Source organism: Callospermophilus lateralis, chromosome 8 (assembly GCF_048772815.1).
Source record: "Callospermophilus lateralis isolate mCalLat2 chromosome 8, mCalLat2.hap1, whole genome shotgun sequence".
Taxonomy (NCBI): Eukaryota; Metazoa; Chordata; class Mammalia; order Rodentia; family Sciuridae; genus Callospermophilus; species Callospermophilus lateralis.
Genome location: NC_135312.1, coordinates 52699683 through 52771771, shown reverse-complemented (window position 1 = coordinate 52771771; position 72089 = coordinate 52699683). Strand labels below are relative to the sequence as shown.

At 34.3% G+C, this 72089-nt stretch overlaps 1 protein-coding gene across 2 annotated transcripts; it reads left to right on the top strand.

Moving 5' to 3' along the window:
• The first annotated feature begins 59413 nt into the window (after nucleotides 1-59413).
• On the top strand, nucleotides 59414-71585 carry LOC143405828 (sulfotransferase 1B1). 2 transcript variants are annotated; one of them, XM_076864140.2, is made up of 8 exons: nucleotides 59414-59524; nucleotides 61819-62009; nucleotides 62275-62403; nucleotides 65751-65848; nucleotides 66719-66845; nucleotides 67514-67608; nucleotides 68594-68774; nucleotides 71111-71585. In XM_076864140.2, the coding sequence occupies exons 2-8, from the start codon at nucleotides 61862-61864 to the stop codon at nucleotides 71221-71223; spliced, it is 891 nt and encodes a 296-aa protein (XP_076720255.1). In that variant the 5' UTR covers nucleotides 59414-59524; nucleotides 61819-61861; the 3' UTR covers nucleotides 71224-71585. The 2 variants fall into 2 exon arrangements, with proteins under 2 accessions (XP_076720255.1, XP_076720256.1); XM_076864141.2 differs by having other exon boundaries at nucleotides 59414-59575.
• The last annotated feature ends 504 nt before the right edge of the window (nucleotides 71586-72089 follow it).

The window sequence follows — 72089 nt, the reverse complement described above, 5'->3', positions numbered from 1 at the left end:
AAATTTTGTTACAAACTGTTTTTACTTCTGTGTGTATTTTCTTAGATATTAAGCATACTATTTAATTACATAACTTTATATTATTTTATCTACTGAGTTGACACAATAAATGGAGAAACCTTTTAGGAGACTAAAAATATCATATTTCTTCAATAAAATTATTTTTATTGAAGAAAAATTATTTTTTCCAAACCCAGGGGATTTAATTATAAGATATCCAAACAGTCAGAGAATGTCTTTTGTCTCAGAGAGTAGGTGCCAATGCTATTACTCTGTCTCCATCTGTGTCTGTGGATACTACAGTTCTTTGCCTTGGTCTATGCATCTCATGCTGCATGCATCCCTGTAACTATGGCAGGCTATCTCGTGAGATTGCCAATAGAGTGAAAGCACAGACACTTTGAAGTTTCTGATACTGAGGTCCAGACAAATTAGAGAATACTTCTGCATCCATTTCAATGGGAATTATTTTAGGCCAAGCAAGTTTACTTATCTAGTTTTGGGCTCTTGCTTTTGGGAAAAAGGAAATATGGAATGAGATGAATGCCAGGGAAATTCTCATGGTTTGACCATCAGAAGTGAGGTCAAACCCTTGTCTGATGAATAAACATGGGGGAAAAAGAAAAAATATATATATAAACAAGAGGAAAGTAATGAAAGAGAAAACCAAGACTTAAGGCATCACCTGAATGGAATACTAAAGATCTTTTTTTGTTAGCTAAAGTCAACTTATATTGAAAAATGATAATTTTCATAAAATTTCTACTAGTATTTGTGGGGTATTGACATTACAGTTCCAAATTATGACTTGGGAAAAGATGTTTCAAAATAAGACTGGCTTAAGAAACTGTCATGATAGGCATCTACAAGCCAGAATTGTCTGACAGTTTATAAGATTTTAAATATAAATTAAAAAAAAAAATCTTGTTAGTGATCAAGACTTCCAGTTTTATTTATAATGATTCCATATTCTAATCAGAAAGTTTTGGGAAACCTATGGCCTTTGGATTTTATCATTTCATATGTTAATATTAACAAAAATAAGAAAGAAAAATATCTAAAATGTAGAATAGAAATTAGCAAAGAAATAAAATAGGGGAATAAAATGCACAAAGAAGAATAAAAAGAAGGAATGAAACAGGCTATGGACTTACTTTCTTGAAAAGGCTTTCCTTTATTTTTTAAAACCTTCTTTTGTTGTGATTTTCCCTTCTTACTCCAGCATACATTTGGTTGATTTATAGTTTTTAATTTTCCATTCACTATCAGTTACGTAGATTAATTTTGCAACTTTATTTCTTCCAGAATTTTGAATAAAGGGGCCTACCGATATAAAAACGTTTGGATCATTGTGAAATCCATGGAGGGCTCTGACATTTGCTTTTCAAAAAAGCCTAGTAAATCCTAGACAGTTATGCTTATGTGATACAACAAGGGCTACCCTGACAATCACAACTTCATCTGTTTTAATCCTGAGTTTTGGTAAAGATATTGTATTTCAGCCAGTATCAAAACATCAGCTCTGACAAATAAACTCTTGTATGTATCTCTAAAAAAACCCATAATTTTCTGAACCAGTTATATTAAAACACTTCTTTGATTTTCAGAATAGATAACCTAGAAGAGATAAGACTGTGCTGGTGAGAAACAAAGGATACCTAGAATTTGGTAGACAGGAAGAAATTTCGAAATACTGGTAAGCAAAAGATAGTGCCTGGTTCAGGTGATTTGGGGGAGTGTTTTGTAGTAGGAGGTCCTGGGCAACCTAAAGTCTTTCAGGTTGGGTGATTTTCTCAGCACGTTCAGACTGTTATGACAAAATACTATGGGTTTTATTAAAATAGGTTTTATTCTCCTGGTTCTGGAAGCTGGAAATTCCAAGATCAAGGCGCCAATTGGTGTGATGTCTGGTATGGTCCCAATTCACAAAGATGATGCATCTCTTGCTGCATTCTCACATGGTGAAAGGGACTAGCTAGCTTTCTGGGGGCCTCTTTTATCACTCCACAGCAGTGGTGATGTTAAGATGCTGTCTCCTAAGTGGTCGGAGAAAGATTAGAAACATACTGAACTTGAGACACAAGCATTTTACCCAGAATCAGGTTCATAGTCATCATTTTCCTTTAAGCATCTAAATTTCCCCAACATATTTATTAGAGAACAAGGGATCCAGGGACATTTCTAACATCACAAGTTCTAGGGATTTTGGTTGTGGGCCATTAAAACCAGGCAGACTATCTTGAACAAAATGTTATTGGAAAGAAAGATGCAGAACTAATGAATAGTATTTTAACATTAGATGATCAGTGTAGCTCTGAGGAGTGTAAGGTAGCACAACAAAGGTGTCTAGCTGGAACGGTTTGAGCATTCAATGTACACAGCTGAGGTAAACTATTAAAACTTTTTACTTTGAGGTTATTCTGTCAAGATTCACACTACTAGGAGAGGGGTTAGATTGTCTATTGGATTACGCTGACTATATCAAAGCATTTGAAGTGTTTTCATGTGAAATATAATGGGGAATTAGAATATGGATCTTTCATCTTAATTTGTAGGCAATCAGATATGTATACATGTCACATCCTTAAAAGCCATTAAGGGACCCATCTAAAAGTAGAAGTTTGAGGATTTATGCAATACAAATTCTACCTAAACAGAAATACCTCAATTAATTTGTGCCAATAAGTGAAGTAATCAGTAGCCTGAGTAATCAATAAGTCATACATTATGGCAAATATTTATGATACTTAATTAATGTTACTCAGGTTTATCATTATCAGTGATCCATACGCTGTGATGATTCCCCAGTAGGAAAAATAATTGTAAATCAAGAGATAAGAAGAGCTTGTTCTTTGGCCATATTATAACACAGATGTGAGATGAACAACAGAGCTAGAGTTACAAATAATATATTTACATTTCCAGCATCCGGTATGGACTAGAGGCTATATTATTTCATAACTGTGAGAAATTGTAATTTTGTGGTATTCAGGAACAATAGTTTAAAATTATTAAAAATGTTTAGAAATCCTCAGCAATATTCTGAAGAGATATCAATTACCTGTGATATACAAAGATCGTGGTATATAGGCAGGAATAGGTCTTTGGTGCCAATCTAAAAATATATAAAACACTTCAAATGCATGTAGTTCAGAAATTGAAGAAAAAAAAAACAAGTATAATGTTTTCCTTTTCCTTTTCTTTTTTCTCTTTCCTTGTTCTCCTTCATCTCCTGTCTCCTTTCCTCTTCTCCCCTCCCTCCCCTCTTCTCCCCCTTCTCTCTCTCTCTCTCTCTCTCTTTCTTTCCTTAGTGCCTGTCTAATATCTGGATGATAGTCTAACCTAATGCATAATTTTTCTTTTCTTTTCTGTCACTGGGAGATTGAATCCAGGGGCTCGTTCCCACTGAGGTATACCTTCAGACTGACTTATTTATTTATTTATTTATTTATTTAGAGACAGTGTCTCTCTACATTGTCCAGGCTTGTTTCTCAAGTCTCTGTAATTATAGGTGTGCACCACCACACTTGGTCCTAACACATAAATTTAATATATTGATTAATAATTCAGATTCTGCCAATGCTTCTCTACAATATTAGTACCATATGATCTTTACAAGGATGTCCACTAATGTACCATAAATAGTTTAAAAAAAATGTGCCTGACAATACATTCCAGTAAATAGGTTCTCAACACTGCAAAGAAGCATGGTTATTGAGTAGCACTTTAGAGATAACTAAATAACATAAAGATTATTACACATTGCATTGTTGTACCAGACTTTCTAGAGCTGCCCTCATTGTTACTTCCATAAAACCTGAAAATTTGCTTTTATTTCTGATTTCAGCTATCCTCAATTAAAGTATTCAAATGTGGTCCTTATTCCAAAGAGCAGGATGGAGTTAATTTCTTTATAATCTCTGAGCATATTAAATTTATAGATATTTATTTTTATAATTGTGTGAGTTCTATTTTTAAAAGACCTGTTAATCCCAAATAAGGAAAAGGTGATTACAATAATTTATGTCTTTCACATGTAGTTAGTTATACATGGACTTGAAATAATAAAAAGTGCTAAAATGCACATGAGGGAATTAAGATATTACAGATAAAGTGTTCAGAAAATAAAGACAACGTTCTTCCTAGAAAGGTTTTGAATTCATTATCAATTAGTTTAAAGTAAACTTAGCCCCAGGAAATTCATTACTGGGAAGATTTCCATGACATAAGGTTTCTAGTGTATCTTCCTTCAGACATAATTAACCAACTAAATATGAAAAAAGAACAAACCAGTCTTTTAATCCATAGATTATCTGTATTTTCATCTTTAAGCAGCCTATAATTGTTTTACCTGTGTTGTTTATATTTGAAATTTCAAATCATTGGTGAATTTGAAACAAAATGAACTAGAAAATCATTTAATCAAATTATAATCTATTAATATATTCCACTTCTAATTTGCTAATATTGTTGATATATCAGACTTTCATAGTTAAAAACATCATTTGGCAAATTTATCTATATTTATCCCTTAGTATTTTAGGCTGAACTAAGTTCAAAAACATTTTCTATTTGATTCTAAACAGTTCTTGATGTCTGAGCAGGTGTCTCTTCTAAATATTTTCATGCCTGTCCTTGTCACATTTTCTCACTTAGGTTGGTAATTTACTTATTTTTTTTTCCAGGATTGAGTTGTAACTTCCTGAAAGATATTAACTATACCTTGCCTAACAAAGTGGACAGTAAATAAGAGTTGTATGAACACAAGAATGAGATGTGGGTCAACAATATAGCATTTAAACAGGGAAGTACATCAATTGTGACAATAGATCAATGTTTCAAACTCCATTTATCACCTTCTCTAAAAGTTGCTCCAAGGAGTTGAAATGTTTTCATATGAAAGAGAATCATTATTTTATCATGTTTGGAAAAGGGCAACTAAGGGTACCTTTTGAAATGTACACAGTAATGCATAATAAAGAATAATGTCTATTGGATACATTTCTGAATTATCTGCCCCAACAATTAGACTACTGAATCCCATCAAAGAAAAATCACAAAATCATGCACATTTTTATCTCTACATATTCATGAGTTCCATAATATTTGAATCATACATGTTGCTCATAAAAAAGAAATGTATTTCCTATTTTCCATTCTGCTATTCCAAGTGCTCTTTACTCCACAAAACCCTCACTGCCCTCACTGTTACTTCCATAAAACCTGCAAGTTTGTCTTTCCTTTCCTTCCGTTTTCAGAATAATGAGCCCCACCTCCCAAGTCTCTAAGTCAATTCCTCCAGTGTCCTGGGTACCACAAAACAGACTTTGCTCTATGAGGGTTATCCTCTTCACTCAGTATTTCCAACCTTTCTGTCTCTAATGGGTCCATGCAACATGTTGAAGTTGTGACCTGTGAAAAATAACTTCCTTAACCTCATATGATACTACTACATCTTCTTATCAGTTTATTTTTTGAAATAATTTTCAACAATTTTTCTCTTTATATTCTTACCTCCCATTCACTCACTAATGTACTATAATATGCTTTCTGCCTCGGAAAAACTTCTGATTCTAGGAACACTAATGACTTGTTTCTGCTGGTTCCCAATGGATACTCCCCCAACTTTTTTCTATTAAATTTCTCTACAAAATTTGAATTATTGACACTCCTATTTTCAATGAGTACTCTCTTCTTACATCATCTCTAATAAAGCATCTTTGCTGGTTTTCCTACTGTATCTTTGATCTCTTTAGATAGCCCTCCTTCCCTACCATTCCTTGTATGTTGAATTTTCAGAGGTTTCTTCTGACCATTTTAGCAAATGTTTGCTGTGCATATGTATATGTGATGGAGGGAGGTTCAACATCTTTGAAACACCATTCCTATATTTTGGGCATTTTCCATGGTATAATTCCTTCTCTTCTCAAAGTTGCAGCCTAAAAATGTATCTTCTGAGTCTCCCTTGCTATTTCAGTGAGGTATGTGACCTAGATTCTGCCAATCAGATGCAGTCTTAAAATATTACAATAGAAATAGAGTAAACATGAAGAATCAAGTGTACTGGATTTAACATTGGTGAATATGATCACTGAGGGCTCTACCTCTTTGCTGATTGGAGTGGTAAAACTTTGGGTGTCTATTCTCCAGTACCATTGGTATGAATTGCTTGAAGTTAGGGGAGTGCCAGTATGAGGTTAAGTATGACCCTAGCACAACAGATAGAACACTAATCTCCAGGATATATAAAGAACTCAAAAACTTAACACCATGAATAAATAAATAAATAAGTAACCAAATCAATACATGGGCTAAGGAACTGAACAGACACTTCTCACAAGATGATATAAAATCAATAAACAAATATATGAAATGCAAATCAAAACTACCCTAAGATTTTATCTCATTCCAATCAGATTGGCAATTATCAAGAAAACTTTGTACTCTTAAGCTTAGAGTGCATCTCATGAAAATATTGGGAATTAAATCCTGAAGTCTGAGTTTCAATGTTCTTGTCAGCTTCATTTAAAATCCTTAGGTTTTACCTCCTCCTACTGGAACCAATGAGAATATCACTTTCAACACTCAGAAATTATAAAATGTTAGCAATGTTTTCCAATATTGAACAGACATTTCCTATAGAAACATTTTGATTTGATATTTAAGTTAGTAAATTACTTATTTAATTTCTTTAAAGGTCAGAGGGTTATTTGCCAAATCTCTTAATACTTGTAATATTATTTGCCAAATCTCTTAATACTTGTTAATGAAGTATAATCAAAACAGTGTTTTCTATTTTTTCCTTTGAAGTCATTATTGATTAAAATTATATTTTACCCACATTATCTCCATTTTATATATTTTTAATTTATTGACAAATGTGTTCATAAATGTCTATAACATCTGTTTTATAAATCACTTTTTCTCATTTCCAATATATTTTAAATGTTCCATACTTTTTCTTTAACCCATTTTACCTAAATTTATTCAATTTTAGTTTTTATTTTTTAAAATCATAACTATTTTATCTATTTTATCTTTTTTTTCCAATTGTTTTTTGCTCCTGTTTCTAATATTGAGTTCTGTATACTTTGTATTTATCCTGATACATTATTCTTTATCCAGACTTTTAGATTGAATCATTATCTCATCATTTATTTTTTAATAGATATTTTTATACTTACAGGGAAATTTCAAAATGGGAAGAAGATCCCATATAACATCCACATTCAGTTTTCCTTTTTACTAATATTTTATGTTAGTATAGGTTATTTGTTATAATTAATGAGCCAATATTGATTTATTATTATTTAAAGTCCATAATGTATTTAAATTTTCCTAATTTTTGTATCATGTCCTTCTTTTGTCCTAAGGCCCCATCTACGGTAGCACACTACATTCAGTCTGTGCTAAGAAAGCAGTAGGGAGTGTCAAAGCACAAGTCATAGGACTGGCCTTTAATGGGAAAAGAAATGCCTCTTTCACAGAATAGAAAAGAATGGCAAGTTTCATGCATGTACCCAGAAGTGTATAGGTTTGTTAGGAGATAGGACAATGAGGGATTTATGGACTATTATCTCTGCAATTTTTTTTCTATTTTTTTTCGTAGCCAACATAATTCTGAACTATATTGTTATTGTGGTTGCAAGAAGAATTTAGAGATTTGAGAAGAATAATGAAGGTATGATACCAAAAAGATACCAAAATCAAATTTTGTCAATTAAAGACAACTTTATGTAATGATTAATTTGATAAATATTTCAAAACTTGCTAAATATAAGGAACTGTGATAGATGTGGTGAAGAACAAATATATGCTGTTCACCCACTGTATTTCAGCAGTTGATATTGCATCAAATTACACATTTCTAAAAGTATCTTGTTAACTGTAGAATGAGTAGAATCAATGTATTAGAAAAATATAAATGTATTCTTCCCAAATCAATAGCTTTAGAATGATGAAAACTTGGTTTAAAATCTTCATTTGCTATCTTTGTAACCATAGACACTAATAATTTAAACTAAAACTTAGCTTTCGTACATGGAAAAAGATTAATAATAATTTCTCCAAAATAGCAAATACTATACAATATGTTTTATTAGCACATATTAATTCTACATATCGTTGTAATTCAGTGTAATATTTCCACATGTACTTATAGCACATGTTGATCATACCCAATGCCTTCTTCTACTATTTCTCCTCATTCTCTGCAACTTTCTCAGTCTCTAAGAATCACCAGTCTACTTTCAGGACAAGATTTTTTTTTCTTCTAGTTCCCACATGTGTGAGAGAACATATGATACTTGTATTTTTGTGTGTGACTTATTTTACTTAATATAATCTCCTCCAGTTCTATCTATGCTGCAAAAGAAATGATTTTATTCATTATGCCTAAATAAGACTCCATCTTTCTTTATCCATTTGTTGATGGACACATAGATTGATTCCACATCTTGGATGTTGTGAATACTACTGCAATAAATAAGAGTATGCCAGTTATGTATTTTATGCTAATTTAATTTGCCTAGGATATATACCTAGAAGTGGGATAGCTGGATCATATGGCAGTACTGTTTTTAGTTTTTTGAGGAACTTTAGTACTGTTTTCTATAGTGGTTGCATTAATTTACAGTCCCACCAGGAGTTCCTTTTTCACTGTATCCTCACCAGCATTTGTTGATTTTTGTTTTCTTGATAATAGCCACTCTGAAGGATGAGATAGAATTTCAATATAGTTTTGATTTGTAGTTTCCTGATGGGTAGAGATGTTGAGCATCTTTTTCTTATATTTATCTGTCAGTTGCACTTCTGTATCTGTTCAGCTCATTTACCCACTTATTGATTGGATTTCATGTACTTTTGGTATTAAATTTTTTAAGTTCTTTATATATTTGGGACATTTGAAGATGAATAGTTGGCAAAGATTTTCTCACATTTTCTAGACTGTCTTTTCACTGTGATGATTTTTTCTTTTGCTGTGCAGAAGTTTTTAACGTGATTTAATTTCATTTGTCAATTCTTATTATTGTTACCTGAACTATTAGAGTCCTATTCAGGAATTCATAACCTATACCCATATATTGAATTATTTTCCCTCAGTTGTTTCAAAGTTTCAGGTATTGCATTAAGATATGTGATCCATTTTGAATTGACTTTTATACAGGAGGAGAGAGATTTAGTTTCAATCTTCTAAATGTGGATGTTCAGGTTTTCCAAGAAGCATTTGTTGAAAAAGGCTATCTTTTCTCCAACATATGTTTTTTGCACCTTTATCTTCAACCAGATAGCAATAGATATGTAGGTTTATTTCTGAGTCCTCAATTCTCTAACTGTGGTCTACATCTTTATTTATATGCTAATACCTTATTCTTTCTGTTACAGTGGTTCACTATTATATTTTGACACTAGGTTTTGTAATGTCTCCTGCACTGTTCTTTTTGCTGAAGATTGCTTGTATTATTCAAGGTCTTTTGTGCTTCCATGTGAATTAAAATTGTTGTTCTTCCTAGTTCTGTGAAGAATGTCATTAGTATTCTCATGAGTATTGCATTGAATGTGACTTCTAATAGTATAGATATTTTAATATTTTTAATCATTCTAATCCATGAACATGGGATATCTTTCCATCTTCTAATGGCCTCTTTAGTTTCTTTCTCCTGTTTTTTTCTCCCTTCATAAGTTTTATTATAGATGTTTTCCCCTGCTTATTAAAGGTTTATTAACAGGTATTTGTTATTTTTGAGGCTCTCTCAAATCCTATATTGCCTACCTTAACTCAGAAGTTTATTTGTTACCTCTTAATTGATTATTTATAAAATCAACCTTTTGAATACTTTGCCCAGCATTTTATTCAGTTTAATATCCTTGAAATAAGTTAATAAAAAGTTGTGAACTTTTAAAAGTGCCACATTGCCTTGTATTTTTATAAATCTCTCTCTTTTTTCTTTTGAGAATGGAACATCTGTTGGAATGAATATTTCTTAATACTTCTAAATGAGTAACATTGTCTTGAGGACTTAATCACTAGTACTATTCAAAAAGGAGTAAACGAACCATGGTAACAATGACAACACAGAAACAAACCAAACCTATAAACATGATTAAAACTAACAAGGAAAGGGGAAAAAATAAAAGATAAATTAAAAAGCTACAAACTAATAATAGTAAAAGTAATTATGAGGAAAGTTGCAGGGGAGACTCAACATGGGAAACAAACCCCAGGGAAGGCCTGTGTAGGTGGGGCACTGATGGGCTCTTGTCTCAAAAGAAAGTATTTGAAATGAGTATAAAAGTAAAGTAAAAAATTGGGGTCCTGAGATGCTCTAGTGGAATCTTCCTTGTTGTACAGGTCAAAAACACTTGGCTTCTTTTTAAGGGTGCTAATTTTGCACTTTTTTTTTTTTTTTTTGGTACCAGGGATTGAACTCAGGGGTATCCAAACACTGAACCACATCCCTAATCCTTTTTTATATTTCGTTTAGAGACAGTGTCTCACTGATTTGCTTAGGGCCTTGCTAAATGGCTGAGGCTGGCTTTGAACATGCAATCCTTCTGCCTCAGCCTTCCAAGCTGCTGGGATTATAGGTGTGCACCACTGTACCTAGCTAATTGTGTACTCTTATTGTCCACAACTTCAATATGCTCTTTTCATGACCAAATTACAAGTTTTCCTTATTTTTCTGCTCTTCGTTTTGCTCCTGATTCTCACTGTAAATTTTTCTAAAAGCAACCAGTAGTGCCCATAACACAGCCTGAATGCAGATTAATCCACCAAATTAATTAGTCCATCACCCTTAAATTCAGCCTTCTAAAAATTCTCAGAGCATAGACAAAATATAGATGAGTTTTGTTTTTTACTAGGATATAATGTGAATGTCATCTAGTGTAATTCTAAAAGAGTGAATATTTCTATCTGAAACCTCATGTGTATAATATTTATTATCTTTTTTTCATCAGCATTCTAATCTCCTGAGCTCTCATCAGAATGGCCTTTTATGCTCCACTTACAGCACACATTATGCTTCCCTCAAATTTTCAAATTCTTCCTGAAACCAATTCTAAAGGCTTCAGAACCATACTGTCAGGTATAGTCATAATAATGACCTTGGTTCTTGGTACCAATTTCCTGTGTTGGTCATCTTTCTGTCACTGTGTCAAAACAAATGGAGAAAAAGTTTATTTTGGCTTATAGTTTCATGGGTTCAATTCATGGCTGTTTGTCTCTATTACTTCAGGCCTATGGTAAGACAATACATCATGGCAGAAGCAATAGTGCAGGAGGTCTATCAACTTCATGGTTTCCAAAAGCAAAGAAAGAGGTAGAGGCTGACATCCCAATATCCTGAAATGACCCAACTTCTTCCAACCTTGCAAAGTTTCTACCATCTCCCGATAGTTCAATAAGCTGGGGACAAAGCCTTAAACATACGAGTCTTTGAGAAACATTTTATACTCTTGCCCTCTTCTTCATAAAACTTCTATTCCAAGTAGATGAACTGCAACTGAAGCATTCTTTGAATTGCTCAGCCCAAAGTTTTGGAGTCATCCTTTAGTTTTCTGTCTCACAATTCCCCATCCATACGGAGATCCTGTTGGATCTATAGGCTCCCATGCCCATTACTTTCATTTTCACTCAGATTAGTATTGTCCATTACCTGTACAGTGGAAAAAACTCCCAAGCATTCTTTCTGCTTTTACCCTTGCCTCCACCTCCAACACCACCTTTATTTTCAGCATTGTTGCCAGGATAAATCTTTTTGGAAAATTGAGGTTTGATCTCTCTTTTCTCTGCTTATAACCCTCTGATGCATTTTTCAAGGAAAAAAAAACAGAGAAGTTACAGTGGCCTGCAAACCCCTTGTGATTTGTTTATTTTTATCACATTATTTCATCTCTTCCATCTTTCCTTCTTTGTATCCTCCATCAAAGGTAACCTCCTTGCTTTTCTCCAAACACACAAGGTATGTCCTTGACTTGGGACATTTGCAACTTGTCTGCCATTTTTTTTGTGTGTGAAATTCTCTTCCTCCCAATAACTTTATAGCTTACCCATTTATTCAGATTTCTACTCAAATGTGTCTTTCTTAGGACTTTCCTGACCATGATATTTAAAATAAACTTATTTTCTTTTCCAGCATCCTGCTTTATTTTTAAAAATGATCATTCATGGCTGGAGATGTAGCTCAAAGGGTAGCGCGCTCGCCTGGCATACATGTGGCCTGGGTTCGATCCTCAGCACCACATACAAACAAAGATATTGTGTCCACCGAAAACTAAAAAATAAATATTAAAATTCTCTCTCTCTCTTTAAAAAAAGGATCATTCAACATTATTTGACATGCTAAATGTATTATTATTTCCTTACCATCTGTCTCAACCCAACAGATTGTAAGATTGATATTTGTTTTTATGCACTACAACATTTTGTACCTATTGTGCTCTTGATAAACAGATGCAATATTAATAAAGTAAAGATACTGTCATTTAATTTGTGCTCTGAAACAATGAGCAATAAACAAACCAGAAAACAGAATTCTAATCTGGAATGGGAATAGTGGAAGAAATGATAGCAAAACTTGGTCCTTGTTCTCTGTGCCAAGCCAATAATAAGGACAAGGTTATGAGAAAAAGTAAAATCCATTGCTTTGCTAGCAAAAGAGAAACAACTCATATCAGAGAGGCTGTAATTCTAACTGCTAGGGGGAAGAAAGAGCTTTAAGGAGGGAGATACAAAGGCTGTTTTCCCAGCAGCATTATTAATAAATCTAGTTCATGTTTAACTTATATCTGAAAGAGCTGTTATTCCACTTTCCAGGTGCTGAGTTTACCCTGGTGGACAGTGAGTGAGAGGGCAGATAACTCAGCTCTGGACAAGAAGAATGTTAATCTCCTTCCCTGGGAGCTGCAGAGGAGAAGAGAAAAAAGAGGAAAGAAAGAAAATGTGACCGTTTTGAAATAAGCCACAATGACCAAGCAGTAAGGTTGTTTTTAAAGCATAAGGTAGACCCTATTACATGAAGGGAACCCTTTTTACACAAGTATAAAAGGATTATAGTAATTATTAATGGCGTTTTGTTTCACGCATGTGATAGTATGATTGATGCACTTTTGACATTAATGAAGAGGCTGTAGCATGCTGAATAAGGAGGCTTTCTAAAGAATAGACTTATGGTGAGAAAACTAATTTTTAAGTCTCTCTTTTATTCTACCAAGCTCAAGTTTATTTCTAGTACCGCAGGGAATAATACCACCATAGATGAAAATCTTTATCTCAAATTAGTCAAGGATAGGGAGAGCCAAGAGCAAAGACATTTATTTTCTTTTACTTTGCTATCATATGAAGTGTGACACTTTATGATAGTGCTATTGTAGTGTGAGCTGCTCAAAGGTAAGGCCTACCTCTCACTGAAGTGGGTGTGCTCAATTATTTGGCACTTAGGTGTTGTTAACAAAATGTTTATTTAATCAATTTTAATCTATATTAATTTAAATATAATTTGAATAAAAATGAAACTGTGATGCACTCCCACATAATATTTTAAAAGACCATAAAATGAATAGAATTAACTGTCTTTAAACTTTCTGATTACATCTGATTCCTATTGTGCTCCAAGCCTGAAATCCAAAAATGAACTAACATTGCTAGGACAACCTAGCTGCAGGTATTTATATGCGCCCCTAGAGGGCAGCATTCTCCTGTACTGCCAACAAGATCTAATGCCTCAGAGTATTCTGGTGACACAAAATCTTCAGGTGACCAAAATTCTTCAACAGTAAATTATTCCACTTATTTGGTTAGGCATGTACCGTATGGATAAAAAAATAATAATAATAATTAATATGCAAAAATTGTGGCCTGAAGGAGCTGATATTTTTACAAAGTGTCACTTTTTTAGTGACATGGAGTCCAACTCTCTCCAAACCTTGCTAGACAGTAAGATTTAAACAGAAGCCTAAATACGCAAAGTTTGACTGGTTTTTATTTATTCATATGCCTTCTTTTTTGACCATGTACTTGAGGCTATTTAGAAAACATATATAGGCCATGAAAGAATAAAAATTAAATGAGTGATTATTTCTAGGAAGGAGAATGGATGTTTCTTTACATTTCATATGTTAGAGGAATATTTTTGGTTTCTATGGATTTTTTTTACAATAACCATTCATATACTTTATAATTAAAATGTAAATATAGAGTAAATCAGACATTTTAGTGTTACTTTGCTTGCATCAGTTGAGATTGGCCAAATGTGATAGAAAAGAAGTAAAGAGAGCTCATGGATGACCACACCGTAGCCTGGGGTCCTGGAGGGAAAAGTGAAATGTGACTCCCAGTGCAATGGCTTTCAGTTAACTGATGAACTTATTAGAGCAGATGTTGGAGAACAATAACCATTTGTAAAAGCAATAGTAATAACAAGACAATAAGCAGAACAAAGATCAAATATCCTTACCATATAGCTGAAATCATGCACAACTTTTATGAAAAAGTCATGAAACCTACAGAAGGATGAAAACCAAGACTTGAGTGTTGAAAGAGTCTGTAATTTCTCATAGGAAGTCACAAACTTATAAATATCACACGTCTTCCTAAGGGAGAAAAAGAATAAATGCAAGATTTTGTTTTGTATTTTAATTAGAACGAGCCCATGCTGATTTTAAGGTCCTCTAGATGTCAATAAGAATAGCCATGCTTAACCCCCTTCAAGATGACCCTGTCTTCAACTTTCACTGGGTTCCAGAAACTTCGTTCTTCTTTTCCTTTCTGAGCAGAAGAAGCAATCATGGGTGACTCATGTTCCTTATCACTTCCTTTAATCTAGCCTGTGTCTCTGTAAATGATCTGTCCATTGAACTATTTTTAGACAAACCCTTTAGAGTGGGACTGCATTCTTACTAGTTTGTCATCCAGGTTTTCTGTTTACTTGTTTGATTTTGTTTTGGGTAAATTGGAACTAGGGAAGACTTTTGTAAGTGCTCATGATCGGAGAACATATAATATTAGATAAATTTGACTACATAAATTCAGAGAATTTGAATTTATAAAGAATGAGAAAGAGAGTTAAAAGATAAATGACAAACAGAAGAAAATAGTTGAATTATTATTCTACTTTTTTTTTTTTTTTTGGAGTTCTGGGGTTCAAACCCTGGGTCTCATACATGTTAGGCAAGGGCTTTACCAGTAAGCTATTTTTCCACTCCTTCTAGTGCATAGCATAACTCAAAAAAAATTGATTAGGGGAAGATCAACACCTGAATAAGAAACTGAACAAAGGAAATAAAAAACTAAATTAAGACAAAGAAATGCAAATGGCTTATAAACATATGAATAGAAAAGTTCAGCCTCTCTCATTGTAACAGATAATAAAACTGTGCAGGTACCATTTTTCTATGAGATTGCCACAAAGTTCTAAATAGTGATAACAAGTTATTATTACTCCTGAGAAAGACAAGTAACCAATACTTATCAATTTTTAAAAAATTATATCTTTTGACCCAGAAATTTAATTTGGGGGATTTATCTTGCAGATATAATTGCAGACATGGGAAACAACAGAAAAGGTAAGACCACTTGCTTCAAACAGCATGTGGCCTGGGATGCCAGTCCAATACCTCCTGTTACTCAAGGCTGGGGGTGGGGGCATGCTTAGCTTGTGTGCATGGCAGCCCCAGACAGACTATGAGGGGCTGGAGATATGGCTCAGTGGTAGAGTCCTTGCCTCACATGTGTGAGACACTGGGTTCTATTCTAAGCACTATATATAAATAAATGAATAAAATAAAGGCCCATCAACATCTTAAAAAAAACAAAAACAAAAAAAACAACTAACTATGAGTCACTGAGCCCGTATAAGCAGACCATGCAGGATGCATACAAGGTCTGCCCTCATCCACTCTTCCATGTTGTTCAGTACACTTGGAAGGGCAAAAAGGGGTTCAAGGGGAAGAGATGACAGATATTTGATTTGCTATCTTAATACATTTACAGTTGTGTCGTATTGTTGGGAAAATTGAATTTTATGTATTCCTGGTGCTTCTGGAAAACATCAAACATCAAAAAACCCATTCACCCCTTCATGTTCCAGAAAATGACACGTAATGGCAAAGAAACCTTATTTATTCTCCATATTCCTTAGATAAAACTTCCAGATGACTTGCTTGTCTACCTTTATCATAGGCAGGTGGACACAGACCCCTGCCACCTCCCATTCTTTGCTTAGTAAATGATTAAACTGCTTGTCCCCAGTAGTCAATAGGAGCAAAACTGCTTATTAACTAAACTTTTGTTCAGATCCTCTCCTTAGGGTTGAAAGTGTAGCTCAGTGGTAGAGTACTTGCCCTGATTGCAGGAAGTGAGTAGGATTCCAAGCATTGCTGCACAAAGCAAAACAAAACAATAGCAGATTCTGATCTTATCCTAGAACCTTGAAGTTTGGTCAGCCCTCACCTTGAACCACCAAACCAATCTTCCTGAACAGCTGGCCTGGCAGAGGGACATTCTCTGATTACTGAACCTCCAGGCTGTATTTTCTTCCTGCTTTTCTGGGTATGCTTCTTTCTACCTCTATACTCCTCTGTAAAAAACAAAAACAGAAACAAAACAAAACAAAACTTGGAAAACAAAGACAATCTTCTACCTAATTCTTAAAATGTTTGCTGATCTTATAGTTGGAATGTTCCTTCTGGTGCCATAGTCCACCTCCCATTATTGCAATGGTCTCTCTTCCCCCAACCCCTCCCTTCTAGAAACAACTCTTTCAAATAAAATCTTCCCACAGTCCACATTTGATTTTACTTGTATTACAATGTTCTTTTCTAGGAGAGACATTCTTTGTATCCGACAGACTTACTCTATTTTTTAAAATTATTGGCTCTTTGTATTATACATATCAGTAGAATCTATTTTGACATAATTATACAACCATGGAATATATCTTGTTCTAATTCAGATCCCAGAACTTCTCCTTCCTCTTCCATCTCCTCAGCTCTGCTCCCTTCCCTCTAATGATCTTTTTTGCCATTTAACCTTTTAAAATTATTTTTTTTGTGGATTTGCATGATGGTGAGATTCAGAGTGGAATATTCATAGTGTATATAGCAAAATTATGTGAGATTCATTTTATTCCTCTCCTTCCCCTTCATTCCCCTTTTGTTTACTGCCCTGAACTTTTGTTCCTCCATCCACCACTACCACCTTTACTGTGGGTTATCTTCCACATATAAGAGAAAATATTTGACCTTTGATTTTGGGGGATTGGGTTATTTCACTTAGCATGATATTCTCCAGATACATCCATTTATCAACAAAAGCCATAATTTCATTATTCTTTATGGTTGAGTAATGCTTCACTGTTTGTATATGCCACATTTTCTTTATTTATATATCTTAGCTATTGTATAGTGTGGTACTATAACATTGATGTGGCTATGTCACTGTAGTATGCTAATTTAAAATCTTTTGTATATATATATCAAGGAGTAGGATAGTTGTATCAAATGGTGATTTCATTCCTAGTTTTTTGAGAAATTTTTGTTCTGTTTTCCAGAGTGGTTGCACCTGAAAAACCAGCCTCTATCTCAGAGCAAAGCCTGTCCAAGGAAGGGACATGACCTTTGTCCTTGGAAAAACCCACAGAGCACTCCTAGGCACATTCCCACCCTGCTAAGTTGTTTATCTACAGGAGAGATCTGCTGTGCCAAATGTCCCTGACTCAGTCAGGCTAGGTGGGGACCCATAGCAGCCCCCTAGCAGCCACCAATCAGCATGAGACAGGGAAATACCTGGGATGCCAGATGACCCTCCCAGTAGTTTATGGTGTTGGGAAACCATGTAGTTCAGCACGTACACCCCTCTTGGCTTAAATCAATCAGTTCAAACGAATACCCCCTTTGTACTGACCAATCACCCCTAGACAACTTGTTCCCGCCAGTAAATGTGCTAATCATGTTTTAGAGTTGTTATTTGATTTTCCCGCGGTGTGTGATGATTTGCTAAAAGAGGCTATGATGTATGTGAAGTCCCTGCCCTCTCCAAAAAATGTATAAAAATGCTGCAAACCCAGGGTTCGGGGCCTCTCAGCGTCACCAGTTGCTGTGTGTGTGTGTGGAGGACCGAGCTAGCTCGCAATAAACACCTCTTTGCTGCTTACATCGATCTTGGGTCTCTGGTGGTCTTTTGGGGGTCCCGAATTCGAGCTTAACACACCAATTTGCAGTTCCAACAACAATGTATGAGTGTTCCGTTTTCTGCATATCCTCCCCAATATTTATTGTTATTTATATTCTTAATAATTACTATCTGACTGGAACTAAATAAAATCTCAGTCTAGTTTTAATTTGCATTTCTGTAATTCCTAGAGATGTTGAAATTGTTTTAATATATTTGCTGATTGGTGATATTTCTTCTTTTGAGAAGTATTTTTTTAGTTTCTTTGTCCACTTATTAATTTTTTGGCATAGAGGTTGTTAAGTCTTTTATATTTCTTTGTACATCCTGGATATTAGTGCTCTGACATGCTGATGTCAAAGGTTTTCTCCAATTCTGTAGGCTCTCTCTTCAAACTCATCATTGTTTCATTGTAAAGAAGCTTTTTAATTTGATGCCCTTTCATTTATTGATTTTTGATTTAGCTTCTTGTGCTTAGGAGTCTTGTTAAGGAAGTGAGTTCCTGAGATGATATGTTGGAATGTTAGGACTACATTTTCTTCTAGCAAATTCAAGGGTTCTGGTATAATTCTTAGGTCTTAGATCCACTTTGAGTTGAGTTTTATACAGGGTGAGAGATAAGGATTAAATTTCATTCTACTACATATGAATTTCCAGTTTTCCCAGTACCATTTTTTAGAGACTGTCTTTTTCTCCAATGTATGTTTCTGGTGTCTTTGTCTAATATGAGATAGTTGTATTTATGTGGGTCTGCCTCTGTGTTTTCTATCCTATTCCATTGGTCTTCATGCCTGTTTTGGTGCCATGCTTTTTCTGTTACTATATTTCTGTAGTATAATATAAGATCTGGTATTGTGATGCCTCCTGTGCCTCCTGCTTCATTTATAAGCATTGCTTTGCCTCACATCAGGGAGGGGAGTCTTTCCAATTTCTAAGGTCTTCAATTTCTTTAGTGTTTTATAGTATTCATTGTAGAGGTCTTTCACCTCTTTTGTTAGATTTATTGCCAAATTTTTTGAGGCTATTATTAATGGGATAGTTTTTCAAATTTTTCTTGCAGCAGATTCATCATTGGAGTATAGGATAATGATTAATTTATGGGTGTTATTTTTATATCCTGATACTTTGCTGAATTCATTTATGAGTTCTAGAAGTTTTCTGGTGGAATTTTTAGAGTGTTCTAAGTATTAGGTTCATTCTATCTTTTGAAACATTTATCTAATGTTGTTATTCCAATATCTGATTTAAATTCTGAAGTACCTGGCAGAGCCCAACTTACCTCAGAACACCAATTCTAGGCTATTCAGATCTGTTCTTCATTTGTAATTATATGGGCTGATAACCTAGAGAAAGTTTTTATTGTTCTGTGGAACCAACTTCTTTATCTGTGCATTAGTATATAATTCCTAGATTATTTTTTAAAAATATGTTTAATGGACAGAATGCCTTTATTTTATTTGTTCATTTTTTTAAATGTAGTGCTAAGGATCGAACCCAGTGTCTCACACATGCCAGGCAAGTGCTCCACCACTAAGCAATAGCCCTAGCCCCCACTAGATTATTTTAATGTACCCTGTAATATACTTCCAATTCACAGCATCCTTCCCATGTTATATCATGACATATGTTAATAAAACCACTATTTGTTGTATGTCTGTCTCAGTAATAGTCTAGAGGTTCAAAAAGGCAGGAGTCTGTGGTTTTTATTTACTATTGGTAGTACGCAGTTTGCAATGTTTTTAACACATTAGATATTGAATAAATGTTTATTTCACAGAAGAGGGAATATAGAAATGTAATGATAAAATATAAATATATTTAAGAGATCTACAAAATATATGTTGTTTTGAAAGAAATTATTTCCTAACAGAAGTCATAGTGGGATATGTCTAACAGGTGACCTCAAATAATTGAATGAATTTGCGAACACAACAAGGGAATAGCATTCAGCTATTATAGGTTGCAAAGGTTGAGTAAATAAGAAATTCTTTAGAAGAATCATTTTGGAAAAAGTTAGGGATAACATATTAGAATAATATAAGATAAATGATTAATTATAGCAAAGAGATGGATACTGAAAGTCCTTGGCATTTGTTTAACCAGATTAAATGCAATTTGAAATATTCAAGGGACCCTGGATGTGTTTGATTATAAAGTAAATAAGCAAATTCTGCAGAATAGATTGGAATGGAGTGTAATTGGGACAAGGAGAGTAGTTTAGAGGTTATTGAAAGAGGCAAGATAGAAGGGAAGAAGAGAGTTGTAATGATAAAACAACAGAAATTTGTATTCATAGCAAGAGTTATTTTAATAAAACTTTGCAATCAATTAAATGTAGGGAGTAAGGGTCAAAGTTAAAGAGATTGAACTTTAAATCTAATTAAAATTAGGAATGTTTTAATTATGTGCAAATTCCTTTAGTTCTTATTAGACTATGAATATAAATTTGCTCCTTGCTTTGTCCTGAAGAAATTGAAAAGAAAGATTGCCAGATTCATTTACTGATGGGAACTACTACAATTCCTTATTCTGGTCAGTGGTAGCCTGTGAGCTAGAAAGGACAGAATGATTAGATCCAATAAGGCAAGTATCCTATAGCCTGTATCACTTATCAATACAAACCTTTTAGAACAACTTTTAGGCTATTCACAAGTTTTTAAAAATGTTTTCATGAAAAGTTGTCCCACTTTCTCATTACAGCTCTTTACTCACATTTATCATGCTATTCATGCCACTCTCTGGGCACGGATGCCCAAATCATGCTCAAATCCATGCCCCTTGGTAGGTGATGTTTTCTTGGTGTTGGAAAAAAAATTCTATCTGTGCTTTCAAATACAAAAGTACAAGGAAGCCCCTAAAGCAATAGAGCCCAGAATGCTAAAGACAATTACTGAACCTCTTTATCTGCAGGGATGTGGAATATTAGAATTTGTTCTCCTTTCTGACAATAGAATTTTATAAGATAATAATAATTTTCATTGGAGTATAAATTATCTTACAGAAGGGAATATACATTAACTAGCCTTCTCTGACCCCAACAGTGTTGGCATATAACCTAAGGATTCTTCTGAGGAGAAAGTGGTGCTAAAGGAGGGAGGAGGCCAAGATTAAATGACTCAGGCATATCATCCAAGTGGCCTAGAACAAGATGAGTCTGGCGCATGCCCGTAAGACAGATATTACAGTAGCAAATTCACAGAGGCTAGAAACGTGTTTTATAGACTGTGTTCTTAAGACTGCTTGCTTTCAAGACTCAAGTACATTGCTCAAAGCTCAAGTTCAATGAATTAATGCTTTTTATGTCAAGATTTCTTTTCTGTCCTTGTATTGCTGTGTCTGAGATTAAAATTTCTGTTCCTCTCTATGAAATGGACAGTTAATTACCAGGCAACAAGAACAAAGATTCACTCGAATGTCTAAATTTTCTTTGCTCTGTTAAAAGTTCACTTTTTGTATAAGGGGATTCTACTTCATACTATAAACCTTGCTGCTTGACCACAGGTGTCTTATTTTTAAATGAACATTTTTTTTTCTTTCTTTTCTCCCTTCTCTGTCTCTCCCCCTCCATACATTTAGGGAATACAAGATTAGCATTCTTGCCATCCTAGAACAACTTATCTGTTCAGTGAACAGCTCAATAAACACAAGAGTAAAGAAATCTAGGCCTGGTTACTGATGTCAGTGCTTCTTAAGATAGAGCTCTCTCAAGGCCACAATTTGAACATAAATTATATCTATTCATAATAGTTATACTTGAAGCCCATACTGTTTATTTCCAGTCTTCACATTCCCCTTTAAGAAGCATTTTTCCCCCCTGGCAGTTAGAATTGAGCCTTTGTGAACTTTGTCCATTGCTTTTCTCATTCCCTAGCAAGTAATACATCTTTTCCTTTACTCTCAAAGCCCTGTTGTCGTTATTGAACTGGCACTGGGGACAAAGACCAAGTTTTCAGTATTGAATTGGTGGTGACCAGATGGGACCCAAGAGCAGCCTCTCTTCTGGAATTCTTGGGCAGGTCCAGCACGTCGATCAATCCATGCCAAGGATGCAAGGTGGCTGGTGAGCTTGTTGAGAGTCCACTGCTTAGGGCTTAGATGATGAGGTAAATCTACCTCAGGTTGGACCATTTTGACAGAGGTGAAGCACTGTTCTAGTCATTTCCAGCCACTTGAACCATCCCAGCAATAGATTCACACATTGTCATGTACAGATATGTCATTTCTATAGTACCTTGGATATTACTAATTCTCAGAAATCGTAAGTATTATGACATAGCTCTTTTATTCTAGTAAATTTTGAGGTTGAGTTTTTACACAGAAAACCCACAGGAATCTTTTTTTAAAAAAATTTAATTGATTTTATTTTTTAAAATACATGACAGCAGAATGCATTACAATTCTTATTACACATATATAGCACAATTTTTCATATCTTTGTATATAAAGTGTATTCATGCCAATTCATGTCTTTTTACATGTATTTTTTGCATTAAAAGTCTTATTGTAATATATATAGTAATTTATATTATACAATTTTTCATCTCTGTTTGTATATAAAGTAGGTTGACACCATCATACGTGTTCTTTGGATAATGATGTCCATCACATTCTACCTTGCTCATTCCCTGCCTCCTCCCTTCCCCTCCCACCCTTCATCATTGCCAGACAATAATATGATCTTCAAATAATTATATTAAAATAGCTATTAGAAAGTATAAAATGCAATCAACTTTCTTTGAAATTTTGTATTCCCTCCCCCCATACTTCTGAATATGCATAAATAAATTCATATATTTTCCTTTTGAAACAAAAACAGATGAGAGTAGCCATCTGGGGCAAGGTAGACTGCCCTGAGGTGAATAATTGCATGGCTAGCTATGCTTAGATGGAATTGAGGGAATCATCTTCATCAGGACACCTGTAAGGCTTCTTAGAACTCTGCAAGGGATTCTGAGATTGTCGAGACATGCTACTAAATCAATCAGGGTCACTCCAGGTGAACTGGGCTGACTATCAAATAATCACACAAATGCAGAAAGTACCTTTCCTTGGGGTCTTTCAGTGATGGCTCCTCAGCCCCAGCTCCCACAAGGGAAGCAAGAGAGGCAGACAAGAGAGATAAAGGAGCACGTTCTGGAACCCTATTTATTGAGAGGAGCCATTTGATAGAACATTCTGCCACACCACAACCAGTGTGACCAAACTAGCAGTTTCTGGCAAGAGGCAATGGGAGATTAGAAAAAATTAAGAGTCACACACACAGATTTTGAAGATAAAACAGCTAGGGTCAGGTGGAACACTGCTCTCTGGTGGAGAAACAGGTCTTAAGAATTACACCAGCAATTTTTATTATATATGTCTCTAAATCGGGTTAAAGACTATGCAAGAATTATTCTTTGTATTTATGAAAGTTACAGAGTTAGCAACAGTATGCAGCTATTTCCTTAGTTACATTCTAAGTTGCAATGTGAAATGTTAGGAGCATTGTGTAGCTCTCAAGAAAGTCCACTGTTTAAAATTACTAATTCGCTGATAAATTCAGGAGCAGCAGAACTGGAACTGGTGAAAAATTGTGGTACTCTTAGGAAGGAAGTTCCTTCATTCTCAGGAGCTGCCATGCCTGAGAATAAGGTTGAAGCTGATAAGACTCTAGCATGGAGAACATCTCTATAGCAATCAGGCATCCTGTGCCTTTGCACAGAAACTTTCCCAGTCACCAAGTATGCCACAGCCATGAAGTCATCAGGGAACCAGACATTGGTCTTCCAGTCACTGTCACCGCTTTCTACAACATTTTTTTTTTACATTCCATCCCCAAAAAAGTAAGGGATAGTATTACAGAGGAACAAGAAGGCAAGCCCACTCCCATTGGGTAATGCCCACTCCCAAAGCCTTACTACTTTGTTGAGCAGAGATGGGGATCTACCTGCTTCTGCATGCAGGGAAGCCAGTTTCCACATTTCCATCACTTGAAGCTAGGGGGCGCTCAGGTTCTATGTGGCAGCTCCCAGAAAGAGAGCTTTAATTTGGATATTGAGTAAGTAAGGTTGAAAACAAATAGCCTTATTTTTCAGGACCCCCTAGTTTTGGGTCAGCATTTAGGCCAAAATAACAAAATTTATAAGTATTACTTATAACAAGAAACATTTCTTTTTTACACTGTTTGTCTCTTCTGAGTGTTTAGGGACTGAAGATAAGAGAGTACCTACTAAATGGAACATTCTGATCTAATGGTGGAGATTAGTAACAAGAATAGAAAAACCAATACACACAAAGAACATTCTGTGATTTTGCAAACATAATCTATGTTTGAAGATTAGATTTTTGAGGACTGTTTTATCTGGGTTCTCCAGAAAAACAGAATTAATAGTCTCAACATGAACAAGCAATGATTCATAGAATTAATAGAAAATGGGAATTGATTCATGTGATTATCAAGGCTGAACAGTCCCATAATATTTCTTCTGCAAGATATAGAGAGAAGAAACTGGTAGAGTAATAAAATTTGAATCTGAAAGTTTGAGAAGTAGGCAAGCTGAGAGTGTATTTAATCATTTTTTTTTTTTTTTTTTTTTTTTTTTTTTTTTTTTTTACCATTGTGACCAAAAGATGAACAATTTAAGAGAAGGAAAAGTTTATTTGGCTCTCAGTTCCAGAGGTCTCAGTTCATAAACAGAAAGCTCCATTTCACCTCTGAGTGTTCTTGAATTGTCTCATACATGAACTTTTGGGTAGTCACCACATATCTAAGCCAGAACAGAGTACAACTCCCAGTACAAGTCCAAAGGCCAGAGAGAACAGGATATAAGGAAAGGAAGAATGAGGATCTGTTCGTGTAAGTTCTGGATCTGAAGACCTGAGAAACAGGAACCCTGATGTTCCAGATGAAGAAAAGAGTAAGAGAGACAATTCATCCTCCTCTCACCATTTTTGTGCTAGTTAGACTCTAAACATTGGATGATGCCTGTCCACATCAGTGATTGATGAGAAAAGATCATTTTTACTTTGTCTACTAATTCAAATGACCAGAAAGGAGAGGCTAATCATAAAGAAAATATTCAAGGCCAATAGATTTGGGGCAATGGAGTGTTTTGAGGGGGGTATATTAAGTAACTTATGAGGAACAATGGAGAAGAAGGGCCTTCTTAGAGTAAAACACCAAGTTTCAGTACAGAGCTTCAGAAGTGAAACTTGAGGGTAATGGTAAAATTCAAGATTTTCTTATTAAATGATTGGCTGAAGGAAAATAAAAATCAAAATCAATGGTCCATGAACTTAGTGAATCAGATGGCTCTTGCATCAATATAATAAAAGGACCACAGGACGATAAAATGATTTGGAAAGGAGAATAACAGCAGAAGGTAGAAGTTAAAATATTTAACAAAGTAATGACCACAAACTCAGAAAGGCATCAGAAAGAGAGGAGGGAATTATTTGACTATCACTCTTTCAAGAGTAGAATTTTAAAGATAGATTTGATTCCATGTGGATTGTGAGCAAACCAATAACTTTAGAGAAAGGTGCAGAGAAAAGCTGCATCTTCAAGGAAGAATTCGATTTTCTTTAAAGATAGAAAGGAGAAAATGTATAGTGAAAAATTGGGGGTATTAAAAAGGTCTGCCAAAATAGAGATGATGTGAACTAGTAGGAATTTAGAGAAAGAGAGATCAGTATTATTTTCCATAATGGGTGAGGAAAAAAAGACTCATGAGGACCTAGACCTAAGCTGTAAAATATGGATAGTGTTTTGAGATACAGAGGACATTTAAGAAAGAAGGAATAGGAGGAAAAAAGACTAGGGATGAAAATTCAGAATTAAATTTATACATATGTTGGAAAAAGATTTATTAAGCTAATAAGAAAAGAGAATTAGATAAAGTTGTAAATGAAATTGGAAAAGTATAGCATAACTAAAGATAGCTTTGATATAAAATAAAGTTCACTTTTGCTTTGTAACAATTGAATATTTTTATCAAAGAACTTTAAAAATGAGAATAATAATAAACTAGATTTCTTTTAAATTGTTTGGAAATGGAGAGACTTGATTAAGAGATCAGTAAGCCAAATTATATCCAGTAACAGTGGACATTCAAAAGCACCCTTCTTTGCTGGCATTTATTAGGTACCTGGGGAACTAAGTGGAAGACCACAGATGCTGCAGTTCATTTTTGCAGTTCTGTTCTTGCAACATTGAGTATCAGACCTAGAGGAAACTGTAGATCAGACATAGCTTATTTAGTGGGAAGAAAATTTAGGCCCCAAATAATTTACCCAAAAAGGTAGAACTTCATAGTCCTGATTGCTCATCCAATAGTGTTTCATTTTATATGTGAAATAAAATCTGTTGGTAGAGATTATATTTTCCTGAGATAAATATGCACTTAAATAGAACCACATAAACTTTTTTTCTTTTTTTTTTTTATCTATTATTGCAAGTGTTGGTGTGGCATAAAGAACAGAGGACTGCATTGCTGACTGAAAAATCTTTCAAATCATCTACTCTCATAGAATAATCTCAATTTTAGTTTAGCATTTTTGCTTAGAAATTGGGCACAGTAATAATCTTTCTGGCTTAAATTATATTGATGTAACTTAATTCCCCTTAACTTATATCACTGACTTAAAGTAATGTATATAGTTGAAAACAAATCTTAAAGTCTTAATGAGATATGGTTGAAAAACTATTTAATGGTTTGATAAGTAATCTCATTCTTTTAGATGATCTAATTGTGCCAAAATGCCAAGGATGTGACCGTTTCTTATTTCTACTTCTGTCTAATGTTATCAAACATCAGACAAATCCAAATGGGAAAAAATATTCACAACTGGCCAATGGGAGTCTCTAAATACTGGCTTTGGGTCCTTTAGATTTTGTTTATTTATATATATATATATATATATATATATATATATATATATATATATGACAGAAAAGTGTTTTCTGACACATTATATATACAAGTACTATAACTTATTCTAATTACGATCCCATTTTTGTGGTTGTACATGATATGCAATTTCACTGGTAGTATACGCATATATGAACTTAGGAAAGTTATGTCCAATTCATTCTGCTATCTTTTCTATTCCCATTCTTCCTCCCTTCCCTTCATTCCCCTTTGTCTTATCTGAACTTCTATTTTTCCCTTTTTGTATGTTAGCATCTGTATATCAGAGAGAATATTCGATCTTTGCTTTTCGGGATAAGTTTATTTCACTTAGCATGAGAGTCTCCAGATCTATTCATTTACTGGCAAAAGTCATAAAGTCATTCTTTTTTTTGCAGGGAGGGAGGGGTGATACCAAGGATTGAACCCAGAGATGCTTAATCACTAAGCTACAATCCCAGCTCTTTTTATATTTTATTTAGAGATAGGGTCTCGCTGAGTTGCTTAGGGCCTTGTGAAATTGTTGAGGTTGGCTTTGAACTCATGATCTTCCTGCCTCAGCCTCCTGAGCTGCTGGAATTGCAGGCATGTGCCATCATGCCCAGCTAAGTCATTTTTTTATGGCTGAGTACTATTATATTATGTATATGTACTATATTTTCTTTATCCATTCATCTGTTGGTTTCATAGCTTAGCTATTGTGAATTGAGCTTCTATAAACATTGATGTGGCTATGTCACTGAAGTATACTGATTTTAAGTCCTTTGGGTATTTACCAAAGAGTGGGATAACTGGATCAAATGGTGGTTCTAAGAATTCTAAGTTTTCTGAGGAATCTCCATACTGTTTTTCAGAGTGGTTGCACCAATTTGCAGTCTTACTAGCAATGAATAAGTGTACCTTTTTGCCCACATCCTTGTTACCTTTTGATGTTTTGCTATAATTGTATGGCAACTTGTTTTGTGGCTGATCATGTATTTTGTTGTCCCAACCCTGGAATCTGTTGATTTTTTAAGAAATTAGAATTTCTTTTAGTGGAAAATAACATTTAGAAATCATGACCTGATTTCATTGTGTGCTCATTTTTAGTAGGCTATCATTGCTTCTGGACCATCTTAGTAGACAGCTACATTTTTCTCTGCTTCTCTCTCTCCCACAGATATACATGCACACACACAATTTCTAAGTTTATCCATATATACTGTAAAAATACAGGTTTAAACTGATACATATAATTCCAATATAATCCAAAATCTAAGTAATTTTACCTAATCTTCTCATTTTCATAACTTGTGCATGTGGTTCTCATTGTCCTTAAGATACTACCTGTTTGCTTAATTCCTTCCTTGTGTGTAACCAATTAACTGACCATGCTGAACCCTTCCTCTGTCCTGCTGCCTATGTGACCTCTGGGACTCCACATTACATTCAAATCCCCCAGGCATGCTTTTGTCTGATAAGCCCCAGGAACATATCCCTGCATCATGGCATCATCTTCAAGGGAAAGGAAGAGGGAAAGAAAAAAAAAAGGAAGGAAGGAAGGAAGGAATGAAGGAAGGAAGGAAAGAAGGAGGAAGGAAGGAAGGAAGAAAGGAAGGAAGGAAGGAAGGAAGGAAGGAAGGAAGGAAGGAAGGAAGGAAGGAAGATTGATTTGCACTTAATTTCTGAGGTCTAATGTCATCAAGTTTTAATAAAAAACAGACATCACAAAAGACCCTCCGATTCCCATTCTAGTCCTTGGTAGCACCTGAAATCCAGCTTTTATCTTTGTTAGCCCACAGGATTCTCAAATGCTCTATCTAAACTTCTCAGATGACTTTTAAAGATAAAAAATGTTCATGGGAAGAGCAAGATTCTACTCTCTGTATTTCTGTTTCTTCTGTATTTTGACCTGAGATTTTAAAAAATTTTTATTAGTTCTCGAATGTGAAATAAGCTCCAAATAAATAGAAGGAAGGAACCAGTGAAAATTAAAAAACAAAACAAAACAAAACAAAACAAAAAAAACACAAACTAATGAAACTGGATACAGGAAAACAAGAACAAGAGAGAAAATTAACAAAACAAAACAAGTTCTCAAAAAATTTAACAACATTGATAAACCTCTAGCAAGACTGACAAAGATGAAATATAAAAGATGCTAATCACCAAAATTAATAATGGAAACAGGATATCATACAGACTCTGCAGCAATATCATAAAGACTCTGCAATGTAATATTAAGTGTTTTAGAGAAAGGATTTGCTAAAATCCAACACTCAGTGTTGGTAAATATTCTCAAGAAATTGGAATACATAGGAATTACATCAACCCGATACAAGAATATCTACAAAAAGGTACAACTAACATCATACTTAATTATGAAAGACTCAATTCTTTACCATTAAGATCAGGAGCAAGTCAAGGATGGATTATTCTTTTTCAGCTCAGTGCTAGAATTTCTAACCACTTAAATAATAAAAGAAAAAGCACAGATTGTAAAGAAATGAATAAAGCCAATGCATTATGCAAATATTCAGTAACCCTCTGGAGAGGATCTTGGCATATGGCAAACAGCTGACATGGACCTCAAGGCATTCTACCAACAACCAAGCAAGTGCAACATTTTGCAAGCAAATCCTCAAGCCTTCCAATGACTAGAGCACCTACAAATAATTTGAATACAATCTTATGAAAGACCTTGAATCATTGCTACCCTCCTAAAACACTTTCAGATTCCTAAACATTAGAAATCTGTGAGATGATAAATACTTGTTGCTTTAAGTATTTTAAGGTAATTTGCTACCCTGTGATAATATAACGAATTCAATGTGGAATAGTACATTTGCAGAGATTAGCTGTGTTTCTCTAAAAAATGCTAATCAATTACAAAGAGAAAAATACAGATGAAGATACAAAAACTTATTAGAATCTAGCTTAACCAGGTGACTGATGATCACATTTATTTCCTCTTTCTCTTCAACCAAATAAAATGAAGCCTCCCGAAGACAGGGAATTTGTTCTTATTCACTGACAAAAACCAAGTGCATAAAACAAAATATATACATAGTAAGTAGTCATAATATTTGATGAATAAACAAATGCATGAATGAATCAATGACAACCAAGGCACATAAGTACCCCTCTGTTATTCACAGGAACTTTAGAAATTCCTTACTTACTTAGCAAAGAAAATGTTATTTATGTACATTTTTATTAACTCTTAAAAAAACAAAAACAAAAACCCCAAAATGGAACATAGCAGTATTGTCCAGTACATTGCTGCCAATTTCTGAATCTCAGGAACAAAGTTGTCTGGAAGGAGGAAGATTTATTATATATATTTATTTTAGTTACAGCTACTCACAGCTACCCACATCTCTGATTTAGTGATTATTTTAGGAAAGGTTTTGTCTGTGAAAAGGGATTGTTATTATTCAGCTCTTCTGAAGAAATAAAAATATTTCAAATCTCTCATTACCTACAGTAACAAAGGTTATTTATTCCCTCTTCTTGTTACTTTGTGGCTGACACATGGTTCCAGCCTTTAGACAGGTTGTGACTGATACTTAAGCTTTTTATTCCAGGATCCAGGCTGAAGGAGCAGCATCTTTGAGGTGAATGCTTATTTGCAAGACATAGAAAGGAACAGAAAATTTCAATTCCTCTTAAAGCATCATTGACATGTTCTCACTTTTGCTCTCATTTCATTGACCAAATATACTGTCAAGTCTCAAGTCACTGAACTGGGAGGGCATAGTCCTCCCATAGTCCAAAGGAATGATAGTGCATATTTGCCAACATTATTATAATCAACTTTCCTGGTTTTCTCTTACCATCATGTAGACTTTCAAATCAGAGCTTTTGCTATCTATATGATACCCAGGAGGAAGAACTGGCTTTCAAGAGTTCAAGTGCTACTCATTTTCATTCTTAACCTTCTGATACAGTAAATATTAGTTCCTTGGTTTCTTCTTGTGAGATGGTGAATTTATCTCATAGCGATCACATTAAGGCCTTTGACATTGCTGATGTTTGGCCCAAAGTATTAGAATCATCTGAGAGTCCTGGATCATGGCAAAACCATAAAATTTCACACCTTAAAAAACAATCCATTGATCTGGGCATGGTGGCACACATCTGTAATCCCAGCAGTTTAGGAGGCTGAGGCAGGAGGATTGCAAGTTCAAAGCCAACCTCAGCAAAAGTGAGGCACTCAGCAACTAATGGAGACCCTGTCTCTAAATATAATACAAAAAGCAGAACTGGAGATGTGGCTCAGCCCTCAAGTGCCCCTGAGTTCAAGCCCCGGTATCCTACCCTTCAAAACAAAACAAAACAAAACAAAACAAAACAAAACAAAACAAAACAAAACAAAACAAAACAAAACAAAACAAAACAAAAACATCCATTGTACATACATACTGCTAAACTTGTGTAACAGAAGAAACCAGGAATCTATGTCTTGTTGTCCTCAGGTTCAGTTTTGTCCCAGTCAGACAAGTGTCAGTGAAATCTGCTGGTATGATACATTTTCTCAAAAACACATAGTTTTTTTCCATTACAATTCAGCTTTAGACCAGAACATTTATTTGAATTTGTTTCAGTTTTGTTTTTGGTCTCTATATGCTGTGTGCCCAGACACACACACACACACACACACACACACACACACACACAGACACAACCACACACACATTCTGCAAATTTGTAAGTTTTTTTCCTTCCAAAAATAGTTTTAAAATGTCTTTTCCCCAAACTTGATCAAATACAAATTATTTGCCGTTGTAAAATATTTGGGTTATTTAGTACATTTTTTACTACAGTACATGAACACTTTTTAAGTTAAAAAATGTTCTTTTTCAGTTGCAGATGGACATAATACCTTTAATTAAATAATGTTTCATGTGGTGCTGAGAATAGAACACATGCTGGGCAAGCACACACAGACTAAGCTACAACTGCAGCCCATTCTTTTAAATTTATTAGGTCAGCACCACTCCAGTGAAATGTTCTTTAAATTTCTGGATATTCATTATTTCTAAAATATTTTGAAACAAGATTTGACATACATATTTTTTAAATTTTCCCACATACACCTCCCTGCTATAACTGTACTATAATGAATCACCATTTCTGAATGGTCCACAGTCCTTTCTCTTTTGCCTTCAATTTAATAATAAAGCAATATTCAAATAAATCCACTTTATTACAAAAATTGTGGTGAATAAAGTCACATGATGCCTTATTATAGTGATGTGAATTTTTATTGTTTTGTTTTAAAAATAAATGTAAAAAAACTAAGTGGTTTTTGAGTCCAAATTTTTTCAGTTAAATTGAGTGTAGTAAGTCATATGGATCTATTTTGGCTAATGCCTGTCTTTAAAACTTGTCTTTACCATTTTTTTTTAATGGATAAACGTTTCATAATTAATATTTTAAATAAATCTAAATATTCTCTTAAGATATACGAAATTTATATAGTTGAAATTCATAAGCTAATAATCCAAAACGTTTTAAAATTGCATTTTTATTTTTAATGAAATATATATTTGTCAGTTATCAACATATATAAGCTATTAAGGATTTTAACGTAACCAACTTAAAGTGGAAACAACATTTTAATTGAAGTCACTTTGTACTGTCATATGATTTCTAAATTTACAGGCATATTAAAATAAATTCTATATGCTTACAAAAACCCCACTGTTGTTTGATTCTCATGAATTGTTTAGTATTTCATGATGACCTAGGGTAGTTAAAGCATATTTTGAAACATAAATTAGATCTTCATCCTACCTGGGATGTTTGCAAATTTATTATTTTGTTTACGGAAACTAAGAACAACTTTCTCTTGTGCTTTGAAATTTGATATAAATGACTATAAAAGAGACTTTGAAACTAGTTTCAAAAATAGATGGGAAGTAGTTTTCAAAAGCCTTTTGTAAGGCTACAAAATACTTGATAAATCTTGCGCCCCACAGAAACCCAAGATGTTTCAATGTGTCTTAAGCCAGTGGTTACAATAGGCAGCCATCTATTCTGTGAAGAATTGGTGGCCAGTTTTATTAATCTTCACAAATAACATATCTCATCATCTTATTTCACCACAATCTGAAAGTAAATTTTAAAGAAGAGTGGAAATAATCTTTCTAAGTAAGGAGAAATGCATTGTTTCGGAAAAGGCTTTGGGTATAAGATATGGTGATATGGAAGTCCCACTTAATTTTCAGTAGTTCTGATCACTTTGTGCTTGAAAATGTGGATTTATGTGTAACTTTAGGTTCAATTTTCTCTTCAAGTTACTTCAGTTGTCATTACTTTTGCCAATATAAACACAATTATTTCTCAAAGACATTTAATTTTCTGTATACCCAAAAGAAACTCTCACTATAAAAGTTATAATGCTCATAGAAGTAGTAGATCACAAAGGGAGAAGGAAACATTTTAAAGAACGTGAAAAACTTATAATAAAAGTGCTCTCAGATTTACTTAAAATTGAATCTCAATATGTATAAGCCTATGTTTTTAATCTATAGATACATGCATACATATTTATCATGATGTAACAGATATAGGTCCTGTAAAACAAAGAAAGAACATGATTATCTGAGAAGAATAAGATTCAAAATAAAAAGCATTAAGTCATATAAATATCAATTTATGATAAAAAGAAATACTATGTGTGTTAAAATTCTGAAAAAATTGATAGAAATGTAAATGTAGAGGGAGATTCTATCAATACTAATACACAACAGTTTAAATTTAAAGAGAGATTTAAGATGTACAATGATATTGAATTCATTTTATAGATATATACACACATTGATGCTTAAACTACAAGCATACACAGCTTGAAACTAAATTATGATTAAATGGCACAAAAAATTAGAACCAAATCCAAATGAAAGAAATTGTAATGTTTACATACACTAGATCAGCACAGTAACATAAAGAATCTAATTAAAATTTGTTTTAAAATGAAACTGATTGAGAAGTCAAAATCATTTTTTTTACAAAATAATCTGCTCAATCAACAGTCATTATATAATTTAATACAAATTATTTAGTAGACAAAAACTAAAAATGCTAAGATCTCTATTATTTGACCAAAGTTGATGTCAATGGACAATTATTTTATATTATGTTTTTTTAAAAGAAAATGAACTACTAGTTAAGAAAAGGAAACTAAAACAGATGTTTTCCAGAGTTTTTGCTTTTTCATTGTTGTACTTATAGACTACTGGACTTTGAGAAATGTTCACAAACTTCTCCAAGCCTTAGTTTCTCCTTCAGTAAAATAAGGATAGATAATACCTATCTCAAAATTTTCTTCTGAATCTTCCTAAAATATATAATAGATTATCATGAGCTGTAGTCCCACTGGGCTCTGAAACACCAGAATTTATAATTTCTCTCTGTGTTTTAGTACCCACTATTCAGTCTTCTTTCATTCCTCCTCCTTACCTTACTTCCAACCTCTAGTAACCACTATTCTACATACAGGTAAAATTTTTCATTTCTGTATATGAGAGAGAAGGTGTAGTATTTATCTTTCTCTATGTTTGGCTTATCTCACATAGCATAATGTCCTTGAGACCCATCCATTTTGCTGAAAATGACAGAATTTCATTCTTTATTTTAGCTGAAAAACATTCACTTTGAGTATGCATGCATGTGTGCATGTGTGTGTTTATATGTGTTTGTATCTCTATATCCATTTAATAGCCATTCTAACTAGAGTGAGATAATATTTCATTACAGTTTTGATTGGCATTTCCCTGATGGAGATTTGATAATCTTATGTAAATTAAGATTTTTTTATTAGAATATAGAGTGTGTGGGAAAAGAATATGGACTATTTCTAGGTATACAACAACAAACCAGCAGTAGTCACTAGTGATGTAGTTAGGTTATTTGTCACAATGATGAACTAATGAAGGGTTCTTGAAAAACAAAGGATAATGTTTACATTACTTTTAAGTTTATAAATTTTGCTTTTATAAGTATGAACTTTTTTTATAAAATCATTTTAACTAGTGGCATCCAGATGGACTTTTTCAGCATTAAAGATGTATTGTATCCATTGCTTTTTCTTTCTTTTTTTTTCTGCTATTGTGACCTATTCATCAGAAAGCATTAATTTTATTTAAAGCTGTATAATTAAGAAATTTAACAAATTGGATGATCATTTTGTATATTTTCTAATGTTTTAGACAAGTAAAATGCAAAAATATAAAATAAGTTGCTCCCGTGATAGTGTTGTTTTATAGAAAATTGGACCTAAATTCTGCTTTTCACTCTCCCAATATAAGGCTCAGAAATGTACCACAAATATTCATCCTTATCATTGGAGGAGTAAATTAGCTTTTAGGTATATTAAAAGGGCTAATAAAAATCCATTCCAAATCAAGGACCTATTGTAGATCAAAATATCACTTTCAAGGAGAATAATGTATTAATTCTCATCAGATTAACATCATATTTTTTTATGATTAAGGCACAGAATATCTTGAAACACAGTATTGTTTATTTTAACTCACCAATGGGTAGAAGAATCCATAGTTTTTGTTCAGATTAATATAGATTAATATTGACTATTAGTAACATACAGAATGTCCAATTGTTTCTGAGATCTAGTTATCCTCCAGAGGAAATTGCAATTCAAGAGACATTTTCAGAGATGTAAACATGGAAGAGAGTTGTCTGAGGAAAACATTTATCTTCTTTTAACATTTTTTTTAAACATTTGTTCTAATCAGTTATAGATGACAGCAGAAAACTCTTCGACTCATTGTTCACAAATGGAGCACAACTTTTCATTTCTCTGGTTGTACATGAAGTAGGGTCACATTATTAGTGTAATCATACATGTACCTAGGATAATGACATCCCTCTCATTCCACCATCTTTCCTATCCCCATAACCTCTCTCCTCCTTCCCTCCCCTTTACCGAATCCAAAGTTCCTCCACTTGTCCCATGCCCTCCACCCTTTTATGGATTAGCATCCACTTATCAGAGAGAATATTTAGCCTTTGCTTTTGGGGATTGGCTTACTTTGCTTAGGATGATATTCTCCACCTCCATCCATTTATCTTCAAATAAACATTTTAAGTGTGCTGTTTCTAAGTCCTCTGGGTATAGACTGAGGAGTAGGATAGCTGAGTAAAATAATGGTTCCATTTCCAGTTTTCCAAGGAATCTCCATACTGCTTTCTATATTGGTGTGGACATTCATTTATTCATCCTTTATGCATGAATTGTAGTTATTATCATTTTTCCCTTTCCATTTAACTCTTCAGTTGTTATCCTTTACCATGTTTTATTTTTCTTCATAGTATTTATTTCCATATGATACACTACCCATTCTAACTTTGTTTATTAAATTCTACACTATATTATAAGACCCATAGAAGTAGATATTCCATCTGTTTTATGGTTTGGATCTGAAATGTCTTCCCCAAATCTCATGTTTGAAAGTCTGATCCACAAAGTATCACGGTTCAGAGGTGAGGCTTTTAGTCAATCATGAAGTCTCTGACCTCATCAGTGGATTAATCCACTTGCTGTTTTAATCCATTAATAGATGAATGAACTACTGAGTGATAACTGTAGGTTGATGGGCAGTGGCCCCTTTAGTTTTCCAAAGATGAAGATGGAAATTTGAAACATTAAAATTTCTTCTGTATTCCTCTGAAGTGAAAGCAGGAGACAGAAATGATATGCTAGACATGGCAAAAACCTTGATGCAACAATTCTATATTTCTTATCTCTGCATGCCCAAATTCACTGAAAAGTATCAGATAAGCCAGATGGCAGGTGATCAAGGCCTTATTCATTGCATGATCAACTTCCTGGTTGCACATGGGGTGCATGATCACCAAGTGTCTCATTCTGATTATATATAGAAACTCCAACTCCCCTCTCTAAAATCAGTCATCAGCCAATAGCTTTAAAGGTCACTTCCACCAACACCACATAAACCCTTAAACAGCAGCAACTCAACAGCAGCCCACTCAGGACCCCTCCATTGTGGGAGTTCACTTTCTTTATATTTCAAAATAAATTCTGCTACTTTACTTTCACCCTCCATTGTCCATGGGTCTCATTCTTCACATCTGTGAGACAAAGAACCTATAGTAGGCTTTGAATAAAACTGACTTTCCTACCAATATGACTCCAAGATTGGTCGGGTATAAGGATCCAGCAATGGAGCCCACACTCTTGTCCCCATGTGATAAGTTTGACTGGTAACAGTTTGGGGAACATAAAAAAAATTTGGAGACTACACAAATTTATGTTTTCTGTGTTATAAAGCTGAATTACTTTCGATAATGTATTTTTATCATGCTATAGAATGAACTTCAATTAGAAATTGTGAAATAACTTATACATAAACTATTTAAAAGTACATATTAAATGAGATAAGGTAGAAGTGACTAATATAGAGCCTTGGATCTTTTTTTTTTTTTTTTTTTTTTGGTAGTTTCTATTTTGCTAGGATTTTGAACTGAAACTTTATGCAAATAAAATTAACCACTCAGTTCATGCTAAATTTCAGAGTGGAGGAGCATGTTTTGAAATAGGACTTCAGCTTTATTTTACTCTTCCACTTCTACCTGATAGTTAAAAGAAAAAACCTTCATTTATAGCCTTACTGAGAATATTCAATAACATCATACATCACAAGTTAATGCTAAACAATTTCATTATGGCAAGATATCTTATGTATCTCTAAGATTTTGCATCCCTTAAGATTTTATTACCCTGTCCTTTCTGTCATTTAATTCCTTTGTTAGACCTTGCCATCTCACACCTACATTTCTCTCACCCTTGTGGCCTGTTCTAAATAATTTAGAAAGAATAATTTAGTATTCCAATCTATAATTTAAGGAAGTGATGTTCTAATTTAGTCCATGCTTGGTTGTACAAGTAAGAAGATCCAGGAGTTATGGGGTTTGTTCAAGCTCTCACTACAGTAAACTTTGAACACTGCAGTTAAGAGCTTTTCCTCCTGATCCCAAACTTCAGTAACTGTAACACATATCCCAGAAATCTGTCTCAGTAATTAGCATCAGTGCACAAATGGAAAGTGCTGAAATTATGCAATGTCTGAACACTATTTATGAAAAGAATTGTGTAAGATCTCACTTTTTAAAATCTTTCACTGACTAATAATACACAGTACTCTGATTGGATACTGTCAAATATACATAAAAATAATACTTTTCAGTAGTAACTATTTTTATTTTTTTGTATGCTATACTTTGTGTAAAACTTAGTTTTTCTTTCTTTCTATTTTTTTTTTTTTTTTTTTTTGTAGTTTCAAACAGCAACTACTTTACTTCAACTCTCACGCGGCGCTTCCAGAAAAACCCCACACCGGAAATCCCTCCTCCAGCACTTTTCCATAAAACTTAGTTTTTCAAAGTGGACAAGGAGCTGGATTTCTTCAGCAGAGAGCTCGTGGATATTCAGGGTTTTCCCCTTTTCTGGGGCAGCATTGAGCATTGGGCAGCATTGAGAGTCTGACTTGGAGATCTTGAGGTCTAACGGATGACCTTCTGATCTTCACTTATCCCAAATCTGGCAAGTACTTTTCATTTGTCTATACTAGATGATGAGATAATAATCCATATTTGTAAAGTCACTGATCTTAAGATTACTGATCTTCAATTTCCCTTCTTATTCTATAGCGCTCAGTTGGAGAGAAAAATTTGTTATTGTCTTGTTTACCTTTTAAAATTCAAATGAAAATTTTAAAAATAATATTTGCATATGTGTATGTTTGAGTGATTTGGATACATATATTCTAGAATATATTGTATATATTAGAATATATTAAATACAATATTTATTAAATTTAATATTAACCTATTTTAATATATGCTTGTATGTGTTAAAATATATAGACTATTCATATACCTTTCAATGTTCAAATATTTTATTTACAAAATCAAACAATTTCTGTATTCAATACGTAACCTCAGAAAGGAGAATATAAAATGATTGAATAAGAATCAACAATTTTTTAGATCTACTTAGGATAGTCTTCTGATTCACCAAGTGATAGATGAACAGAGAGAAAGAATAGAGTTGAAACTCTCATTCAACTTATTCTTCAGTTTACTTCAGCACATAATCAATTGTTCTAATTAATAAATACTCTAAAATCAACTTTCCTTTATATTTCTACCTTCATCCTTAAAGTAAAAAGTTTTTAATAAGTATATTGGCTACTGACCTTCTTTTAAAATTATAAATATTAAGATTATTTCAAAGACACAACAAATCCTGGGAGACAGCCCAGAGTCAAGGCAGTTCTAATCTGCCCAAATCACAAACAGTGCCTGAGAACAAAGCCTTCCATTAGTAAATAAACAAATGATTGATCGTAGACATGTGGATATATAAAAAAAAAAAAAAAAAAAAAAAAGCTTGTTTTTAGCAAAGCCTCTTTGTTTTTTCACTGCTTAACACTGCTCTCTGAACAGGTCACTAAGCCCAAACTGTTTGAGACCAGAAGTACTTGTCCTTGCTGAGATAAGGCTTTAAAGAGGGAAGCCAGACACTGAGTACATATTATTTGTTTCTAGTACTGGAGGATATATTCAAAAGCAGGAAACCATTAAGTAATATTTGAAAGATGCCATTATATTAGCAGTATATCTATGAAAATTCTCTTTTAAAGTTGATTTTTTTTTCTGACATTGTAAAAACTATGTGGTTACAAATAGCTTAACCACATGCTTTCTGGTGGATTTGGTTGATTCTCACTTCCTTCACAAGCTGATGAGATCTTGTCTTAAAGTTGTTAATACATTGGAGGCTTGTTAGTTTTGTTATTAGAGATTAAAATTAATTATCTCCTTGAACTAAAAGTTTTTAATAAGTATATATGTGCTCTTTTAAATCTTGTTTTCAAAAATTATGGGAGCAAACTTTCCCAAAACATATAAAATAGCTAAAATGTCATTTCTTTTTTCAATCAAAATTTCATGGACCACAATTTTAACCATAGAAGATGAAAATGTGTTACCTTATACTTAGGAATTTAGGTCTCTCTTTCCTTAATGAATTCTGGCTTAAGCCTGAGCCAGATCAGGCAACAGAATGTTCGTTGAATTAGCTCACCTTTTTCCTTGTTTCTATAGTTGTCAGTGACAGAATACAGAAGATTTAGGGACAAGTAGAAAGGAAATGACCACACGAAAGGACTGAAAGAGGGGCCTATTTGGAGCCAATTCAAAGGTGCAAACATGTTTATCACTCTTGAAAAAAGATATGAAAAATTGTGCTCTATATGTTTAATAAGAATTGTAATGCATTCTGCTGTCATGTATTTAAAAAAATAAAATCAATTAAATAAAAAAAGAAAAATGTTGTGTTCATAGTTGAATAAATTGATTAATTTACATGAAATTTTTAGTTACCACCTCTGGTTATTCAATTTGGGAACTGTTGAACAGTTTTGCTAAAGAGGAAAACAAGGAGAATAGTTAGGAAGATAATTTTCTTCTATGTACTATAATTGGTTTTAGTGTTGACTCAATAATCTGATTATTGAATGCTACAGGCACTTAAGTAGACCAGATCCTTGCCGCAGTCTGGCTGGGCAAAATAAACCAGGGTGACAAGCAATTTGTGAAGATTGAAACAGCAGGAGCTGCTTTATTGTAGGACAGTAGAAGTATTTATACCTAACTCATTATACACAGCTTGTTTCAATTAACATCACCTAGATACATCAATTAGTCATTAAGGAATCCTCATTATCTTAATAATTACACACAGCTTAACTTAATTAACATCATCTAGATACAGCAGTCAGTCATTAAGGAATCTCCATCTTAATGGCTCACTGGTGTTACTTCTCAAACCACTCCTCCTGGCAAAGAGCCAGGTGCCATCTTGACTTGTCTGTGGCCCTCAACAGATCCTCATACACTTTAGATCCATTTCTCAAAGGACTGGTAAGATACAATACCATAGAAGTCAAAGTGACTTGATTCTTTATGCCTAATTGGGATCTAGTGTCTTCTATTTGTGGATGGAACACTGATCACCATATATGAAACTTTAAGGTTCTCTTTGTTTCATTTTTTCACCCTCCAGAAAAATTGAACATTTTTCCCTGAAATTCTCTAACATGACTAGTAATCCTTTTTATCTTAACAGGAAATGTATGAACCAATAGTCTCACTGAAGTGAGCTGCTTCTTCCACCCATTCTACTCAGAAGTATGTGCTATCATTATTACATACTGTCTCTTTAGTACCCCTGGTTTTACTTAATTTATGAATATTAATTCTGGGATTATTTTAATCAGATTGTACATCACACACACACACACAAAAAAAACATGCACACAACATATGTCTATGTTCACAATTGACAAGAATGATAAGGGAAAAGGAGTAAAAATAACACTTTTTGTTTTAGAAACTACACAATATTTCTGTTGATTACCTCAGGTGTTTTTGACAGAAGAATTTAGAGATTCTTTAATTTTTTTCTTATGAATTACTTGGATCAGTAAAATTTTTGATTTGATATATAACAACGGAGATATAAAGAAATATAAACAGAATGCCATATATTGCAGTTACTGAAATGAAATATGATATTTTCTCTGAATGGTCCTCATCACTATAGGAGTAAATTCTCCTATTTTTTTGTGATGTGTAGTGGAGTCACAGTGAAAAACAGAAAGAAGTTATACAGCTGAATTGTAAGGGTCTATAGCAGAAAAGTCAGAATTTGGTTGTGCCTTTAACATAGTATATTCCTTTCTACCCAAAGATAATATTTACATAGAGAAGATTTTGATATAGCATAGATGTTTTTTTTGTGTGTGTGGGGGATGTACCAGGGATTGAACTCAGGGGCACTTGGCCGCTGAGCCATATCCCCAGCCCTATTTGATATTTTATTTAAAGATAAGGTCTCACTAAGCTGCTTAGGTTACCTTTGAACACAGGATCCTCCTGCCCAGCCTCCTGAGCCTCTAGGATTAGAGATGTGAGCCACTGTTCCTAGCCATAGTTTTTTTAATATGTGGAATTCTTCAAGATTTAAACAGTGTTATCATTATATAAAGATAATTTAATGTTTGATACAACATAGAATCACATATACTACTAGTTAGCTGATATTTAGAAATTAAAGGAGAAAGATTATAGGAATTTTTGGTCCTGAATTATTAACATTTTAAACATCATTAGCCTTATGGCATAATCCAGTCATAAGTTTGGATATGAAAGAGCTGGAAAGGATTTCGAAATTTTGTAGTTCAATTTTTCGGTAATGTAAATGAGAAAAAGAGAAAAAGAAATGAAGGGAACATCTGGAAAACTTGACTCCACCTCCTATTGTTTCTGCTTTATTGAGATGTTAGGTGGAAAAACTTCATAAATAATTATAAAAATAATTACACCATTTTACTCACTGGCAATAAAACAATCTGACTAACTGGGATTCATTTGTTATCTCATTGGAGATTTTAGGAATACATGAATTGAGAGAGCCACATAGCCATATAAATATATCAAACCATAAAATGGTATTAATGCTTAGATAGTTTTAGATTTAATTGTAAATAACCCTTATGATTCCCCATTTATAATGCTGTTTGTTATTTTTATCCTTATAAGTGTTGAAAAGTTGAAAACATAGTCTTCTTGATTTGAAAAAACGTCTGATACCTGTTCAACTTCCCTTCTTCATTTTGAAAGAATAACTGCAAAGTAGCACATTTTAAAGAAAAATAATTCTTGTGTTACAATTTCTTTTCACTAATTATTCAGAAATACTAGATGAGAGTTTGGAACCCTTGGATAATTCATGGCAAAAATAATAATGTAGCCACTATATTTCCAAGATCAAAAGGCACCAGTGAACAATGAGGAGATAAGGATTTTATCCAATGCCCAACCCCTGAGACTCTGTCATATTTTCTGTCATGCTAAATCCTGTTAATCACTCTTCAAATGCTTTCAAACAATTGATATTCAAATAATACTAAAACTGCTTCTTTATATTTCACATAACAATAATTTGCAAATATGGATTGACAATTATATATTTCTAAAATGAATCATATTTATACTTATAACTAAATGTATATATTTCAATATATAAATACATTATTTTTTAGATTTATAATATATAAAATCAATCATATTTATAACTACATATAATTTATAGATTACAAAACTAAAAATAATTTATAATTCATAATATAGAAAATTAACTATGATTTCTACATCACATGGAATTATTCATAGATTTATAATCTATAAATTATATATAACAATAAATATTTATGAATACATCTTGGGTTTCTATTTTAATGAATATATTTGTTTAAATATAGCATTCAGAGAGAAAATTTCATGACTACTAAAGTACACAGCTTGATAAATTTTCATTTGGTGATATTTATTCAAATTATTCCTAGAAATGACCATTCTTTTGTCCACTATACTAAACAAGATTTTGGTCATCTCAAAGAATATCTACAAGAATCATATTGCAGTCAGACCTCTTTTCTTTCATTAGCTTCTGGACCAGATATGACCACATTTGTTATAGTATGGGCCCTTCTAGTATCAACCATTCCAAGACTCACTTTTGAACAATCAAGAGTTCTGCTTATATACAAAAAATCTTGATGCATCTCCAGGAAATTATATTGATGAGAAAAACAAATCCCAAAATGTAAAATACTATATGATCTATTATATAACATTCTTGAAATGGCAAACTTTCTGATGAAGAACTAATTAATGGCTGCCAGGATTTGATGAAGTAACTAGAGGATAGTAAGTAGAGCTATAAAAAGGCAACGCAAGGGATCCTGTAGTGATTGAGTAAGTCTATATTTTAACTCTAATAATATTCTTGTTTTGATATTATACTATAGTTTTGCAAGTTGTTTATAGTTTATCATAGGAGGAATGCTGGTAAAAGGAACTTTGAATCTTTGTATAATTTCCTGTGAATTATTTTAACATTTCTTAAAATTTAGCAAGATTTGGTGGTTCATATCTATAATCCCAGCAGCTCAGGAGGTTGAGGCAAGAGTATGGCAAGTTCAAACCTAGCCTCAGCAACTTAGGAAGGTCTTGAGCAACTTTAAGACTCTCAAAAAAAAAAAAAAAAAAAAAAAAAAAAAAAAAAAAAAAAAAGAGAGAGAGAGAGAAAAGAAAAAAAGAGAAAGATGTGGCTTGGGATGTGGCTCAGTGGTTAAGTGCCCCTGAGTTCAATCCCTGGTACAAAAAAAAGGACATTTTTTTTTTTTTGAAATTTATAATTATCTTAAATTTCTTATGCTTAATTGTCTTAAAATGACTTAAACTTAATTTAATAGAAAGCAGTTTAAAGCAAATGATAGTAATTAGAACTTGAAATTTTTTAAAAAAATAGTCAAATAAAATAAGCCATGAAGCCATTTAAAGGAATGCTAAGGCTTTATAAAAGAGCATGCAGAGGGGGACCCCTGAAATGAAAGGTACTAGCTAGTTACCAGGTACTCAACTATCTGTGCACATGACTCACTTGACTCTAACCCCAAGGGATATACAGAAGCGTATGCCCTTCTATTAAATGATTCATAATCCTTTAGTTTCAACAGACAAATATTAAAACAATAAACACAGAAATTGATACACTGATTTTGACTGACTCTGGTGTGGCCAAGGGCAAAACAGGGTGATGGTGGTGTTTAAAGACTTCAGAGATGGAGAACACTTGAATTGTATATAAGAAAGAGGATTTTTGCTTAACAGAAGAGACACTGAAGATGATTCTACCCCAAGTGAACAATGTTACAGAAATAGATGAAGAAACAGTGAATGAGTTTGGAAAGTGGCTAAAGATTAGCTGAAAAAAAGCAAAAGTGGATCCATAAAAGCTTGTGTCCCTTATCTTTGGAGAAACCCATACATTTGATAGTCCTAGACCTAGTGATACAATTACTCTAAAGCCCAACGATTTCCTGAATTGTAGAAATGGAAATTTGTTTACAAAAAAAATTCTACAATAAATCTATCTATATTTTCTAATTTTGTTGGTACTGCATTGCCATAATCTAAGACATCTATATTCCCTGTGGTGAAATGCTTGGATTCTACTCCTTTCTATTTCTAATTCCTGCTTAAGGAAACTAACAAAGTTCTAGGTGCTGCTTTAGAGAAGGGAGAATAGCAGAGAGTGTGAAAAAATGTTTCTAGTCCTTGAGTTCACCTTGCACAGAACCCAACATACTTCCTACAGAGTAAGTATGAGCCTGCTACAGACAATGTGGATATCACCCTGGTAGCTCAACGTTCTGTAGTAAGGATCTAAATGCTGGAGATCATCTGAGAGCACTGGGAGGAGTCCATTAGATTGGTCTTCTACCTATTGAACATGGGGGTCCAGCCCTACTTTTATTAGCACAATGCAGGCTACCATATCACAGGTGTAATAAAAGGTTAGTTCTACCCTGAGAACCTACTCCCTAATGCCACGAACTACATTAGCATTCTTTACATGCTTCTGTCTGACATCAACTGCCTGCCCATGAACTGGTTAGTGAGTACCTAGAAAATCTGTCATTTGGCTCAACCTTGCTAACACCAAGACAGAAATGATCATTCTAGCTGCATTACTGCCCTTGTCACCGGTCAACAGGGGAGTTGCTATCAGTGCAGGATGTGAAACTCTTCCCACATTCAGGTACTACGTTTGGATGAAAGGTCACATACTCAACAACTTCACCAGGTAGGGAACTTCCACCACACTTTACTGGGTTCAGTGGAAGACTGATTTTGAGTGGCACATTGTGAGATGGGACTGTTGAGTATGACTGAAGTTTTGTGGACTTTGGCTGAACAGAAGTGCTCACGTCATGGGACTAGGTGTGTAGGAGCATTCACTGTGCTCCTCCACACCTACCTGGTCCACAGGCCTTGTGCCCCAGCTTCAACATTACTAAGTTCTATTCCAATAAGCAATATAGCATCTGTCTTAAGATGCTGAAGAAGATTTGATAGGCCATGTCTCACCTCTACAACTCTGTCTCCTTTAGCTACCTCAGTGAGGCAGAAAACCATAGGTAAGCCCCCAAAACCCACCAATGAAAAGAGACCTACTGCAAGGGAAGAGCCACCTGCTGTAGGGGGCCCAGCCTTCAAACCCAATGTTCAGCCATGCTTCTTTGGTTTGTTTTTATTTATCCCTTTGGGCCAGGAGATCTCGGACATAGATCCTGCTAGGCTCTCTGTCTCAAGACCTAGAATTCCCAGAATATTGAAAATAACCCACTCATATAGTCTTTTCAAAATGGGAAGAGAGGACTGAGAGAGAGAGAAAGAAGTTATTATCTTACTCAAAAGTCACAAAGTCAAGGCAGATCTCTAGGATGTTCCTGTTTCTTTTCTTGTCATATTTGGGTAAAGCAGTGTCTGAGTGCTCAGTTAGTCTACTCAGGAAATAAAAGCAAGATATTCTCTTCTAAAGATAAAACGATAAAATATCTCTTGTTCTGATGATGACAGTCACAGTTGTGGGGCCTTAGCCTATCTCATGTTTCACATGATGACAGTATGGAATTTATTTTCTAATTACTCTGGGCTTCATTGTCTGACTTCTTTAAAGATTGTGTTTGTATGTAAACAATTCCTTTTTTATGTCTTGTATCTGAGGGCAAGATGAGTCAAATGTTTTTCTCAGTATTTGAAATTTTAGATGTTGTTTGTAGAATAACAAGTACAGGAGAAGAATACCTGTTGGCACCTGGTCATGTTACATTAATGGCTGAATGTTATTCAGTTATGTGTAAAGCAGTAAGCTAATGATTTAGCTATTGATATCCTATCAGAAGAAAGAGTTAATGTAAGCTTATTAAAGAGATTGAGTTCCTAGGAAGAAAAAAAGAACAATCTACATTCAGATTGTTCCAAAGGGAAATAATATATCCATGCTGTAAAATTGAGACTAAGTTTTTTAAGCCAGAGAAACTAAATCTTTTCCTTCTTTCCTTGGGCAAGGTTTAATATTTATTTGTTCTCAATTACATATACTTTTTTCATCCTTAAACAAATGCCTCTCAGGCAAATCATGTAAGGGATTCTCCAACATGGAATCACATTTACTACCTATTTCAAAAGTATAGTTTGTGAAGAAAACAAAAGTATTGTTTGCATCAAATTCTAAAATTTTAGAGTGCCATAATTTATGTAAAAAATTCCAAAAGTAATTTAGACTTTCTCTACTGGCAGCTTAGAATATTACAATTACCTACCTGTCATATAAAGATAATTTTTATCGGTCATATTTTCCATTATCTTTGATTTATTTAACTGTGCTCATCTATTCAAATTCAATATGTAAATAGAAAACTTATTCTTCCAGGTTAAAAAAATTTTAAAGAGAAAGCTGTCTTTATTGTTTTTAACAATAAGAAAATTACACTGCCAAATAGCAAGCAAATTAAAATACTTAATTGTGCAATGCTTTAATAAAATCTCAGATTCACTCAATGACCAAATTATAATCCATATTTCAACTATGAAAATAACAGCATATTGTATGCCCCAAAGATCTTTTTTTGGCATTGGAACATCACCTGTGCTTTTGCTTTTAAGGCATCATTGTTAATGAACCTGCACTTACCCCTGCCTATTCTGCCTATAACTATTGAGAATCATTATCATGTAAATTGCAGAAGTTTGTTACGAAGACAATGAATTATTTGTAGAATACAATCTTTCTTTATTTAGCTGTAGATAAACATATACTTTTAGTTTATTTATTTTTTATTTTTATGTGATGCTGAGGATCAAACCCAGTGCCTCACAGGTGCTAGGCAAGCACTCTACCATTTAACTACAACCTCAGCCCCCTAAGACATTCATTTTAAACAACAACAAATTTTTTTTTTTTGCTTTAATAATCTTTAGGTAAAACTACAACACTATTCTTTCATGCTATTTTTATTTTACTTGATTGTGGCAGATGTACACAGTAGAGATTTAATAATGAAGGATCTGTATTAGATGGCATGAATTGAATTTTGAACTTGTTAAAAATCTGTGTTCAGTTCTCCATTTGACTTACCTAGGTCTGGAGGTGTCCTTTGCTTCTCGTTACATTGCAGATACTCAATAATTGTGAGTATTCTACTGATGGAAATAATGCATCACAAATAATTTAAATGATTTTTTCTAATTTATAAAGTAGTGAGTTCTGTTATATAATACAACTAAATGACTTGTTCTTTTATAATAAAGAAAATAACTGTCATGAAACTTTAAAACATGAATCCCATTCAGATATTAGTGGTGCAGCTTTAAACATAGCATTCAACAAAAAGGAAAAGAAAATTATGAATGTTAGTAACCACACATCCTGGATTTTCCATAACCTTTCATTTCAGACATTTTCCATTCTTTTTTTTTTTATTTTTTTATTTTTTTATTTTTTTATTGGTTGTTCAAAAGATTACGAAGCTCATGATAAATCATCTTGCATACATTTGACTCATTTGGGTTATGAACTCCCATTTTTACCCCAAATACAAATTGCAGAATCACATTGGTTACACATTCACATTTTTACATAATGCCATATTAGTGACTGTTGTATTCTGCTACCTTTCCTATCCCCTACTATCCCCCCTCCCCTCCCCTCCTATCTTCCCTCTCTACCTCTTGTGCTGTTGTTCAATTCTCTCCCTTGTTCCCCCCCCCCCTTTCCCCTCACAACCTCTTCTATGTATTTTGTGTAACATTGAGGGTCTCCTACCATTTCCATATGTTTTCCCTTCTCTCTCCCTCTCTCTCCCCCCAATTGTCTTTGTTTAATGTTAATCTTTTCCTCACGCTCTTCCTCCCTGTTCTGTTCTTAGTTGCTCTCTTTATATCAAAGAAGACATTTGGCATTTGTTTTTTAAGAATTGGCTAGCTTCGCTTAGCATAATCTGCTCTAATGCCATCCATTTCCCTGCAAATTCTATGATTTTATCATTTTTTAGTGCTGCATAGTACTCCATTGTGTATAGATGCCACATTTTTTTTTTTTTTATCCATTCATCTATTGAAGGGCATCTAGGCTGGTTCCACAGTCTAGCTATTGTGAATTGTGCCACTATGATCATTGATGTGGCAGTATCCCTATAGTACACTCTTTTAAGATCCTCAGGGAATAGTCCGAGGAGGGCGATAGCTGGGTCAAATGGTGGATCCATTCCCAGTTTTCCCAGGAATCTCCATACTGCTTTCCATATTGGCCTTACCAATTTACAGTTCCACCAGCAGTGTACAAGTGTACCCTTTTCCCCACATCCTTGCCAACACTTATTGTTGTTTGACTTCATAATGGCTGCCACTCTTACTGGAGTGAGATGGTATCTTAGGGTGGTTTTAATTTGCATTTCTCTGACTGCTAGAGATGGTGAGCATTTTTTCATGTACTTGTTGATTGATTGTATGTCCTCCTCTATAAATTGCCTGTTCAGGTCCTTGGCCCATTTGTTGATTGGGTTATTTGTTATCTTATTGTTTAATTTTTTGAGTTCTTTGTATATTCTAGATATTAGGGCTCTATCTGAAGTGTGAGGGGTAAAAATTTGTTCCCAGGATGTAGGCTCTCTATTTATCTCTCTTATTGTTTCTCTTGCCGAGAAAAAAACTTTTTAATTTAAGTAAGTCCCATTTATTTATTCTTGTTATTAACTCTTGGGCTATGGGCGTCCTATTAAGGAATTTGGAGCCCGACCCCACAGTATGTAGATCGTAGCCAACTTTTTCTTCTATCATACGCAGTGTCTCTGATTTGATATCTAGCTCCTTGATCCATTTTGAGTTAACTTTTGTGCATGGCGAGAGAAAGGGATTCAGTTTCATTTTGTTGCATATGGATTTCCAATTTTCCCAGCACCATTTGTTGAAGATGCTGTCCTTCCTCCATTGTGTGCTTTTAGCCCCTTCATCAAATATAAGATAGTTGTAACTTTTTGGATTGGTTTCTGTGTCCTCTATTCTGTACCTTTGGTCCACTCGCCTGTTTTGGTACCAGTACCATGCTGTTTTTGTTACTATTGCTCTGTAGTAGAGTTTGAAATCTGGTATCGCTATACCGCCTGATTCACACTTCCTGCTTAGAGTTGCTTTTGCTATTCTGGGTCTTTTATTTTTCCATATGGATTTCATGATTACTTTATCTATTTCTACAAGAAATGCCATTGGGATTTTAATTGGCATCGCATTAAACCTGTAGAGAACTTTGGGTAATATTGCCATTTTGATGATGTTAGTTCTGCCTATCCATGAACAGGGTACATTTTTCCATCTTCTAAGATCTTCTTCTATTTCTCTCTTTAGGGTTCTGTAGTTTTCATTGTATCGATCTTTCACCTCTTTTGTTAGGTTGATTCCCAAGTATTTTATTTTCTTTGAGGATATTGTGAATGGAGTGGTTTTCCTCATTTCCATTTCAGAAGTTTTGTTGCTGATATACAGGAATGCCTTTGATTTATGCGTGTTGATTTTATATCATGCCACTTTGCTGAATTCATTTATTACCTCTAGCAGTTTCTTTGTAGACCCTTTTGGGTCTGTTAAATATATTATCATGTCGTCCGCAAATAGCGATAATTTAATTTCTTCTTTTCCTATTTTTATGCCTTTAATTTCTTTTGTCTGTCTAATTGCTCTGGCTAGTATTTCAAGAACTAAGTTGAATAGGAGTGGTGATAGAGGGCATCCCTGTCTTGTTCCAGATTTTAGAGGGAATGCCTTTAGTTTTTCTCCATTTAGGATGATGCTAGCCTGAGGTTTAGCTTATATAGCTTTTACAATGTTGAGGTAAATTCCTGTTATCCCTAGTTTTTCTAGTGTTTTGATCATAAAGGGATGCTGTACTTTGTCAAATGCTTTTTCCGCATCTATTGAGATGATCATATGGTTCTTGTCTTTAAGTCTATTGATGTGGTGAATAGTATTTATTGATTTCCGTATATTGAACCAGCCTTGCATCCCAGGGATGAATCCTACTTGATCATGGTGCGCAATTTTTTTGATATGCTTTTGTATTCGATTTGCCAGAATTTTATTGAGAATTTTTGCATCCAAGTTCATTAGAGATATTGGTCTGTAGTTTTCTTTCTTTGAAGTGTCTTTGTTTGGTTTCAGGATCAGGGTGATGTTGGCCTCATGGAATGAATTTGGAAGATCTCCTTCCTTTTCTATTTCTTGAAATAGCTTGAAAAGTATTGGTATTAATTCTTCTTTGAATGTTTTGTAAAACTCCGCTGTATACCCATCAGGTCCAGGGCTTTTTTGGGTTGGTAGTCTTTTGATGGCTTCTTCAATTTCTTCCTTTGTTATTGGTCTGTTTAAATTGTGTGTATCCTCCTGACTCAATCTGGGCAGATCGTATGACTTAAGAAATTTATCGATATCTTCACTATCTTCTATTTTATTAGAGTATAGTTTTTCAAAATAATTTCTAATTATCTTCTGTATTTCTGTAGTGTCTGTTGTGATGTTGCCTTTTTCATCCCGTATGTTGGTAATTTGAGTTCTCTCTCTTCTTCTCTTCGTTAGCATGGCTAAGGGCCTGTTGATCTTATTTATTTTTTCAAAGAACCAACTTTTAGTTTTTTCAATGTTTTTTTTGTTTCAATTTCATTGATTTCTGCTCTAATTTTAATTATTTCTTGTCTTTACCACATTTGCTGTTGTTTTGCTCTTCCTTTTCTAGGTTTTTGAGGTGTAGTGTGAGCTCATTTATTTGTTGGTTTTTTCTTTTTTTGAGGAAAGAACTCCAAGAAATGAATTTCCCTCTTAGAAATGCTTTCATTGTGTCCCATAGATTCCGGTATGTTGTGTTTTCATTGTCATTTGTCTCTAAGAATTTTTTTATCTCCTCCTTTATGTCTTCTGTAACCCATTGATCATTCAGTAGCATATTGTTCATTTTCCATGTGAAGTAGGATTTTTCCTTCCTTCTTTTATCATTGATTTCCAGTTTCATTCCATTATGATCAGATATGGTGCATGGTATTATCTCCACGCCTTTATATTTACTAAGAGTTGCCCTATGGCATAATATATGGTCTATCTTTGAGTAGGATCCATGTGCTGCTGAAAAGAACGTGTATCCACTTGATGATGGTTGATACATTCTATATATGTCGATTAAGTCTAGGTTATTGATTGTGCTATTGAGTTCTATAGTTTCTTTATTCACCTTTTGTCTAGAGGATCTGTCTAATGGTGAGAGCGGTGTGTTGAAGTCACCCATAATTATTGTGTTGTAGTCTATTTGACTCTTGAACTTGAGGAGAGTTTGTTTTATGAACATTGCAGCTCCATTGTTTGGTGCATACAAATTGATAATTGTTATGTCTTGTTGGTGGATGGTTCCTTTTAACAGTATATAGTGTCCTTCTTTATCCCTTTTGATTAACTTAGGTTTGAAGTTGATTTTATTCGATATGAGTATGGCCACTCCTGCTTGCTTCCGAGGGCCATGTGAGTGGTAAGATTTTTCCCAACCTTTTACCTTCAGCCTGTGTATGTCTTTTCCTATCATATGAGTCTCCTGAAGGCAGCATATTGTTGGATTTGTTTTTTTGATCCAGGTTACCAGCCTATGTTTCTTGATTGGTGAGTTTAGGCCATAACACTTAAGGTTACAATTGAAATATGACTTGTACTTCCAGTCATGCTTATTTATTTATTTATTTATTTATTTATTTATTTATTTTAGTTTGGATAGTTTTTACTTTTTGGTTATTTTCCTCCCCCTTTACTGAGATACCTGCTGCTGATAGTTTTGAGCACTATTTTTCAATTCCTCTTCTTGTAGTGTTTTGCTCAAAATGCTTTGCAGTGCTGGTTTTCTGGCTGTGAATTCTTTTAGCTTTTGTTTATCGTGAAAGATTTTAATTTCATTGTCAAATATGAAGCTTAATTTTGCTGGATACAGTATTCTTGGTTGGAATCCATTATTTTTCAGCGTTTGAAATACATTGTTTCAGGATCTTCTCGCTTTCAAAGTCTGTTTTGAAAAATCGGTCGTTAACCTAATTGGTTTACCCCTGAATGTAATCTGCCTCCTTTCTCTCGTAGCTTTTAATATTCACTCCTTGTTCTGTATGTTGGCTATCTTCATAATTATATGTCTTGGAGTTTGTCTATTATGGTTTTGAATGTTTGGGGTCCTGTAGGCTTCCAGGATTTGGCAATCTATTCCATCTTTCATCTCTGGGAAGTTTTCTAGAATTATTTCATTTAATAAGTTGTCCATTCCTTTGGTTTGATTCTCTATGCCTTCTTCTATCCCGATGACTCTCAAATTTGGTCTTTTTATGACATCCCATATCTCTTGAATAGATTGCTCGTGGGATTTAAGCATCTTTTCTGTGTTGACTATATTCTTTTCAAGTTGATAAACTTTGTCTTCATTGTCTGATGTTCTGACTTCTACTTGATCTAGTCTATTTGTAATATTCTCGTTTGAGTTTTTAATTTGGTTTATAGATACCTGCATTTCTAAGATTACTGTTTGATTTTTTTTAAAAATCTCTATCTCCTGGTAAAGTTCATGCTTTGCCATTTGAATTTATTTGTTTAATTCATTTTCAAAATATACTTTTATTGCTTGGACTTGTTGTCTCATGTTGTTCTCTAATATTCCTTTCCATCTGAGTTAGGAATGCCTTGAGTTCTTTCCCTATCCATGTTTCTGATGCTTCTAGGTCTTCCTGTAGATTTAAGCTGTCCTGCATTGTTTGTACTCCTCTTTTCCCTTGTTTTTTCATGATGTTCACGCTACTTTCCAGTTCAATTTGATTGCTGTGTTTCTGCTCTCTTCTATAAATTTGTTTTGGTTTTTTATATCTCTGTTGTCTCTCCTTTGTGTTGGTAGACTATGTCTGCTAAAGTGAATTCCGCTGGGAAGGAATTCCGACGGCCGAGCTCCAGTGACGTCACCTCTCTGCTATGGTGGGCCCCAGGCTCCTTGCCGGGGTGTCCGAATGGGGGGGTGGAACTTGACTGTCTCTGGTTGGTTTCAGCAGCCAGATGCTGTTGGCCGGGCGGTCTCCAGCCCCCCAGTCCCGCGGGCAGCTGGCGGGCGATTGGTCACTGGTAGGTGGGCGGTCTATAGCCGCCTAGTTGCGCGGACAGCAGGTGGGCTGTCACCAGCGGGCGGGTGATCCCTAGTCGTCCAGACGTGGGGTTGGTCGCCAGAGGGCGGGCGGTCTCCAGCTGCCCAGTCGCGCAGGCAGTGGGTGGATGATCTGTCGCTGGCTGCGTGCAGTCTCCAGCCGCTCAGTTGCAGGGGCAGTGGGCCAGCTGTCGCTGGTGGGCGTGCGGTCTCCAGCCACCCAGCAGCAGGGGCAATGGGCCGGCTGTCGCCTGCAGGCAGGTGGTCTCCAGCTGCCCAGGTGCAAGGGCAGCCAGCAGGTGATCGGTTGCCGGTGGTCATGCGGTTCCCAGCTGCTCAGTCACACGGGCAATGGGCCAGCTGTCCCTGGTGGGCGAGCAATCTCTAGCTGCCAAGACATAGGGGCAATGGGCCGGCTATTGCCGGCGGGCGTGCGGTTCCCAGCTGCTTAGTCGCAGGGGTTAAGGGCCAGCTGTCCATGGTGGGCAGGCAATCTCTAGCTGCCCAGTGGCGCGGTCGGTCACCGGCGCGGGGGGGGGGGGGGGGGGGGGGGGGGGGGGGGGGTGTGTGTGTGGACTCCAGCCGCCCAGACCGGAGGGCCTGGCCTCTAGTCCCCTGGTTTCTCCTGCTAGCCCTGGTTTCTCCTGCTAGACCAGATTTCCCCTGAGTGATGCCTCTCAGGTCATTTGTAGGCAGGTCAAACTGTACTCTGGGCCTGCCGTTTGTTGGGCGTGGAGGGTGGGTATTGAGAGCCCCAGCACTCTATTGTTTTGATTTTTTCCACTGCCCTTCCCCCCCCCCCCCCCCCCCCCTGCGCTGGCAATACAGGTTTTGTTTTCCCGGCTGATGGGAGGGGGAGTTGAAGGTCGGGTGTCTCTAGTTTTCCCTGGGTCTTTATGCAGGCTTGCTCTGATAATCCCTCCCCTGGAGAGCCTAGGAGAGATTTTATGCGAATTCCCCACTGTATGGGAGATGGGCTGAGTAACTCGCACCTTTTTATTGTTGCAATTGGTTGGAGAGTGGCGGTGGTTATTTTGGCTCTCCAAGATGGTGGCCTCTGATTTCCTTGGTGGATTTTCCGTTGTGGGGGATAGAACTGTACCGCTTCCTTACCTGTCTGAAATCCCGAACTCAGCCCGGGGCTCCGTGAGTGCTCAGGCGGCAGGATTCCACAGAATCTGCAGCAACGTTTCTCCCTGCTTGCTTGCTGGTCTCTTCGTCGGCTCCCCGCTGTCTGTAGCCGCTTGGCGGGCCGCGGGGATCAGTCAGCCCGGATCTCTGGTCGCACGGTTGGCTCATGTATGAGACTCAATTACCGGACCTCGGTGCTGGAAATCCTTCCTCTAGGTTTCGGTGCACCCCCAGTTTGCTGTAAGTTCCTAACAAGATTTTTTTTGTCGTTCTAGCTCATTATTCACCCGCGCAGTGGCGCGGTACATGGGGTGTGATGCACTCTATTCGCGGCCATCTTCCCCCAGCCATTTTCCATTCTTTTCCTCAAATATATGCAGGTAAATTTTAGAACAGATAGCCAGCATTTTCATTCAGAAGACAGAACTACACCAACAAGTCTTAAAATTAATCTTAATCAAAATATCACTGTTGGAATTAAAATATTAAATATTGTTCATTTATAGCACTCAGTCAAAAATTCATATCAATTGTCTGAAATATTCAATTGAATGAACTGTTCATTTTAATGCTTATCTGAAATGTTCATTTGAATGCATCTTCATAAACTTTATTAGAAAATGTAGTAATTTTACTCAAAGTGTCTCACATTTATCTCATATTACCTGTCTTATCACAAATGATAAGACAGTTGCCCATGTATAATCACATGTCACTTGTTAAAACTTAAATGAACAAATAAGAAATATATATCTAAGGTTAAGATTGTTGGTGATTGCTCAAAGTAGCTGTCCTATAATGTTTCAACGTAGGAGTAGTCACTTTTCTTGTGATATTAATTCAGCAAACTAATAATCTACTGATACATAATGTTTAATAAGGCCATTATAGTGATTATATACTTTTATAAAATGTGTAAAATATTCAATGAATATAGTGACAAAACTTGATTGTGTGTGTGTGTGTGTGTGTGTGAATGTGTGTGTACATATGAACAAACTCCTAGGTAATACCTTGGGATATTTACTGCCTAAGCAGAAATCAAAGAAAAGCTAGACAATTCTTTCATGCAAAATCCTACTTTGTCCAGACTCTAAATCAACATATTACAAAGTAGAAATTGTTACTAAAGAAGTTAAGGAATATTTGCCAGGTTATAATAGCAAAGTAACAAAGAACAGGATAGAAACTTTCTTTAGTTCTGATCTTCAACCCTTAATCTCTAATATAATTGGCAAAAAGTAGCACAAATGGGAAAGTGAAAGTAATTTAAAAATGAGTTCTGGAAACATAAAGGGTGGTTGAGTGTACGTTGGAAAGAAAGACTCATGAATGTCTTGCATGGGTGAGGGGTGAGTGAAATGCATCATCCTGTTTTCTCTGTTTTGATCCTTGTGGATTTTCAGTGCACTCAGCCTGGCTCATAAAGTTACAGCTCTTCAGGAAAGATTCAAGATGATACCAATAATAGTAATATGCCTCCCAGCTGTATGGGCAGAGTTCTGACTCCTTGTTCTGTGTTTATTTTCTAGCTAAAATTTTTTAATTATTTTATGACTACATGGAGTTATTTGCAGGGTGTATATTAAGCCAACTATGTCTCTTATAATACTGTACTACAGCCAGGTGATGTGGAATTAATCATAAACTCATTTCTTCATTTCTTAAAAAATAAACAAATTTTAATCCTGGATCTCAAGACACTTAGTATAAATTTTGGAAAGGTCAATAGCTATAATGTATAGCATCACCTTAATTTTAGTAAAACCAAAATATAATCATATTTTATCTTTCAAAAGAAAAAAAAAGATGCATTTCATTTCCTCCAAGAAAGGTTTTTATTTATTATTTGTTTGTTTATTTCTTGTGGTTCAGGGGATCAAGCCCAGCGCCTTAGGCATGGTACACAAGTGCTGTATCATTGGGCTACTCCCAAGCTAAGTTATTATTTATTTTTATATCAAATAGTTAAAACCAACCATTTAAGACTAGTCATTCCTTGATGTGTTTACATTATCCACTTGTGAAAAAAAATTTTCAAAAGTATTATGAATATAACTTCTTATAAAAGAATAAATGAATACAATTATCTGCCAAAACACTTTGGGTAAAAATCCAGAAATTAGATAGAGGCAAGACAGTATAAAAATATTCTAAAAACTTGTTCAGCCATGATGTTTTAATTTCTAAAGATTTTTTAAAAATCGTTATATTGTATTTTATTTATTGATATTTATACAAAGACCTTCACAATGTAAGAGCTACACCACTGTATACTTGCTTTTTCAAACTTCTTCCAAGCAATGTATTGAATAGGAACCCTTGCCCTACTACCCACTTCATCAGGTTGAGATTAGATGAGGATCTAATCTTTAAAATATTTAGACCATCCATTCATTATTAGTAGGTTATCTACTGAGGGTTTTATATTAAAATATGCAAAAATCATGGGGTGAAAATATGCATGATGATAATTAAAATTTTATGTGATTAAAATTTAGAGCCCTTTTCCTCACCAATGCAGATACAACCAGCAAACATGCATTACTATTGCTTTAAATTTGCCTTAAGAATATAATTTCATAAAAGCATTAAGTAATAGTTCCTTTCTTACAAAAATTTTTCTATTATAAAGAAATAACAAAAACTAAAATGTATCTTTAATATCAGGCTCTCATTGCATGTAACAGTCTATGAAAAAAATAAAAGGAAAATGGCAACTTGGGGAGATATTCCATTAACAGAAGAAAAAATATAAATGTCTTTTATGTACACATGGCTATCACAATAACGTATATGTTTCAGTAGTAAAACAAGAATGGATTAATAGCAGCTTTCTCGATACCCCCTAAAAATTATTATTAGAATAATATAAGTCAATCCAGCTTGAATGTAACTAAAAAAAGCCACCTAAAACAATTTGATGAAAAAAATTTTTAAGATCATACACCACCACAAATTCACCTTTATCAAATATTGATCACTGTGATGGATAAAGGTATGTTGATATTCCGCTGATGTGAATTTAAATTAGTACAGATTTCTCCAAGTATATTTCACTTGGTTTAATAATTTTGCTTTTAAAAATTATTCCAAAGTAACAAATAATTTTTTATAATAGTAGCAAAATTCATCTTAAAATCAGTGTGTATATTACATTACATTATTTTTGGGTTATAAAAGAGTATGTAAAGAAATTTTGGAAAAAGTATTCTAAATATCCCCAAATAATTATGAATAAATTGGCAATGTCTTTTAAAAACAAAACACCCTTGAAATTTTTTTCTTAAGAATCTGTAAATAAAATTGCTGATATAAAAGACATTTCAGGGCTTCCTGACTTCCCTGGGCCTACCTAAGTTTAACTACTTGTCAATGGCTTGGTGCTTGTCATTGTAACTAAATCTACATTGAATGCCATTAATCAAAGAATTCCTTTCAGCAACTGAACTAAAAGGAAACTTATAGGTACCTGAAGTAGTGGAAGACAAGAGTATATTTCTGGGCCCCAAATTTCCCCCCTTCACACACACTACTAGCTTCTACTTTACTCCTTCTCTGTTTTATATGAGTCAGTCAACACTAAAAAATAAATAAATAAATAAAAAAGTTGAGAGGTTATGGAAATAATTAGGGTGACAAAAAGCACCATGGTATCTCTATTTCTGTTCTCCAAACAAACAAATAAATATTCATCTTTAGTGTATCTTCAGTACACTTGCTCTTTCCAACATATTGGAAACTCATGTTTCTTTTAGATGAAAACATAACGTACAGCACAAACACTTTTCATTATGATTGAAATTATTACAAGACATTCTTGGTAGTGAGGCAAAACATTTTGATCCACTGACCCTTCATGTGTTTTCCTGCTGAGTTTCTCTTAGACCCTTTGTATCCTGTGGGGAAGTTCAAATCTAACCAAACTTGGCCTGAGCTGACTTCTAGTCACCACCCTCCTCCATTTCCTTTCCTAGGCTTCCTGGTTTTGCCAGCTGTGGAGACAGCAGGGCCCTGGTGTGGTGTGTGTGTGTGTGTGTGTGTGTGTGTGTGTGTGTGTGTAGTTCAAACTCTTCACGTTGTAACTGCATGTGGAGTCGCTGACTGCTATCACTGACTGCTGTGTTGGATCTGTCCTTAGACTTGTTTATCTTTCTGAAGTCTCAGGGCCACCACTGACTCCAAGGACTCATCACAGTAAGTACCACTAACTGCAAACAAAACTGAACAAGGAAGTTAAATTATAAGGTAAAATTTGCTTTTTGATGTGTTTTCTTAAAGATTCTGTCCTACATTTACAGAGCATTGTGCCCATTAGAACAATTTCTGTTTTTATCAGTTTCATAATTTGAACATTTTCTTGTGATTCTTATTTTTCCCATGGGATATTCAGTACTGCTGTTTATGCTACGTAAAATCTCTCAAGCTTTCAATATTCACTTTTATTTTTTCTGGGTTCACTGGGATACTTCCGTAGTGTTGCCAGGATTGGGGATCTTCTTTTGACACTTCAAGGTACTTTCAGATAAAGAAATCCTATTCAAGTCCTCAATTTTCTTCTCCCATCTTCCCTTCACATACATGCACACATGTGTTAACACACGCATACACACAGACATACCACTTTAAAGCACATTCCAGAATACAGAATATGCTTTTTTCTATGTTTATTTCAGGAGCTGGAATTGGATATGGATCTAATAGAGTTGAATTTTGTTAGAATTAAATGAGTGGAAATAAGTGTCTTTTTATAAAGAATTATTTATATTTAATGGCCAATGATTCAGTTTCTTCTAAGAGCAGTATTGTTTTTCATTTTCTCTTTTAATCCATTAATCTTTAAGTCAATCTTAGACATTTTAATTTTTCAGCCTATGGCTTAAGTTGAACAGGAAGACTTTATATGTCATGTAGAATATTCTTCACAACCACAAAAATTGCCTGCCACTTTCCTGTAGGTTTAAAAGGTTTTTACAACATAATTTTTATATTTTAGTGAAAACCATCCTCCTGCACATCTGGCCAATGACACTAGTCATCCTAGGTTTCCCAGCCCCCTCCCCTCTGTATGGCTCTTTCCCTATAATTCTGAACTCTTCATCAGCCACTGGATCAGGGTGAGCAATGCTAACTCATGTCTAATCCCCTGGAGCTTCCTGAATTGGCCACACCCACATCCCAGATGTGACTGGTATGTGTCAGAACTGGCCTCCTCACTGTGTTTTGTTACTCATTCCATCTTTCTCTGGCAACATTTTTCTAACATGAACAGCTTGAACTTTTAGTCAGAGAGGAATTGCTTTGTTGAAAAATGCCATTACAAGTTGTGAACACCCTTATTTGAATGAGATAGACTCCAGACAATGTTTAACTGTGGGTTGGGCCCATGGTCTGTGCAGAATGATCAAGTTAACAGACTAAAGTCCATTCATGGGTTGTCACCCTTTCTCTGTCTTTGAGCAGACACTCCAAAGCTCTGGTTATTTAACTGTCTACAAAATGAAAGATTCGCCTTCAGAGTGGATAAGAATTAGGGAGAAAAAAAAAATGCATGTTGACAAAAATCAAGGCAATGTATTTTCTGGGAAGTATTGAATTCATTTTGATAAACCATTTATACACACCCTACACTGTCAGAGAGTAAGTTAAAGGTGGTTTAAAGACTCCTCTAAAGTTTTAAGAGAATAGAGATTATCTGAAGATCTTATTAAAATTTAAATTCTGGTTCTAGATTGGGACCTGGGACTCCACAGTTATAACAAACTCAGATGGGACCAATAGCACATGGTGCTTACATGTGGACTGTAGTAAATAATAATTGTTAATTAATGTGATAAATATAAAGCAACGGTACCAAATAAAAATGAAAAATTGAAAAAATAATGGCAAAATCACTCAGATTTAATAGAAACTATAAGCTCACAATTCCATGAAGCTCAGTATAGCTAAAGTTTATACTTGTGTACAAACACACACACACACACACACACACACACACACAAATAACCATATCAAGAAACACCAAATTCAGTTGTGCAAAACCAGTGATAAGGAAAACAATCTTAGAAGCAAATAGAGAAAACACATGCATTACCTACAGAGCAAGGGTAAGAATGATAATAGACTTTCTGAAAGGAAAAGTGAGGTACAAAGTACAAGTTAATGATCAGTAAGAGATTTGTTCTGCTCTAAATCCAGATTTTTAGTATAATTCTGTGAAACATGATTTTAATTGAAAATAAGATATGTAGTTCTATATCTTTCCAAAGTTTCTGTTAAAGACCTTTGTTCTGCTTGTCACTAAGCCAGTTGCTGCTGTTGCAATTTGTGGCCTTATGCTCACAAAAATGCTCTTTGTATTTAGATCTTTGTGTACTCAGTGTGCTAAAGGCCAATTTTATTTTCTGTTATATTGCATTTTCTCCAGGATGACATTTCTCACTCAGATTCTGATGTCTATTCTCTTTATTTCTCCATGATTTAACTGTTAGTAGGAAGTCTACTAAGTATATATATGTACAACTTTCCACAAAAATGATTTCCCCAAGTGATGTCCTGCGAAAAAATCTGAAGATGGTCCATGGCTGCCCCATGGTTTATGCTTTTGCACACAACTGGGAAAGGATTGAACAGTTCCGCAGCAGGCCAGATGACATTGTGATAGCCACTTACCCCAAATCAGGTGAGCTCTGCAGCCTGACTGATGTAGGTCTGACTTCAATTTTTGTTTTCTGGAATCAACTTCTTTGTAAAATTATCATCCTAAGTAAAGTTAACATTCCTATCCATTAGTGCCACCTTCTACTTCCAGTGTATTAAATGGACATTGTCATATAGAAATGGAAACCAGGATTAAGTTTCTAATAAAATGTAGTAAGAACACAAGCTTCTACTTTTACTCCCTGGAATTAAGTGCTGATTATAAAAATATTGCTTTTTCCCCACAGGTACCACTTGGATTAGTGAAATCTTGGACATGGTTCTAAATGATGGAGATGTTGAAAAATGTAAGCGAAATGTTATTACTGCTAAAGTTCCCATGCTGGAAATGGCTGTTCCTGGAATGAGAATGTCAGGTAAATTTAAGTCACCTGGTGATTATAATTTTGTAATATTATTTACATAGCATATGTATTATTATATCTGTAATGGTCCATTTCAAGAATCAAGTAGATTTGGTAGCAAGAAATGAAAGTTTGCAAGCCATATGATAAGTGAGGCATATAAAAAAAACTTGTTTAGTCCATTTCATATCCAGGTATGATACCAAAGATGATATTATTTGATTGAAGTAAATAACTGAAAATTTGGTTAATAATATAAATAACACTTCTTATGTTTTATTGACTTTTATTGTGTAGAATTTGGCAGACTAGAGCAAAAACTCTAAATTTAAGACATTTCTATAATTACATCAATAAGCAAAGAAGTACCATCCCTGTTTTAGGAAGAGAATTTATTATTTATAAAACTAATTTTTCATTTCAAAAATATTTATTGGGTATTTCTAAAGTACTTCATTTTGCTGTTAATCAGATACAAAATGAATATTAATTATATATTCTATTCCTGGGAAGCTTACAATAATACTGTGATATTTTAAAAGTCAATACATTAACAATATATCCATATTAATAGCCTTACAAAGTATCAGATATTAGGAAATGGAAAGATAGGAGAGTTTCCTTTAGGTTAGATGTTAGGGGCAGCTACTGGGAATTAAGACTCAAAGCCATGCACACAGTCAGAAAAAGCACATTCCAGGAAGATAAAACCTTAGGCATGAGGTCCTTGATACAGAAAAGACTCTGGTGTAGGACACGGACTAAAACATGACCAATAAAAGAGGGGAAAGGGGCATGTAAAGCAAACAGAGATTAAGCAAAGACAAATTGTGTAAGGCTTGTGATTCTTAATGCGTTATTCAATTTTATTCTAAACATAGTGCAAAAGACACAAAAGTGTTTTAAGCAAGGAAGAGCTTATAGAGCTTTGTTATTTTTATTATTTAAAATGCAATGATTCCACTGGCTATTGTGAGGACATGGAACTGAGGATTCAAGACAAGACATATGTTGTTCTTATAGTATTGATGAACTGTGTAAGAAATGTAAGGGACATAAAAGAATCAAGGGTGATTCACAGAGTTTTATTTTGAAAAACCAAGTGGACTATGGAATAATTTACTAGTAGAGAAAATATTTGGTGAGGAATACATCTGGATGTAAGACTGTTAATAATTCGTCTTTGAAATGGTTGGTTTGAGATGACACTGGAAATTTTAAATGACGAATTAAAATTATAGTATTTGGAACATGCTGAAATATATGCATTAGGCCACTCTCAGGATTATTGGGCATGGGAAGCCATGCTATTGCCCAAGGAAAGCCAGAGAAAAAACTTGAGAAGAGCAGAACTCTGTGGAAACCACCAAGATGTGGAGGCTTGGTACAGGGATAGGAGTTGTCAAAAGACATAGAAAAGAAATAGTCATTTACCTAAGAGGCAATGAAAGAGCATGGTGTCCTACAGACATCACAGAAAGGTAGCTGAAGGGAAGCTTGGCTCTCTCAAGTGCTGTTGGAAACCAGAGATAAGAAAATGGATGGTGGTAAACCTGCTTATTATGAATGTCAAGAGCAGAATCCAAATCTTCTCCCATAAAGAATGTATATGCCTCAGCAGACAGGCTGGACTGATTAATTCCATAGGCAGACAGGGATCAACTGGGAAGGTGTCAGTCCTTGGTGTGGTTGTCTGTAGGCTGAAGAAAAACTGCTAAGGCTTGGAACTGAAGGATTATGCTGGGGAAGTAACCAAAATGATTTCCCAAGTGGGGTAAGACTTCAAATTCATAGGAAAGTATAAAATGAAACAGTGATTGAGCCAAATAATCTGAGACAAGGGATCAAGGGTCATTGGTATGAAGCAGTGTTTGGATTTGAGGCAAGCTGGGTAGGGCTGCCAGAGAGGGAATAGTTGTTCCACCAGGAAATGAAGGTAAACTCTGGCCCACAGATTTACTCTGCATCCTAAATGGGGACACTTGTGATACTTCTTAACAATCATATTTATGGATATAAATGGCTCATTTAAAGAGACTCATATGGTGAAATGATGATTCAACAGAGAAGGCAAAGCAATTGTTCAGGAACACTCAGGGAAGAACCTGGAAAAACAGATATTGGAAAAACTTCATAAAAGAAACAGAGATAAATTCATGGACATTCAGAAGTAGTGAATTATGGATATTACAATTTTTCATTTCTCTATGCTAGGGAAATTGACAATAGCTACCAGATTAAAAGTATAATAAAATCCCCAATTGAGGTTTTTTTTCCTTAATTTTTAACTTTAATTAATTAATTTATTTTTATGTGGTGCTGAGGATCAAATCCAGGGCCTCACACATGCTAGGCAAGTGCTCTGCCACTGAGCCACAACCCCAGCCCACTGGCTGAGTTTTATAGATCTATAATTAATTGGTTTTCCGATAAAATACAAGAAACTCAATTAAACTGAAAATTCGGAGAACTGACTCTTATTGCATGGGAGATATTTATTCTAAAAAGTATCTTTTTTATCTGGAATTAAAATTTAACTAGGCATTTTGCTTCTGCCAATCCTATTTTTATTGATGTAAGAAGGTTCTTATTGATGCTAATCATGTGCTGTTCTCTCTGCTGTACTGGACATCACTTGGTGAAGGAAACAAGTATCTACCTGCTCTGCTGGAGTCTCCATTTTATTGTGTGTGTTTGGGGTGAGGATGGGAAGGAGGTATGGGAATAGACAGTAAACAAGGAAGTAAACAAACACATATATGTGTCATATGGAACATCTGAAGAGTGTTATAACGGTAACTGAGAGACAACATATATAATAAATTATTGCAAACAACAGAAACCATTATTATTTTCAATGGGTAAGTCAGATACAGTTTTTTGTGTGTAGAACTCCCTATGCAAAATGTGGCAAGATTATGTAGGATAAACAGGTAATTTAGAAGATTGAATATAAATATTATTGTGTAAAACAATAAAAGGATGCATAGGACTTTAAGATTTACTGGATGAGAGACTTGAAGAAGGAGATACGATAAACTTTTAAATTGCTAAAGTGGGAATTACAATCCCTCAATTTGAAGAAGGGGGAAATGAAACATAGAGATATTTTTAAAATATCTCACAATGAATAAGAGATAGTCAGGATTTTAACACAGGAAGGATAGTGTCATGTTGTAAACTCTTAATTATTACACAATACTACCTCTTGGAATACAGAGAAATGTCTGTAATTGGTACAACATTTAACTACATGATATGCTGCTCAAAAGCCTCTTGAAAAATTGGCTGGGAAGATAAGGGAATGCAGGCTCCTTGGAGACTCTAATTTTTCTAAATACCAAACTAAAATTCCCCAGGTATAGAACAATTAGAGAAGAATCCATCACCTCGTCTCCTGAAGACACATCTACCAATTGACCTCCTTCCTAAGTCTTTCTGGGAGAACAATTGCAAGGTATTCTCTTGACTGCAAGCTGATTTTAGAGTGTGACCCTGTCTCTCTACCCATTCATATAGTAAGAAAATGGCCAGATGTTTAATTGACTTGTGACCATTAGCACTGAGCTGCATGAGGAGTTGTTTCAATTAAAAAAAAATTAGTGTAAGCTTTCATACCTAATGTATCTAAACTTGAGTAGCAACATAATCCTAACCTCAAGACAGGGTTATTACTTTTATTCCTCTTCTGTCCCTAGATATTATGACCTTCTACAAAAACTTAGCATGAGAGTGCTAGTTCTTATTTGTATGGTAAAATTTTTCAGTGTACATTTATTTGTGCCTGCATATTTGCTTTGGGGTAAGTTTTAAATTTCAAATTCAATTCTTCAATATAATCAATATAGATTACAGATTATAAATTATAGACTATAGATAATGATACCCCTATAAACTGACTTTAATGCCTGTCCTTGCTTTCCACTGCAGTCATCTTTTTCAACCTGTCGTGTGCTTCCAGGTACTTAAGTGGTAGAGTTTAGGGCCCCAAAGTCTCACAATTTGTTATTTTCAAATTGGTTGGTATTATTTGTGCTCCCTAAAGGTGTCATGGTTTCTTTGTAGACCACAGAGTTAAGGGAGGCAGAAACTAACAAGGTTTTTCCAAAGCATACAGATGTCTGAGGTTCTCATTTCATACAAGCATTGCCCTACTAGAAAAAATCAATTAAACTGATTCTATATTTGAGGTGTTGATGAAAAAACATTATGGTCCCAGAATTTCTAGGAGAAAACCTACTCTGCCATTTTAATTACCTATAGTTTTTATATTTTATTTTTGGTAAAAATACCTTCCATTTCATTTTCTTTTTCCTTCCTCCTGAAGATGATTTGTCTTGCTCGAAATGCCAAGGATGTTGCGGTATCATTTTACCATTTTGACTTAATGAATAATTTTCAACCCTTTCCTGGAACATGGGAAGAATATCTGGAGAAATTTATGACTGGAGATGGTAAGTAGGCCTTAGCTTATAATTTATAATTTTTAAAAATTTTAAACAATACTATTAACCATTACTGTTATGACTTTTTCATTCAAAAAAAAAAAAATTTCAAGTCAGTACATTCAAATCCAGGAGAAATGCATTCAAATTTTATTTTAGAAAGTTAAATGAAATATATCTAACATTTTACTCTGACATTCAATTTATAAACTTGATACGAATCATTGGTATAATGAAAGTATTTTAGAATCCTTTCTCAGTTGCTAGAAATCCATTCTCATTCTCTGCTCACAATAAATATTGTTTAACTTACCCAAATCACTAGTTAGATCTGTTTTAAGTTTTAAGTTTAAGCTTGAATTGTATTTATAATAGTCAGATATATAATGTGAACAATGTGTGTAAAAATAGTTTCCTTCCTTGTGAGGTAGAGTGTAATTTATTAGCAGTCAATGTATTTTTATTTGAAATGTTTCCTTTGTATTTCACATTTTAAAAAATTTAATTGCTTATACATGTAAAAATATCTAATTTTACCTTTTAAAATTTGATTTTATATTCTCAGTTCCAATGATCACCAAGTTCCACAAAATGTCTTCACAATTTAACTTATTGTTCAGAAAAAAATTGATTTAATAAATGCTTATGGAAATAGACTTTTTTCCCCCTGGTTTTAGTGGCCTATGGTTCATGGTTTAATCATGTGAAGTGCTGGTGGAAGAAAAAGGAAGAACATCCAATACTTTTCTTGTACTATGAAGATATGAAAGAGGTAAAAGTGGTAGATATTTATTCTGGATAACATCCCTGCCCTGTCCAAGGATATAAAGATTAATGTTTACTTTTAAAATTAATCTATCAAGTCCAAAATAATATCATTGCTTTTCTATCTCCTATATCTGCTTATCCATCTTTATACCATCATTAATAACATTCTAATTATAAAATCAATGACTTATATTCATTATTCTTGTCTCTTCATTACTATGTTTCTTTTGACCATCCTTTCTTTTCAAATTTTTCTTCTAAATTTACATTTACCCAGATTTTGCACTAATGAGTAGCCTTTGGATACTGTCCATCAACTCAAGTTTTTTTTTAATTGTTTGCTACATTTTGAGCAATCATTCCATGTTCACTTTTTCCATGAATATTTATGTCACTCTCCAACATACAAATAGACAATGCAGTTTAGTAAATTCTAACTCATCATTCTCAACTTCAGCTTAACTTTCCCCAAATCTTTCTAGACACATCCACATAGGCTTAAATGCTTCCAAAAGAAGTTACAAAGATAAGTTTATGTCATTAACAACTGAAAATGTTTCACGTTTCATATTTTGTTCATTTTATCCTTAATATTTAATGAATAATTTAGGTCTTGATATCTTTGCACCTTTGAATCAATCATTCTTTTTTTCTTTTTTCTTTTTTTCCTTTTTAGAGGTGCTCAGATTAAACCCATGGCTAAGCATGCTAGGCAAATACTCTACCACTGAGCTCTGGAATCTACTATTTCTTAAGAGTTTATGACCAACAAAGTTGGGCATAATCAGTTAGTTTTCAAAGTGAACATATTTTGAATTGTTAATGTTTAATTACTGTAAAAATTAAGGAGAATGCACCCAACCAACTATAAATTTCCTTCAATATTTAGAGTCAACCCATAAGAAAATTATAAATGTGTATTTTTTTACATTATGATAGTCATTTACACACTTTTCATTTCCTTGGATGTGTGTTTTACCCACTGATAGAATCCAAAGGAGGAAATCAAGAAGATTACTAGATTTCTAGAGAAGAACCTAAATGATGAGGTCTTGGATAAGATCATCCATCACACCTCATTTGAAGTGATGAAGGACAATCCTCTGGTGAATTACACACACCTGCCCACTATAGTAATGGATCACAGCAAATCCCCTTTCATGCGTAAAGGTAAATTCTTTGTTCATTTTAATTTTCTGTTTTACTTTCTTCTGGAGGATTATCTCTATGACCTCTTCTGCATTACTTAGCCTCTTTAGGCTTCAGTTCTTCATCTGTAAAAATAGGACACTAATATTTACCTAGCACCAAAATTTGCTCAATCAGAGTCAACATTATTAAATGAAGCAATGTGTGAAAGCTCTTTGTAGAAAACATTAAATATCTGAAGAATATTTCCCGTTATTTACTATTCTGTTAAGTGAGAGTGATTTTTTGCCAATTGTGATATAATTCCAAGTTTGTCATTCTTACTTCTTCAATTCTTTGTCTATATTGGCATAGGCCCCTTTCCACTCCTCAATGATATATGAATTTTACTCAGTTACAGAACTCTGTTCTTTACAGTCACCAGTTCATTTAGACAATAGTGATAAATTTACTAAGGAGATTCACCAAAAGAAAGCATTTTTTGGATGCTATGACTTCTCCAATTTCAACAATAAAGAGTATGCCTCTCTATTAATGGGTCAGTTTTTGTATCTCCTCCAGTGGTGACACAGAACAAACATTTGTGGTTAGATAGATCTAAAGCATATATCCAGGCTATGCATTTGCTAAAATCTATGACATTTAATACTTTAAGTCCCCCACCAAAACTATGCCTACCTCACTGACAGAATGGGGAAAATATTAAAATCTGTGGCTCAAGCTTTGTGGAAAGATTGTAGCAAATGAAATGAAAGCATTTAGGACATTTTCTAAACTACACATAAAGAAGTAATAAATATTATGAGTCGGGGCTATGATTGTGGCTCAGCTATAGAGTGCTCACCTAGTGTGTGGGAGGCCCTGGGTTTGCTCCTCAGCACCACATAAAAAATAAATAAATAAAATAAAGATATTGTGTCCAGTTACAACCAAAAAATAAATAAATAAATATTATGAGTCTACATAGTTCAAGATTCATTCATTCACTCTTTCATGTATTCACTCAAAAATTCACATACAGTAAAAGCTCTTTTTGAATACCTATTTGCAGCACTATTATCTAGGCCATTTAGGGATAAATTACACAAACATTTGCTTCACAGAGCTAATGATGGGGTATAAGAATCATAAAATTGAATGCTGAAATGGGTATAGGACACAGGAGTCAGTCACGCCCATCTTGAAGGCTACTTCATGGAAAAATCAATGTCCTCATTTAGTGGCACAACAGACACCATAATCGGGAGTGGACAGATGATATCCAATGTCCCAGATTGCAACAAAACAAATATCTGGCCTTTAGTTAATGTTTAGTTTATTTAAAAAATTATTACAAAGTGTTTGTGTATATTGCATAATTTATTCACAGATCAGAAGACCCCTATAATGCTTAATGTACAACATTTTATTTCTTAAATTTGTGTTCTCTGTTTTTAATGACATCTTTGAAGATGCACTACCCAAAATGTGTCTGTGTTGATCTTTATGTACATTACAAAGAGCTACTGACATCTGGTGAACATAAAATAAAGTATAATAACCAAGGAAACAACCTTGTTTAGGAGGACTTTTTCATTTAGAGAACTTAGAAGTTTTATTAAAGTATCATGAATTAGCATAATTTGTAATTCAATGTGGTATAGTTAATATTTTATAAAATGGGAAAAGTATTATTCCAATAACATTTGTCGCACATTAACAGTTCGTTCATTTAAAAAATTAATTTTTATAACCATCCAAGTATGAGAAATTAAATGTAAATTTATACCCCTCCATTTTATTTTTGAAAAGATGTTCAGGGATGCTATATGTGTGATTTTATTATTATTGTTTTTACCAAAACTGCAAAAAAAAAGTGCAAACCTGGTGAAAACAAGTATATTCCCCATTATCACATGTTCACTTATAAATATTAGGAAACTATACTCATCAGCTTTCTGTTTCATAGTTTTTTGAGCTAATGAATCTTCTTTGTACATTTTCTCAAAGTAACTAAGGAAACATACTATGCCCTCACTATTGATCCAGAGGATTCAGTGATAACCCCATGACCCAGAACAGTCAGAAAAAGAAAAAGAATCTCTCTCAGCTAAAAAATGTACTTCCATGTATTTGTATAAGAAAATCAGCCCTTCTAACTTTTTAAAGGTTAGACTGTGTGTTTAGTCATAAGTCACATTTACAGATGAGAGAAAATGTCTAACTTTTTAAGGAAATGACATTTTAAAGTTTCATATACAAGAAAAGTCTTTTCTTAAGGCTTCTAATCTTTCCTTTGGTACATGTTAGGTTTTTCTTCATAATGGATGTATTTTTATCTTTCATATGTTTTCTTGTTTTTATTTTTTCATTTTTAGGGGTTACTGGTGACTGGAAAAATTACTTTACAGTGGCCCAGAATGAGAAATTTGATGCCCTTTATAAAAAAGAAATGTCTGGAACTACACTTCAATTTCGCACAGAGATTTAAACTGTAACTTGAAGAAATAAAAGATGATCCGTAGTTTTTAGAAACAAGGAAGTTATGACTTGGCTGAGCAATCAAATGATTATAGAGAAGAAAAAGCATATTTTAAAACTTTGAATTTTTCAGCATCATTAATCAGGCTTCAGTTTGTTCCTCTGCCTCTGAGATTCCTAATTCCCCAAAGCCTATCATTCCTGTTTTGTAGGCTAATCCTGCCTTTTCCTAGATTAGACCAGATAAGACAGTATTTACCCTCCTCAGTCTTCCTATCTTATGACTACTGTTTGCAACCTGACACTATATTTCCTGCCTCTACTGGTTTCCTTTGATGAATTATTGACCCAGGACACTGTGTTCCACTGCTATTTACCTGGTGGGGTGTGTCAAACTCTTCCTGAAGTCATAGCTCATCTTCCTCTATTTGGATAACACAGTTCATGTTCCAGATCCTATAATTTTTTTTTGTACCTTATTTAATGTCCAGGTCTCCAAAGGGCAAAGACCTATATTTTTCTCACTGAGGTCTCCCCTGGGGACTGGAGGTTGTCTCTGAGAGACTACTGTGAGGGCCAGGACCTGCTTCCTGTGGAGAGTCCTCTTCTTTCAGCAGAACCTTTTCAATTTCCATTGATCATACATTGCCAGGCTCTGGTCACTTTGATCTTTCTCCGAATAGATTTGGATTCCCTAATAGCACCCAAGATAAGGGTATAGCTGCAAATGAAAATTTCCCAGTCTGTTGTCCAAGGAAAACTAGTCTGAATCTCACTCTGCCCTCCTGACCCAGGATCCCTACTACCTACTATCCCACACTATGGCTACGTGCTTGGACTCTCTGATAGACGTTTCCAGGAATTTTCATATCTCAA

Coding starts and splice junctions, on each gene's coding strand:
- LOC143405828 (XM_076864140.2), top strand. CDS start 61,862: ATGATTTCCCCAAGTGATGTCCTGCGAAAAAATCTGAAGATGGTCCAT. Junction 62,010..62,274: donor AGCCACTTACCCCAAATCAG/GTGAGCTCTGCA, acceptor TTTTCCCCACAG/GTACCACTTGGATTAGTGAA. Junction 66,846..67,513: donor GAAATTTATGACTGGAGATG/GTAAGTAGGCCT, acceptor CCCTGGTTTTAG/TGGCCTATGGTTCATGGTTT.